A 72089-nucleotide genomic window follows, 5' to 3' on the forward strand; every position below is an offset into this window, starting at 1 on the left:
CGTCTAACGTTCAACGTTCGAAATAAGAGATTATAAAAAAGACGTTTTTTGCAAAAAACAAGCTCTCATCTTGTGCTTGTTCTGCATAAGCGGACCAGATAATAAAAAATATTGGATGCTTCTTCCTTACATAATATTCTTCTACTCCTCTATTTTCAATTTCATTTCATGTCACATTTCTTATATCTATACTGCCGGACAACCTCTGTACATGGCTACAATGAAAATAAATTTATAGTTCAGCTTCTCAAGATCTTGGGTCATGACTTTGGAGTTTTCAATATTAAAGCCTCCATTAAAACTAGGTTTACAGGTCTCCAACGTCATATGAGTGTGGTTTTTTGTACGCTGTTCAACCTTGGATTAGTTCCATGGATAATGGAAATCAGTAGATAGGAATAGAAAATAGAGTGAATCGCTAAAAGTTTGTCTATAAAACATTGAAAGACGTGGATGCTCAAAGAAAGGGGTTTGTGGGTTTGGATAAACTGTGTCCTTGAAATTCACGGTAGTGTTGGGGGAGTGGGGGTTGGAGATCAAATCTTGAGGGTTCCAGAAAAAGGTCAATAGTGTTCAAAATAGCAACTGATGACAATTTTCGTCTTTTGGGTTCCCAATTCATGATGGAGTAGAAGCTGATTTTTTCTGAATTCACGACGGGTGCGTCCATTATCTTGGGGAGGTCACGAGAATACTAGCTGAGAAAGAGAATACTGAGGAATACTATCCATTTTTCTTGAACTGATAATATTTTACACTCCTTTTTATTATATTAAACGAAAATACACATTAAATGCTGTTATTCATTTAAGTAGCATTTGAATAATTGCAATACCTCAGTAATTTCCATCCATTTTACATTCCATATTTTGATTGTGATGAAGATTTTTTTCGATAAAAAGTACAGCAGTCACATACAAATACTTCAAGGCTCATTTCTTATTATAATACTCATGATTTAATACTCTGAACCTGTGGTAATATTCTAGAAGCTGTGTGATTCTAAATTGTTGAATAAGTAGATAAATGAGTCGGAAATTAATTAAACATGATGGGAAAGGATGGTATAGTATTGTCTCACACACTATTATGACAAAAGACAACACTGACTTGTATTTGAAATAAGAGAAAATTGAATCATTTGTAATTATTATTATTTAACGAAAATCCTAAATAAATACTGCAAATCATTTTTTGAATGCAGCAAATCATAATTAGCATTTGAATAAATGCATTGTCTATTTCATTCATTCTGTGAATCATTTGTGTTCAAACATCAAACATCAGCTTAAAAAAATCCCCAATAAATAGTCGAGTTTCATTGCTCTCAAATCATTATCTTACTCCACCTACATTCTACAATCCTACAGAGAAACAAGTTCGCGGTGGATTCAAATCAATCAGAATAATTAACATTACCCAACATAAGACAACAAGTAGAGCTGAACAATGCTTTCTAATGTGCAGAACTACACTCTGTTGAGGAAGGCTAAGGTTCCGTCCACTGGAACCGTTTTCGTCCGAACTAGCATCGGCCGAAAACTACCGAACTCGTCTGAACGATCCCCAAACAAAGAAAGGAATAGATGCTCGTCCATTGCAACTGGTTTAGACGGCCTTCTCCGGCCGATCAATTTTTCGATCCGAATTGAATGGGATTTTCCGGCTCTATCCGGCCGAACTGAGACAACGAAGTGTTCCCGACATAAAATTTTTGCACAGTCTTGTTTGTTTTTTGGAGTTCTTCTGTTTTATAAAGTTGTAAATATGGACAATGAAAAGTTGATAAGTTTGGTTCTAGAGCATGTTTCATCGTGGGATATGCGAGACAAAAGATATCATCGTTGTGATGTTCAAAGGAATTTGTGAACAAAGATTGCTTGATAATAATAATAACTAATTTAGTGGATATTTGTTTATTCAATTTTCAAAATCTTAATATAATCTTTGTTTATGAAGAATTTTGGTGGCTATGATAGCAGTTAATTCAATAATTGGCAACTAGACAGACGCAACGGTTCCAATGGACGATCATATTCGGCCGAATTAACAGCCGGCAGATTCGTCTGATCCAACGGCCGAACGGATCGGTTGAATACGGTTCAAGTGGAAGGTTACCCTGAGGCTATTTCAATACCAAGTCTCAGTTACATCATCAGTAAGAGCATTTTTAGAGTGAACAATCCTGTTCACCCATTTCTTCATTCAATGAAAAAACATCACTTTTTGCTGCCTTCCAGTTTACTTACAATAATACAATGTTGGAGTGGCTAACTCCATTGGTTATCAATTAAGAGTATTGGAGTTAAAAATCATGTTTCCTCGAACTTCTTCAATTACAAATGTTTATTAGATTATATTCTTGTAATTGGTACCAGTAAATTCAATTACCACACTGTCATTGTACGAAAACAAGTTTCAGAACTGTCTCGACAACAATACTTCACCAATTTTACAACCACACACTGAAATTCCAGTCGATAATGAAACAACTCTATAAAATTGATCGCGTGAACTTGATTCGCTGTCGATACAAATTTTTTCATCAATTTGCAGGTTCTAGTTTATTTTTTTGAAACTGAAATTCATCCCACACTCTGCGGGCGTCTTCAACTTTATAGCCTGCTCGTCACTCATGAAAATCCGGTTCCAGAATGCTTTGGGGTGGAATTGGCAGTTTGAAAACCTTGTTCAGCCCCTCATCCACTCTAAGGTCCACTGCAAATTTGCAAAAAAATTGGAAGATGTTCTAGAATCATATATAAGTCGAGATTGTTTCCAACAGAGTCACTGATCAGTTTGAGCCCGGCTTGTCAACATGAAATCCCTGGTGAGTCTTTATTTCTATAATTTTTCATCATAGTTGCCGTTCAATACTTGGGAAATTACTTATTAAATTTTCATTTTCCAATTGGAATAGTACACTATTCCTGAACTACACTGCATGACGATAATTTTTTATAATAAGTATTTATTTCATTTCAACCTATTATCGTATTATTCACTTATTGATTTTCATACTCATACATTTTCCCCGATATTGACATCCTTAGGACCGGTTGCACAAACGCCGGATAAATTTTAACCATGATTAATTTTACGGAAGCCAATCAGGGAAGGCGTTTTTGAAAAAACCTAGAAGGCGTTTTGGTTCTCGTAGAATTAATATCGGTTGAAATTCAACCGGCTTTTGTGCAACCAGCACTCAAAGTTTATATTAGTTGAAATTCCATCACTAAACATCCAAACTCAATGTTGTTATTTCATACATTCTTGACAAATATAATGAGAAGTTTCCAATATCTCAAACAACTCTCAAAATAATACAGAATGAGTGCAAACATTTTTTTCAATAGTATATTCACATTTCGAATAGATTCAACATTCAACGTTTAGCTCATTGGATGAATTTATAGTTTTAATGTTTATTTTGGACAAAAATTTTATAAAATTTGTACACGTAAAATTCTAACCTCATCTTGGACTTTGTCACCAATGAATTTGGAAGAAAAATAGCACAAGGACTACCTTATTATTTTATCTTTCAATGTTATTACATTATTGTTATTTGCATTGTAAATAGATAAATAAATAAATGAATGAAGCTAGTGAGACTTTCCAAAAACTAGGCTAGAACTCATCACTGTAAGAATTTACAAGAACATCAATTTCTATGTTTCATTTCTATATTTCTGTGTTCAATTATTTGTTTCTCTCCATCACAAACTGCTTGTCAATATCAATTTTGGAAACTTGAATTAGAGCATATAATAGCAGTATTTGTTTTATGATTAAAACATCTCAAACGTGAGTAGAAGATAATAGCTTCCAATCATAAAAATCAGACTGCTATTATATTATGCTATAATTCAACATTGATTTTTTGAGTCTGCAAATTTAATAATCGTTAACTACCTTACTTAGTAAAGCTTAATAAAGTTCTAAAATTCGAGAAGTAGTGGAAAATTATCTTTGTATTGTTGGATCTATTATATTCTCAAAATCATTCTTCCATAGTTGCTCCCAATATTCCATTGATGATTCTGTTTCTAAATATAATTTATATAATCTATCAATTATTTTTCCAATCAACCTATACTCTTTCATATTCTTCTACGCTACTATTCGTCCATAGTTGTGCATCATTTACTATCTATTCATTAAGAATGCGATACTTTTTATGTCTACTTCTCAACATTCATATTATTGATTATAATTATCAATTCATTGAAATTTGAATATTCCTCATTTTAGTTATTATAATGTGAAAATATCCTTCTTTGTTTAGTTTTGAAGCATCTAAATTTGAAAATCTAGTTTGTGAAAATACTTGAGGACTGAAAATTTTGTGAATTGAAGAACTACAAGACTTAACCTATTTCGGACTATGTGTTATCTAAATTTGGGAGAGGAATAGCACAAGGTCACCTTATTTTTTCTCTTCTTGTCATTTTGATAATGTACTTATTGTATAAATGAATGGATACATGCAATATCTCATTAATTTACATCTGTATTCATATTATTCTATTATACAGTATAATTTTACAATCCCTTTTCTCAATCTTCAACTATGTGATTATTGGATGTATTTTGGAAATACATTCAGAATAATTCTAATTCTGATAAATGAAATAATAATTCTACAAGACAATTACTGCTACTTCATAAAAAAGCGAGAGCTAGAGCTAATAGTCGAATACGAATAATTATCTTTTCAATCCATTTCATTCTGTTATATAATATATTTCTGAAATGATTAATCATCTATTTCTGTTGCAGTCGATCGTTCTATCCAGCGTGCTGGCTTTGGCTTTGGCCGCACCCCAGGTGCCATACAACTCCCACGTGGTGCTTCCAAGCAGTGGCGGTCACCAATACACCCTCACCAACCGTCCTCAGGTATGTCAAACACTATCAATTTCCATTCATCCAAATATCGATTTATACGAGTCTCGTATAGTAGTAAATAGTATTATAATATAATAGTAAATCTGGGACAGGAATAGCACAAAATATTTTCGTATAGAGTTCAGAATAAACTCTGAGAGAATGAACAATTCATGTTCGTTCTTGAAATACTATAGTCCGAGAGATATTACTTTTTACATGGCTCTCTCTCGAAAATAGAGAGGCTCAATGCTCTTTCCTTTACTAATCACTCTTACTACCTAACAGAAGTTTCCCTACTTTGTCTGTGTCAGCATCCAATTACGCGCAGCATGCTCACTCCTCTTCAATACTCTGTTTTGAGGCTACAAACTGTGGAAGAAGAAATCGGCTTCTCCTCTTCATGTTAAAAGTAATATCTCTGGGACTTTAGAGTAACTTCAGTTCTGTCTATTCACCTGAGTTTCAATCAATTAGTTCAATTTATACTCATTTATAATATCAAGTCTGTTTTTCGGTCCTGCAAAATTATTCCTTTAATATATGAAGATTTCCTATTTTAGTGATAATAATGTAAAATATGTCTTCCATGTTTGGTTTTGAAGCATCTAAATTTTGAAAATCAGAATAAACTCTGAGAGAACGAACGAATTCATGTTCGTTCTTGAGATACTAGAGTAACTTCAGTTTTGTCTATTCTCCCAATGTGAGTTAGAAAATAGAATAGAATAGAAAATATATTTATTGATACAAGAAAAAACATAACATGACACTCAATCAATAATAATTTGATGATTACACAAATATATATATATTATGACATGACCTGTTGGTCGTCTGCCAGCCAATGTGAGTTTATTCTGTCTATTCACCTGAGTTCTAATGAATTAGTTCAATTCATACTCATTTATAATATCAAGTTTGTTTCTTGGTCCTGAAAAATTATTTCTTCAATATATGAAGATTTCCTATATTAGTGATAATGTGAAATATTCCTTTCATGTTTGGTTTTGAAGTATCTAAATTTTGAAAATCTACTTTGTGAAAATAATAAAGAACTGAGAATTCTGTGAAGTTAACAACTACAAGACTTTACCAATTTCGGACTATGTGTAACCTTATCTTAATTTGGGAGAGGAATAGCATAAGGTTACCTTATTTCTTCTCTCCCTATAATTTTCAATGATATACTTATTGTATGAATCAATCAATCGATAAAGTTTAATATAATATAGTAATATCGATTATAGTATCGATAGTATTGGCAGAGAACAACACTATACAATATTTGTATAGATTGCTCATTCTAAGGTATTGAATAGGGGATATATCAATAATTTTGTGCTGATCAAAAGATGTTCACCACAAGCCAGTATCGGTGAACGAATCCGGGATATTTATTCTTCATTTTTTTCGATTCATACAATAAGTACATCATCAAAATGATAGGGAGAGGGAAAATAAGGTAACCTTGGTGCTATTCCTCTCCCAAATTTAGATAAGGTTACACATAGTACGAAATAAGTTAAGTCTTGTAGTTGTTCACTTCACAAAATTTTCAGTCCCTAATTATTTTCACAAAGTAGATTTTCAAAATTTAGATGCTTCAAAACCAAACATGGAAGAAATATCTCACATTATTATCACTCAAAAAGGAAATCTTTATATATTTTATATATGATATGATTTGAATATAGAAATAATTTTGCAGGACCAAAAAAAACATGAAAGAAATATTCGAAGAGCTTCATTCCAAAACCGAAAACATAATTTGTTGGCAAATTGGGAAAAACTGTTGCTGAATCACTGTATGCTCTGTGCCAACGAATTCTTGCTGGAAGTTGATTCATTATTAAAAGAATAATATGTATTATTTTCAAATGTGTTTTTCAATTATCTAACCAACTTTGTAGAAATAAAACTGCACATGCGCAGTCACTTGGCATGGATTGGAAAAAAGGATTAGTTGACTTGACAGGTTTTGGAAAAAATAAATTTTTCAATGATGATTACAGCTTTAAGAAGCAGGGTTTGGCAAGAAACACACTAGCAAATGATAAAGTCATATGTATTGATGAGATATAACCTGAAAAACAGAAATCGGAAAAAGTTGACTTAGCAGGTTTTGGAATGGAGCTCTTCATTTCACATTACATATCACTAAAATCGGAAATCTTCATATATTTTATATATGATATGATTTAAATATAAAAATAACTCTGCAGGACCAAAAAACAAACTTGATATTATTAATGAGTATGAACTGAACTAATTCATTAGAACTCAACAGAATAGACATAATAAACTGACATTAGGAGAATAGACTAAACCGAAGCTACTCTAGTATCTCAAGAACGGCCATGAATTCGTTCATTCTCTCAGAGTTCATTCTGAACTCTGTACAAGAAGACTCTTTATTCCCATGAACAAAGGATTATGAACTTCCAAACTTGAAATCTGAAGTATCTACCATAACTATCTATCCACCCATTATTTCCAATTTTTGATATTTTTATAGATATTTTTGTGGCATTGATGTAAAGGAAAATCATTGTACTTTGTACAAGAACAAAATTTGTTCTGCGAGACAGTGAAATTCAACTGAGTGTGGATGGCCAATGTCATTAGAACTCAGAGTAGTAGAGATAATAAACTCACATTAGAAGAATAGACTAATTTATATTTCTATCATATCTCTTACAATACGTCATTATTTATATCAAAAGTTCTATTATGGATATTTTCAAAAACTTTCGCAATTTTTCCACAGGGATTCAGCATTGAGACGGGCGCTGCTCTGTCCCGCGCTGCACCCGTGCAACACGTTGCACCAGTTGTGCAACACGTTGCTCCTGTCGTGCAGCACGTTGCACCAGCCGTGCAACACGTCGCCGTCACTCCCGTTGCTCCCGTTGCTCCTGTTGCCGTGAGAGCATCCGCTGTACAGCCCGCTGCAGCTTACTACAGACAGGCTGCTCCAGCTGCCCAGTATGCTGCTGCAAGGTAAAAAAATTATGAAAATATTACCAAAATGATTAGAAATCATAGTTGAGATGGGATAATTTTGAACATGGGCTGCTAGTCAACTAAAATACCAGCATCACCTGGATACCAGCTACCCAGTAAGCTGTTTCAAGGTGAAATTTGAAAATAATAAAAATGATACAAATATTCCCGAAATTATTAGAAATCATAGCCTAGATAAGATAAGTTGGAACTCTAGCTACTAGCCTACCAAATACCGGCGTTGCCATATTGTATGAGATTGGATGCTGGTTGCATAAAAGCCGGTTAAATCTAATCCTGAATTATTTCACGAGAACCAATCAGAGATGACTTTTCGTAAAAAGACTTCTCTGTTTGGTTCTTGTGGAATTAGTCAGGATAAAAATTCATAGACTTTCCTACAATCATCGCAGAGAATTTCTGATTCTGTCGCAAGCTCAAATTCAACATGACAACACTGTTCAGGAGAACGACAGCTTCGTTTAAATTGTATTATGTGATTAATTATTAAGGTAAATAAGCTTGCATGAGAAAGTAATGATTTCACAAATTCTGACAAGATCGATATTTGATTAGTTAGGAGAGCTCAAAGTATTTTATTCAGGCTACATTTTGGTTGAGGAGTTTGCTTGTACCAGAAAATATTTTGTCAGCTCAGATTCAACATAACATACGACTGCTTTGTTTAGCTTATATATATTTAGGTACATGGGCTTGCATGGTAAAGTAGTAATTTCACACAATCTGGCAACATTGATATTTGGTCAGTTGAAGCTCAAAGTTATTTTCTCAGGCTACATAATGGTTGAGTTTGCTTGTACCAGACGATATTTTGTCAGCTCGTATTCGACATGATAAGGTACGACTGCTTTCTCTAGGTTGAATGTATTAAGGGACATGAGCTTGCATGTAAAAGTAGTGATTTCACACAATGTGGCTACATCGATATTTGGTTGGAAGCTGAAATTATTTTATCTAGATTTATCTACAGTTGATCACTTTTCTTTGTACCAGAGCAAGTTCAATCCAGATTACTTTGGATTACTTCTGGATTGTAACTTCAAACAAGATCAATGGTGTTTCATAGATTGAAACGTATCAAACATTTTGATTAACATAATCATCTTGTGATCTATTGTTTTCTTACTTGACTAATTTGCCTGGCTGACACATTCCGGTGGCACAGTTTGGTTCAATTCACACTTAAGCGACTCAGGTCGCGAGCATGTGTTTCCAAATGGTGACACTCAGACCAGTCGATTCTAGTCTCCGCGACGTCACCATTTGAAAACACATTATGATCTCGACTGGAGTCGAGTTTCTTCTCGACCTGAGTCGTATAAGTTGAGCCTCAGTTCGCGTCTCGTAGCTTTGCCTCCGTTGTTTTTGCAACATTATATGGTTCGCGGGTTAATATTCACAGCTTTGAGAGAACATCAGGCTCTACAGAGACCCTAGATCCCTAGGTGGAGAAAGCTCCCTACACAGTTTCCTTGGAGGAAGCTCCGTACACACAGAGATTCTTCATGGATTTCAATTTCAATTTCATTTCAGAGGCTTATTAGCAATTTCATTCTAGGATTAGATTAGAGTTCTTTATTTATGTTTGTTACAATATGGATGAGAGAGTTGCAAAGTATCACCAACAATGAAAAGAGAATGTTGAACGAATGTCAGTTGTTGATGAGCTGTGTTGTGCTAGAAGGATGTAACTCCAAAAAGCTTCTTGTGTATCTTTTCGGATGCAACACGTTGCTTCTAAGAAGATAAAAAGGAGCATAATTTGCTTATGTAAAGACGTTGAAGCTCCTTGTGTATCTTCTCGGATGCAACACGTTGCTTCTGAGAAGATACAAGAAAGCATCTGTTTCTTATGGAAAGACATTAAAGCTACTTGAAGCTTCTTGTGTATCTTTTCGGATACAACACGTTGCTTCTAAGAAGATACTAAGGAGAATCTGTTGCTTATGGAAAGACGTTGAAGCTCCTTGTGTATCTTTTCGGATGCAACACGTTGCTATTGAGAAGGTACAAAAGAGCATCTGTTGCTTATGGAAAGACGTTGAAGCTCCTTGTGTATCTTTTCGGATGCAACACGTTGCTATTGAGAAGGTACAAAAGAGCATCTGTTGCTTATGGAAAGACGTTGAAGCTCCTTGTGTATCTTTTCGGATGCAACATGTAACTTTTGAGTAGATACAGAAGAACATCTGCTGCTTTTGGACAGACGTTAAAGTTCCTTGTGTATTTTTTAGGATGCAACACGTAACTTTTTAGAAGATAAAAAAGAGCAATTGTTGCTTATGAAAAGACATTAAAGCTCCTTGCGTATCTTCTCGGATGCAACTTGTTGCTTTCGAGAAGTTGAGAAAGAGCATCTGTTGCTTGAGGAAAGATAAATTTTCAAAATTTGTTGATGTTTTTGAACGGGTATTATTGTAGTCTAGTGACCCTCCGCCAATAGGCAAAGCTACAGGACCTGGACTGAACATAAACTCAAATCAGACAGTTTGTGATATGAGGATTTGTTACAATGGAAAACCTTATGAGATCGATTCTTTTTTCAGGTTTCAAAGCTGTTACAATATAAGAAAATGTAAAATGCAAAAAAAATTGTTTTATTTGAACAGGAATCAGTGATTGTAGCCCCTTTAAATTCCCCAAATTTCGAAGTTGTTACAATAAGAAAAAGGAAAAATTAAACATTATTTGGTTCATGTTGACAGTAGTTGATTCAGAAAGACATTAAAGCTTTTTGTGTATTTTTTCGGATGCTACACGTTGCTTCTGAGAAGATACAAAAGAGCATCTGTTGCTCATGGGAAGATACATTTTCAAAAATGTTTGATGTTTTGTGTTTCCATTGTTACCCCTCCATATTCCTCAAATTTTAAAGTAGTTATAATAAGAAAATGGAAGAATGTTACATAATTTATTTTAATTGGACAGGAAATCTGTAGTCGTAGCCCAGCCCGCTCCAATCCACTACTCACCCGTCCAATACTCCGCCCAGTTCGACCAATCAGCTGCCTCCCACTACGTCGCCGACCAATCAGCTGCTTTCGCCGCCAAATCAGCTGCCGCCCAACAGTACAGCTCAGCATCAGCTGCCGGATTCCGTTCCGCCCACCAGATTCCCAGCGCCAACATTGTCAGACAACAGCAGGATATCAGCGATGATGGATCGGCTTTCACTTATGGGTGAGTTTATTCCTATTCATTTATTCATTTACAATGCAAATGACACTAATTTAATAACATTGATGGATAAAATGATAAGGCAGTCCTTGTACAATTTTCTTCAAAATTCCAGGTGACAAAGTCCAAGATAAGGTTAGAGTTTCAGGTATACAATCTTTATAAAATTTTAGTCCAAAATAAACATGAAAACTATGAATTTTGAATTAAGATGGTTCGAATTGATAAATCGATTAGAAATATTCTACTATATTGTAACAAATGAATAATTTTATTATTTATTCGGAATTTTAAATTTATTTCGGAGTTCAGAATACACTTCCTAATCTGAATTATCACATATAAAAATCAGAGAGCTTGTTTTTTACAGTGAGTATATTGTGATTTTTCAAGACTTTATCATACTTGTTCGGCAAGGATGAGCAATTTAAGTCAAATTTTAGAACTCATGGCAATTAAATTTCAAGAATTTTTTTTAGATAGTCCAATTAGAACTCATGAGCATTATGCTAGGCGCACACCAGTTAGTCAAGTCAAGACAAGACATGATCAGACACGTTTAGTCACAATACTTCACATAAGGTCAAGACATGATCAGTCACAATACTTCACATAGTTGCCTATGAAGACATGTCTAATTGCAATGACTAATCAGTGTGAGTTGCGTCATAAGCAAAAATGAGAAGTATTGTAACTAAACGTGTCTGATCATGTCTTGTCTCGTCTTGACTAACTGGTGTGCGCCTAGCCTTATAGAGTGAAAATATCATCTCCATGGGTTCTTCTTGAGACTATTTGAGCTCACTCAGCTAAACTTGATAGGAAATAGTCAAGAATTACAACTCAGGATAGTTATATGTCTAGACGGTGTCCGTCACCTTCACTAATACTGTGAGAATCAAGCTCCAATGATTTATAAGGCTTAATTCTCATGTGATGTGGCGCTTGAGTAGCACTGACTTTTTGCCACTTCCACGTCGCTCCTATAAAAACATAATGATCCAATGCAAACTTCAGTGATGTTTTGCCACGCGAAGAAGAGGTGGAGCCTTCTCAATATAGAGGTTTGAGTCGAACACTATTGGTCAGTAGCTAAATGAAGGAGGAAGCTTGAAAACACATTGGGAGTCTCCTATTGCTCGGCCTAGTCCAATCAGGGGGAAGCACTAGCTGCTTCCTCTATCATGATCAGCCATTTTGTGAATTTTCGAAATGAGAGAGCTATAAATTCTGAATCGGCCAACAAGATGCAATCAAATAATACTTGAACGAACTTGTTTTGTCAATTGTTTGGGCCAAACTTGGTGTTTAACCAAAGCTCTGTATTTGAACATTATGACATTATATCTTAATTACTCAATTACAGTATCAAATACGGTTAATCAATACAAATCTACTGAATATTTTCGCATTTCTGTCATTTACAAATTGCTTCAATAACAATTGTTCCAGTTAGTTATTTAAAATTCTCAAAAATTCCGATAACAAACCCATTCTGAAGTTTCATGTTATGCATAATGTATGATTTGGATTTCAAGTATCTTTCCGTTTCCCCTTAGATTCGAATCAGATAACAGCATCTCCAAACGCTTTGTGATGTTTTTTGTTTTACATAATGCATTTTGTATTTAAACTTTTGATCGTTTGATTGAGATTCGAAACATCCACTGATAAGTCATGCACATACACATCGAGTTTTGTTCGTACGATATTTTGCCGTCCCTTTGAATTCTATCAGATTAAACGAAACTTTTAAAACATTATCTGTTTGAAATCATCTGTTTTATCTAATAGAATTTATTTTTTTTGGCCGACCTAATAAATTCTATTAGATGAATCAGATGATTTCAAACAGATAATGTTTTAAAAGTTTCGTTTAATCTGATAGAATTCAAAGGGACGGAAAAATATCGTACGAACAAAAATCGATGTGTGTGTACTTATATTCAGGTCCACGTTTAATCAGGCAGTGTTTAATTAGCAATGGTATTGCTATCCTTGTCTGTCATTCAACAAAGCGGATAGCGCTAACTCTTTTTCGCTTTGCTTTGTTGGCAGATCGTCTTTAAAAATGTAGAATTAATAATCAATTTTTAAAATATTGCATCTTAATTATGGAAACCTCATTATGAAATCATTGAAAAATGTAATTTCTTGCTTCATAAAATATAATAAATTGATTATTCAAAACGAGAATGAACAGTAGATATTACATCAATAAACCAGTATCAGCTACCGGCTATTGAACACATTGACAAGAAAGAGGATCACCAACGTTGTTCTGCTATCTTTCTCCACTGCCATTATAACGTGAACCTCACTATAGCCATATGTGGGAATCTTGCTTGAAAATAGATGCATAATTCAACGATTTCCCTCCTTTTCCTCAGATTCGAATCAGACAACGGCATCTCCGTCCAATCGCAAGGCCAACTGAAGGTGTACGGACCCGAGCAGGCCGGCCACTCCGTCTCAGGATCCTACTCGTACGTCGGAGACGACGGTCAGACCTACACTGTCAACTATGTCGCTGACGAGACAGGATTCCACGCCAGCGGAGCTCATCTGCCCCAGATGTCCGAGGAAATCGCAAGGTCGGTCGAGTACAACCTCGCCCCACCCCGAGGAATGGACCCAGAAGTAAACAGACACCATGAAGATCCTGGAGACCTTGGAGATCGACACTGGATTTGGAATTGGACTGGAGAGTGCATTGAGGAAACTAAAGTGGACTAAGAACTACTGTAGATTTGAAAGTTCAGCATGGATCCGAAATAAACTCAAAAGCTCACTTTCATTCGGAAGTGAACTAAAAAGTGCCTTGAGGAAACGGAGCTGGACCAAGAGCTACTCTTAGTGGATACAATAGTTCAGCTAGGATCCGAAATGAACCCAAAAGTTCACCTACATTCGGAAGTGAACTGGAGAGTGCATTGAGGAAACTGAGGTGGACTTGAAACTACTGTGTGTGGGTCAATAGTTCAGCTAGGATCTGAAATGAACTTTAAAGTTCACCAACATTCGGAAGTGAACTGAAGAGTTCAGGAGGGATACACAGCTGGACTAAGAACTACAATGAGTGGATTTGAAGATTCATCAAGGATCCGAAATGAACTTGAAAGTTCACCATGAATCCAGGTGTCGATAACCAGTCAACATGTTTGAATGTTCCCGCTATTTCGGTGAGAATTTCAACGACATGTAAATAGTGTAAATCAGCAATAAATTACCATTTCCTGTACTAAAAGTATTTTTGTTCATTTCATTCAGCTATAGATCCATCTTCTTATTTCGAGGTTTGAATAGTTATTTTTGAACAATGGTAAACCATTATGTGGAGTTCCATTAATTCTCTACCTGTTCATGGATGATTCAAAAATATTGGATAATGATATATATTATCAGTCATGGGCTTCTTTACCTGTTCCTAAATAATCCAAGTATATTGGATAATGATAATTATATAGGTTAAAATTTACTTAGAAATTGAATGAGTGTGGTTCTCTATTGGAAGATATCTTCTCTGGCTCCTTAAATAGGTCAGCTTCTCTAGCACACAGCTGAGAGCTTGGACACCACTCTTCAGAGGTTCAGAAAAATCGTTGTATTTTATAAATCATTGAATCTCTCGTTTTTTTCCTTTATACGAGTACATGAGACTCATATAAGGATCATTCCTGGCACAAAATGTATAATCTCTTCTATCTACAATAATTATTATCGTTATTAGCACCTGATAATCAATACTTGTGAACCAAAAATAGCTGACAATAAGGGCCAAGCCACATGAAGCGTTCTCAGACGAGTTGGCAGGGTAGGAAGCTCTCCGATTGGCTGGTTATCAGTTGATTTTCGTAGGCCAACCCAATCAGCTAATCGAAGAGCTTCCTGCCCTGCAGACTAGTCTGTAAAACGCCTCATATGGATTGGTTATCAGCTGATTCTCGAACGCAAATCTAATCAGCCAATCGGCAGAGCTTCCTGCCCTGTTGACTCGTCCGAAAAACGCCTCGTGTGGCTTGGTTGTCAACTGATTCTCGAACAAAAACCCCATCAGCCAATCGGACAGCTTTTTACTCTACAGACTCGTCTGGAAAACGCCTCATATGGATTGGTTATCAGCTGATTCTCGAACGCCAATCCAATCAGCCTCCAATCGAAGAGCTTTCTGCCTTGCCGACTCGTCCGAAAAAACGCCTCATGTGGGCTTGTGAGTAGTAGCCCACCATGTGAGTAGTGCATAAAGTAGCCTACCATAGAGGAAAGATAACACTTATACTTCGTTAGAGCTACTCATGAATAGAAATAAAAAGTAAAAATCTAACTACCCTTCTTCAAAATTGTCTATTTTAAATAATTCAAAAAGGGGTACTTCGATTTTCACTTTCCATTTCTATAACACTTATGCTATCTTTCCTCTATGATAAAACACACTGGACAAGCACCATTTAAAAGCGTACTCAAGGTTGTATGCTTGACTAGTGCTCTATCATCTTGAGGCTACATGCTATGATTAACCTAGGAGACGCTCCTATATAAAGAATATAATCCTAAAGGTATATATTATAAAATCCTATATGAAACACACCTTCGTCATAGACGAATGTCATATATGCTTGTGAATTATCTGGAAAGTGAACAATAGATACAGTATGAAAGCTTCGAGACCCAACTAAAGTTCGAAATGAAATTCTTTTTGAAGCTAAACAGTTTAAACATATACAAAACCGTAACAAAACACAAAAATCTGGTGTGGTGCACTCACACAACTTTCCTTGCCGTTATGAAAATTGATCAACTGACTATAGTGTTCCCGCGCATCTCAAGTCTACTCTTCTAAGATCTGAGCCAGCTGGTGACAGGACAATAACGCTGCAGACACACAACGTCTGCTATCTCTTCATAGTGGATGATTTAATAGAATCAACAGTAGCCAACAGTTAGCAATTGAATAATCACATTTTCTCGAATTTCGAGCTTATTTTCAATTTCAGGAGAAAATGTTACAAAACATTAATTGTATGGATTTTTAAGCTCAATCTTTTCCACTTTAAATGTTTTGTTTATTTTGTCTCTGAAGCCTGATAATTGAGAATCTAAAATCATACTTTGCATAGATGGTGCAGTGCTCCTGAAATTTTTACAGATATGGGTCTTGTAGCAGTTGATAAAACTTATTAATGACTTTTCTAGGTATGAATTTTATCAAAATCGTTGGAGCCGTTTTCGAGAAAATCTCGAAAAAACCTTTTTTTTGACAACATTTTCGCCATTTTAGCCGCGATCTCGAATTGCATTTGATCGAGAATGTTCGTGTCGGAGCCTTATAGTGAAAGGACCTTAAGTTTCAAATTTCAAGTCATTCCGTTAATTGAGAGATGAGATATCGTGTACACATACACACACACATACAGACCAATACCCAAAAACCACTTTTTTGGACTCAGGGGACCTTGAAACGTATGGAATTTGGAAAATGGGGTACCTTATTTTTTTCGGAAAGCAATACTTTCCTCACCTATGGTAATAGGGCAAGGAAAATTAAAATGTTCTGTAATGTAGTCGTATATAAATAGAATCAATCATCAATCCTTTTTCATTTCCAACTGACGCTTCTCCTATTTCTGTTTCTTGTATTTTTCCACATCGTAGTTGGGAGATGAGATATCGTGTACACAGACACACACACACACACACATACAGACAAATACCCAAAAACCTCTTTTTTGGACTCAGGGGACCTTGAAACGTATGGGAATTTGGAAAATGGGGTACCTTAATTTTTTTCGGAAAGCAATACTTTCCTTACCTATGGTAATAGGGCAAGGAAAGTAAAACCACTAAGCCAAATTTAGAAATTAGTTAATAACCTTCGCCTTTATATTAGGTGGATCAGTTCGATTAAGCTCGATATTTCAACTGATTCATTGACATTCCACTCGGATCACAACTAGTGAACTGCGACTTGAGAATTATGAGAAACAGAGTGGTGAGTCATAAACAATCATTCACAAAGTTCAATTTAGATAGATTAATAATGAATTATCAGCTTGCTAATAAATCTGATCGAACTTGATTCACTTATCTACAAGCAATATAATACTTCTCATTAGGAGTAATAGTTCACCGAAAGGCTCACTAATTAATTACATCAGGGCATGATAATTGATGATCGCCTTCCAGTAACCTAAGTAACTTCAATTAAGATTTCGACTCTCTCAATAAATTCTGTTTTTTTTTCTCTAGCATTTCTACTCACTAGCATTCAAAAATGATGAAAGCAGTTGGTACAGGTTTGTTTCCAATCATGACAGTATCCCTACAAGTGATTAATTTCATCTTGACACAATTTCTTTAATTATTTGCAACTTTTAAAAATAAACTATAGTGTGGTCCACGTTAAAATGGCAGTGTTTGATTAGCAATGGTATTGCTCTCCTTGTCTTCCATTCAACAAAGCGGAGAGCGCTATCTCTTTCTCGCTTTGCCAGATCGTCTTTCAACAATGTATAATTGATAATTAATTAACAAAATATTTCATTATCAATAAAATTTATTATGTTATTATTGAAAAATATAATTTCTTGCTTAATAAAATTTAATGATTGATTATTTAAAAGGAGACTGAACAGTTGATATAACATCAATAAACCTGTATCAGCTACCGTATATAGAAGGCATTGACAAGACAGGGGATCCGCAACGTTGTTCTGCTATCTTTCTCCACTGCCGTTATAACGTGGACCTCACCATAGATTTATCTACCCAGAACCCATTTTTTGCATGTTATTGCATTATTTGCATTATTTTTGCTATCTCTATCTCGCTTTGCTCTGTTGCCAGATCGTCTTTAAAGAATGTAGAATCAATAATTAATTAGCAAAATATTCCGAATTAAGTATGGAAATTATTGAAAAATATAATTTCTTGCTTAATAAAATATCATTGATTATTTAACTGGAATGAACAGTTAATATTACATCAATAGAATTGTATCAGCTATCATCTATATAAGGCATTGACAAGACGGAGGATCGGCAACGTTGTTCTCCCATCTTCCTCCACTGCCATTATAACGTGGTCCTCACTATAGTTGATTACTGTACTAAATTTCGACTAAGTCAATAATTTGCAAACTTTGAAACCAACTCTGTGAACTCCAAAATCAATTTTCAATCGAATACAGTATCAAACTATTGATTTCTTGAGAGCATTTGACACTAAAATTCACTTTTCAAATGACTCAACCCGTGTACTTTACGGTCTGAGGTTACCAAGTCTGACATCACCGACAAGCTAACATTTCTCAAAAACCAGTTTAGTTCTGAATTTTCGAACTCAACCGGTGGAAAACTTGCACTTTCTGTGTTATTCGATCGGAGTACAGTTGAGTATATATTTGCAAGGATGAGATACGACTTGAATTAGTGAGTCATGATGGTATCGGCAAGATTTATGCACTTGAGAAATGAGTTACATTACTCAAGAATGAAATTACAGTACGGTGGAGTGGATTATTATGCAGTGCTCATCTCTCAAGGAGGCTCATAAATTAGACTTGGAAATTATCATTCTTCTGCTATTGGTAAAAATCTGATTTTGCACCCAGGTTTCAATGATGTATATGTCTATTCCACCAATCCTAGTTGAGCTGATAGGGTATCTTATATGGCCCTGTTATTATTGGACTGATTTTGTAGATGAAGCTCAAAGATGTCCAGTATGTTTTCACTCTACTTATGAAATGCTTCCTCTAATTTATCAGTTATGACGAGTACTAACTAACGTATTCAATCCGATAAAGTATTTAATATAATTATCAATGGTTAGTTTGTTGATACACTCACTCCTATATAGAATTGAGAATTGGATTAACACACGGAGAACAGACAGTCGTATTCAAAAAATTCGACTGAGTCATTGTCAATATTGTAGAACCGTTCCATAATTGAATAAAAACATAATTCAAACCATGATCGTGTGCCGAATAAAACTGTGTAGAATTTGACAACATATTTGTGTTTTTATTCAATTAGTCGTATTCAAGCTGCCGAAATGAGGTTTCTAAGTTTATTTGGCTGCACTGGAGTTGATAGAAACAGAAATACTGATATAAGACAGGTTTTATCGGTTGCTCCTCTGCATGGAAGAATTATACAAAATAGACGCAACTCGTGCAGTCATTTGAATAGAATGCCACCTGGAAGAATGCCCCTTGAAGTTCAAAACTATGGACCTACTGGGAGAAGAGATGTAGGGAGGCCAAGAGAGAGATTAATAAACCTAATCCCTGAAGTGAGGATGATGAAGAACAATCACCAATGAGGTTACAATTAAGATTGGCATAATAATGGGAAATAATTATTTAAGACATAGTGAACCCATGGAACCACTTCACATGATTCACAAATTAGATCTATACTCGTGCGTGGTATGATAATTGAATTGACGTATACTGTTTCCATGCTTTCTGGAGTGATCCGTGGTCTAGTGGATAGAGTGCCTGCGTAGCAGCATAGAGATCCCGTGTTCAAACCCTCTCAATACCAAAAATTTTTAAACGAGATCACTCCCGTGTTATCGGATGGGCACGTTAAACTGTCGGTCCCGGCTGAAGTATGACAGTCGTAAGGCCCATTGACGGCTTAAATTATATATTCAGGCGGTGGGACCTTCCCGCAAGGGACTCCCCACCAGCAAAAGCCATACGAATTTACTTTTTTCCATGCTTTCTTTATTGTTGATTCTAGTAAATTTGATTGAGCTAGCAGCTAATGAATTTACTATAATAATCAATATAAGAATTATTCAACTGAACATGGAGACTGTATACTGTTAAAGGATGAATCTATAATGAATTGAAAGACTCAGTCAACAAATTAGAGTATTATTGATGAAGCAACCACATCAGCCAATGAGAGTGCGATGTGGGCGGAGATTCACGGAGAAAATGGAGTATAGTCGCACGGGATTGGTCGATTTTGTGTAACGTAGTGGAGCTTTCTCCTGGCATCAATACTGACTTTAGTGGGTTTCGAACCACCGGAATCACTGAAAATAATTCACAAATTTCAAATTCATTGAAAAAGAATTATTCATCCCACTTCAATAAACCAAATTATTGGAATTGACATTCAACAGGGAAATTTGGCTTTTATTCCTTTTTCAAGTGAACTAAGATACCATGTTGAAAATACTGGGTGAATTGTTAGTTTCAAATAATTATCAATAGAATGATGCTCTGCAGTGGGTTCTTTTAAAAGGTATCCAATGTCTCCACCGCTCATCTGAAGCCCCGTACACACTGTAACATATTGAAATTTGGATAGATATAAAAATCCCTAGCTGAAATATTAAATAGGTCTGAGTAAAGTAACTGGCTAATAATCGCCAAAGAGATAACATAAAGATTAGATAACATCAGATTGTCCTGACTAAACTGTACAACAGCCTGAGAGGAATTGGAATAATTTTTTGCAAATATATAATATTATATAAAATATTGAAGGTTGAGGTTAGGCATAACATTTAGTGATCGGCGACCTAACGATCGACCGAGCCATGCAACGTAGAATCTGACCAAACACCTTGGCAGAAATTTATTGCGGCAAAACGGTATGCAATTTGAGGAACGAAAGGTCTCACGTGGCTAACTATTATGATGCATGAAACAAATAATAACGTATAGAAAATTAACTAGCATGTAGAGGGCATATTTGAAAAACCTAATAAAAATAATTAAATGTATCCAGGAAATAGGAGGTTACCAAGCGCATGAATACTGAAACAATTTGCATGCACCAATCACAAAATGACAATTGATAGGCGGCAATAGTATGCCGATTCAAAAATATTTATATATCTTTCTACAAATGATTAGAATTTGTATAAAATTGTTGTATAGTCTATGTTTTGGATATGGCCCGAAGGCAAAGAAATCATTAAACATACAACATAAGTAATAATTTAATATTTTAGTACGGTCTATTTGAACCTTGAATGGCGGAGGACTAGGATATTCAAATTTTATGTAAATTTGGAAGTCGGAAATGAGAATTGTAAAATTGAGAAAGGAGAACCAACACTCGCCTGCCAAATGCCACCATGAGAGGTCTCTAAATATTATAGAGCGTAATACCTTGCTATAACTTGTAAAAATTTAAAGTTAGTTTGAATTATTAAATTTCTTATAAGACTTTGTGATGCTCTTATAAAGCAAAAGTCATTTTCATTTTAAATAATTTTGTAACCCCTTGGAAGAGACGACTCCGGCTACCATAGTCCAGGACCACCAGGAGTTGGATCGACATCAGCAGCTCATAAGAAAATTTCGACACGTGAGTGAGAAATATTGAAATAGTGACAGGGCGCCCTCAGTGCTTCGAAATTACATAATAATCAAAGCTAGCTCGTCGAAAGGGTTTTCTTATAAATTAAGAATTTAGTAAAAAGTACTTGCGCAAGTAAATATAGTATTAAAGGTATTTTATTAGAGGAGTAATGAGTCAGTACATATCAGAAATCCTATAAATCAAAGAAGTATAAAATCTAGGCTAGTAATACATATTCATATGATCTTTAATTTTTTTTTGCAATATAATTTGCGATAGTTTGTTGTAGCTCTGATTCACTAGATGAATTGCTCTATTTATTCCGTCAGGTGCCGAATCTTGCACCCTGAGATAAAATATATTCCATTGCATTGAAATCTATTAGATACTATAGAATTTAAGATATATATTTGGATTATTGGTTGCCATTTATCAAGTTGATTTTAAGGAAACTATTTTTAATGGAATTGTCCAAGTCGACAAGTATTAGCAAGCTTATATCGCAGCTACATACAGAAGGATGCATATGATTATAAAATAAAAGCACATGGTAACGTTTCGTGCTATAAATTTGGAGAATAGTATTTAGCCTGTGATATTTTACTGATTTCGATTATTGTTCTATTTTTATATTATATATATTTTGTTTTCATCGCTCTTTATATTTTGTGCCCTGATCTATTTTTGCAATATTTGTTAATATATGTATCAAATTGTTTATGGTGTCCAATTTATTTTAATTCCTCAATACTATAGGATAAGTAGCATATATATTTATTTATTTTTTAATCAATTATCAGAATTATAGTGGAAGCTCATATCTGGGCCTATAAAGATTTTTATGAGACTGTATCCTATTAAAAACCACGACCTAATTTTTATAATTATATTAAAATATTTCATGCTCTACCGACTGACGCCAAGCAGGAGGCTAATCGTTATTTAAATATAAAAAATAACGTGACAACACACATCGGTTTTTGTTCGTACGATCTTCTGCCGTCCTCATAAATTCTATAAGATTAGACAGATGATTTCAGATGATGTTTGTGAGGTTCCATTTAATCTGATAGAATTCATAAGGACGGCAATATATCGTAAGAACAAAAATCAATTTGTGTGCAAGGCTTAACCAGAACCTATTAATTATTGCACTGAACTTCACCACTGGAAATACCAAGCCATGAAACAAAATAACATCAAATACATTGGATTTTCCAGTGTTCTCATCGTCCCAATCAATTTGAACCGATTACAAAACTCCCAGAGCAACTGCTAGCAATTACTACCCAGGAGATGCCAATTATTTTCTGTTTTTCACTGAAAACAAGCAGATTTTCGAAGCAGCGCCTTCAATAATCTAGACATTTAACGGCCGCAAACGAAACCGGCGTTTTAACCTTACAGTTGTGTTTTCATTCGAAACCGGCGTTATTTCTCAAAGTTCAAAATAATTCTATGGCAGACCTACTGACTCGAGGCTGGCTTTTTTAAATGTTAAGTTTATTCATAAAATTGCGGCCAGTATTTTATGCGACAACAGTCTGCCTCTGCCTGCACTAGCTGGCCGATCTTCGGCCTCAGGCTCTATTTTGAATATTATTTGATAGCCTTGACATACGTAATGTCAGACTTATTTCAATGCATCTTGTTTGTCTCTGTTTTTTCTTCTTCCTATTTATCTTCTCCTTCATTCCCTCTCCTTCTCCTTGGTTTCAACGATATCCCCTTCCCTGTTCTACTATAATCCTACTCTGCCATCACCAATAGGATCCAATATTGGTTCTACTTCGACTTTATCGTCGTCTTCTTTTTTTCTTCTTCTCCTTCTTCTTCTTCTTCTTCTTCTTCTTCCTCTTCTTCTCCTGTCTTCTTCTTCTTCATCATCATCTTCTTATTCTTCCTCTCACTCTTCCCTCTTCTTTATCACCTTCTTTCTTTTTTTTCCATTTTCTTGTTTATTTTCACTTTCTTCCTCTCTTCAGCTTCTCTTTCTCATCTGCTCCTCTTTCTCCAGCGTCTGCTACGTCTTATAATTGGCTTCTTTTTTCTGCTGCTTCCTCTTCTACTTTTTCCCCTCCCCCTTTTTTTCTCTCCTTCTTTCCCTTATCAACTTTCCCCTTTTTTCACCTTCTTCTTCTTCATCGCCTTCCTCCTTTTTTCCCCTTCTCCTCCTTCCGCTCCTTCCTTTTCTTCATCACCTTCTCCTTCTCTTTTCCTTTTTCTTGATCATTTTCACTTTCTTCCTCTTCTCATCTGCTACTACTTCTCCACTGCTTCTTCTTTGCATTGTGCTACCTCATCTCTCGGCTTCTTCTCTAGCTCCCTCTTCTACAAATTTTCCTTCGGTTACTTCCGATTCTACCAAAATATCAGCCACCTATTTTCTTAATTCAACATGGTTATTGTTTATCACCATTTTCTTGAATGTTTCCTCCTTCCACATCAACTCGATTTCCATCATTCTCTCTCCTTCTGTTCAAATTTTCCTCTCATTTTTGAAAATTTATTTTCCCCCCAATCCTTCTCGAACTTTTTCTCTGTCTTGTCTATTTATTTCCAATGTTTTTCCTTAATTATTACCCAAGCCCCTATTTTCCCAGTTATATGTCGATAATCTTCTATTCTCTTCTCCCAGATGTTTTTTCTCCTCTTCTTCTCCTTCTCAATCTTTTTCACACTATTCTTATGCTTGTTCACCAAATTTCTATCCTTTTGTTTTATTTTTTCCTCCTGCTTTAGTCGCTACTTCTCACGCTTCTCCCTCCATCTTCTTCTTCCTCTCCAAGCTTTGTGGCTTATTCTTTTTTCGCATATAATTAGCATCTGATCTGCCAATAGTAGCAGGTTATCAGCATGTCACCAGTTGAAAATAATATGTCAAAGGTTAACCAAGGCCTGGGTCCCAATCTGAGGCATCCCCACTTCTCCACCATTATCCATCTTCTTCTACTTCTCTCTTTGCTCATACTCCTCTTCTCCCTTCTCACCAGTCTTACACCTTCCCCTACATCCATCCTTCTCTCCTCTTTCATTCTTTCTTCTCCTTTTTCTTCTCCTTCTCCTTCTTCTTCTCCTTCTCCTCCTCCTTCTCCTTCTACTTCTCCTTCTCCTTCTCCTTCTCCTTCTCCTTCTCCTCCTGTCTTCTTCTTTTTCTTCACCCTCTTCTTCTCCTTCTTCTTCTTCTTCCTCCTCCTCTTCCTCTTCCTCTTCTTCTTCTTCTTCTTCATCCTCTTTTCTACCACAGACAACTCGATCAGAAAAAATAGATCTGACACTGGATTTATGGACCAATGAGCGACCAACTCCAAAGGTGAACTTGCAAACCTGATCTTGAACCCTCTTACCCCTCTCTCACTCACTCCCTCTCTCTCTTTTTGCACTTTTCTTGTCTCTATTTCTTTTCTTGCATCCCCACTTGGGCCGAAATTGTCGCGCGTCGTGCACTTATAAATAGTGAGTATTTGCCTGATACAGATCATTCTGTTTGGGTGCTTACCATTTGGAATCATTGATTCGATTTGTGGATTTTCACACGACAACACCATGTACACTCTGGTGAGTACTTTTCACTATTTACCAACCATTTCAATTTTCCATTAGTTTCACAATTCATTTCACTATCCATATCATCATCTATTTCACTGTTAACTTGGGTCAACTATACACAAATGAAATAGTGATTCACTATTCACTCTACTCATTAAACTTTGCTATTCACAGGATTTCATACTGAACTCCATCATGAACTCTAGTTCAATCATTCCACTTGAAAATTAGTTCAATTATTCCACTTTGCTATTGACAATTCAAATATCCTTATTTTATCCCAGCTTTTCTAAGGCATCCTCCTCCTCCTCCTATCTATCTGATAATTATCAAATACTCTCCTACTATCTGACAATTATCCACTTCATTATAATATAATCACAATTCTCTTGTCCCTATTCCAATGAATTTCATGTTGACTGATGAATACTGTTATTCCTCTCTATTTTGATCAATTTTTCGCTAAACTCACATACTTACATCTAGGTGTCAGCTGAGCTTTGGTGTTTACAAGTTTGTGTTTCTTGAATGGTTCCAAATTTTCTTAAAAAGCTCAATATTATTCGTTACAAGTGGCAATTGAGTGGAATATTCCTAATTAATTCATCAATTCAAGCCATCTAAATTCAAAATTTATAGTTTTAATGTTCATTTTGGACTAAAATTTTATAAAAATTGTACACGTGGAATTCTAACCTTATCTTGGACTTTGTCACTTATAAATTTGGAAGAAAAATAGCACAAGGACTACCTTATTATTTTATCTTTCAATGTTATTACATTAGTGTCATTTGCATTGTAAATAAATAAAATGAAAAATAAAAAATGTGGTCATACTTTCACCTCCAATCAACAGTGTTCTATTTGAAATTCCCGTCGTGAACAGGATCAAGTCAATGATTCCCCTTGATAACACTAATAATATTGAATTTTCCTACTAAACGAATGCGGCTTCACATTCTGAGAAATAGGAAGAAAAAGTGATTGATTAAATCACATTGATTTAAATAGGAGAATTCAACATGTTTACCAATAGTTTAGTTCACCCATGAAGCGGTTCCACCTATTATTTTAGAGCTGACCATTATATTTTTATAATCATATCTATATTTGTGAATGTATAGGCCCAATACTGTGATCTGGAATTATATAAATCTGTAATTAACAATATAAAAAGAATTACCAGCTTGATTGTTCAGAGGATTATTCTTTATTCATTTATTCATACAATTCTTTATTCTTCGTTCATCTATTTATACAATTCTATATTCTTTATTCATTCATACAATAAGAAGGCTACATTATCAAAGTGATAGGGAGAGAAAGAAAGGCAACCTTGTGCTATTCGTCTCCCAAATTCAGATAAGATTGCACATAGTCCGAAATGGGTTGAGTCTTGTAGTTCTTCAATTCACAAAATTTTCAGTCCTCAAGTGTTTTTACAAAGTAGACTTTCAAATTTAGAAGCTTTGAAACAATATAATACAATAAATAGATACAAATGTAGATACAATGAGTACATTATCAAAATGATAGAGAGAGGGAACTTAAATTTAGATAATTTAGAAATTTAGATAACGTAACTTTAGATAGTCCGAAATAGGTTAAGTCTTGTAGTTCCTCAATTCACAAAATTTTGAGTCTTCAAATATTCTCTCAAAGTAGATACTTTTATTATTCAATGTAACATTTCATTTATATAATTCAGCAAGCTGGTGTAGGCCACAGTACTATATTCATGGATCATGCCTGCTGTCACATAGTTTCAATCAAGGCCGACTATAGATAACCATTGTAGATGTTGATGTCCATAATATTTAGTCCCAATCAATGTGGCATATTTGAAATAATAAGTGTGGCATATCCGCTTGTGTGATGCCTCACTTCATCACGATATAAAAGTAACTAGACCCTATACACTATACACTATATTATCATACTCGATGTGGAAGCATAGACTAATAAGTAAACTATATAAGTGGAATATAATATAAGCATAGAGAAACAATAGCGTAAGAAGATAGCCCATGGTATAGGGCGTTTATGGTGCAACTTTTACTGTTATCTCAAGCCGATTACTGTTGATTATTGTCGATTTTTTGTTAAGGTGAGAGTGTATTAACGGCACAATATGAGAGAGACTACCAGTATCACACAGCTTTACGGGAAAGAATTACATGAACTATCGATTGAGATAACAGTAAAAGTTGCGACATAATGCCCTATACCATGGGATATGCTATACCACTTATGCTATTGTTTCTCTGTGATATAAGTAAACAAGATCTGGTTAGATGAAATTATTTCCACATAAAGGCTTGTGAGGAAAATGAGAAACTAATTAAATTGATTATAATCTACTTCCGATATAATCAATGTTCAGTCTAGTTTCATTCAATGTATTTCTTATTGATTCATACCACAAGTACATCATGAGAATGATAGATTGATTGATTGATTGAGTACTTTATTTATGTAGATTACAATATATACTGTCTTATACACTTATATACAATAGCTTACAATACAGCAAAATTATAGATGAATTTACATGATATAGACTAAGAAAATAATTATTGAACTGTATATGATATGAAAAAGCAATTTGTAATATAATAACTATAGATAATAATTATATTGTTATGCATCTACATAAATTGGCGGAGCTTTGGACATATCAATGTCCATTCTTCGGAAAGAATATTAAAAATATCCTCCCCACTAACTCTCTACCAAAAGAGAGAGAGAGAACAAATAAAGTAACCTTAGGCCTATTAGTGATTTATCTGCTTTTTCCTATCAGAATCCCTTATTTTCTGTTAGAAATTTCTGATGATTAGGCTATAGTAACTAAGTTCTCCACGATATTCAGCATTCATCTATTATTGAATTCAAAAATATATATTCTCAATTCTAAGTGACAAGCATTTAAAAGGGGTATTCACAATGTTGGAGTTAGCTGGCTAAGTCGAGCTATTCGCTAACTCCAGCTATTTTCTAAGTCTGTGTTAACTCAATGCTATAGTGGTACGTTAGAAAAAATTAATAGACGAGATATAATAGCAGATAGCGCAGGTTTGAGTCCGCTAACTCTGTTAAAGCGGCAGCCATATGTTTATGATCTTACTTTTTCAAACTAACTTCAAGTTACACAAATTATCCGCTTGGGTCGCTACTGCAGTTAGCTAATAGCAGATGGTTTTTTAGATGGGGCGTTCACAATCCAGATTTATCAAATAGCACTTTAGCTGGCTAAAACAACATTGTGAATACCCCCAAAGTGTATTTTGTTAGTTCAAATCATATTCATATCTACCTACTCAAAACTTTATTACTTGATGAACTCTTCTCAATCATCAACCCTTCAGTTTTCTGTGAAGTATTGAGACGTTCCTGTGTGCTATTGTATGAACTAGTTATTGAATAATGAATTCAAGATTGAAGATTCTACAAAAATAGAGAATCCAGAAAACACTGAATTTAGTAACTGTCTCACACTTAATGTGGAAACCCTCACCGAAGTCTCAGAGAGTCTAGGACAGAAAAAATATTTCATATAACATCAATTGAGTTTGTAGAGTGAATGTTGATGTTGTGGAACTTTTCCATAATTGAATAGACTAAAAACGTTGTCAAAAATCCACTTTAATTGAATAAAAAGTTAGCACACACGAAAGCATGCTCCTGTAAAATATTAATTTTTATTTAATTAAAGTGGATTTTTGACAACGTTTTAAGTCTATTCAATTATATAACATTGATAATTGATATTGGTAGTATGATATTCTACTTTACTTATGCCTAGATTCTTCCAGGTATTGTTACCTATAGAATCTTAGGTAATATCTTGCCTTGCCTATTGCAGAACAATATGTCAGGTATAGGAATATAGATGACAAATTATAATTATTGACTATTGTGCAATGCTTATACATAAACTATATTTTGGAGTCGAAGAGAAAGTCTCCAAACATCTCTCAATCATTCCTTTGTACGAAAATTGTATCATAATAAATGCTGGAATAAATTATTAGATCACAAGTTATGAATAGTTCAGATTTCAAAGAATAGGTATATCAAGTAGAGAGGTGTGACTTCAAAAGTATTCATGTGCCTTCATAATAGTTGAAACTATTATCATAATAATCAGTATTATAGTAGAGCAAAAGAGCCGCGCCCTTATGAATGAACGAGAGTAAAAGTTGTGAATGGCTGTGTAGTCATCCTCCAGGATCATTAACATTTCAAGTGAATTATATCATGTAATTCGTTTGTTGTAAGTTTGGTTATTTAATTACATTGTTTGTTCAACAGGATGAGACTGAATAAAATTATTATTTGTATCAAAATTTCTTTAGTATCTGATAGTAATAATGAGTTTCTCTGAGCTCTATACTTTACAGACTAGCTAGAGTTTTATAACAATTTACATTCTCAAGAATAGATTATAATCGTGATGAAGTTTTACTCTTATCATTATTATCATCATCGAAGTATTTATTCAAGTACTTAAGCCAGCCAGGTCACTCGATATCATTATTATTATTTCATCACTTACAAAATGAGCATTTTTATTGCAACCCAAGTCGGCTATTGGCAAGACTTTGGTACATCTCTATTCTCTAAATTCAAAAGGATCTAATGATTGATACCGTTCTGAGTACAACCGCCTTTTGAATTCCATGTTTTGCACTCCCTGAGACACCAAGGCGACTGAGGTTCGCTGAAACCTTCTGCCTGATCACTCCAACAGTAGAGATAATTACAGGGACAGTTGTAACTTTTTCCTGCTTCCAGACATCCCTGATCTCAGCAGCCAGGGGGAGATACTTGGATATTTTCTCATTGTAATATTGTTCCAAGTTGTGGCAACATGGTATGCCAACATCAATCAAAATAGTCTCCCTGGCTGTCTTGTCCATGAGGATAATGTCTGGCCGGTTGTGCGCAACTGAAAGGACAGTCAGCACAAAGCGATCCAATACATCTTGTGTGTATCATTCTCAAGTACAGAAAGTGGCTTGTATAGATTAAGGCAGTTTTTGATCCACTAGACCAAACTTCAGGGCAAGATCCTGGTGTGGGATCCCAGCAACAGAGTTATGACGCCTTAAGTAGTTTGTAGCTGCCATCAACTGACAAGCCGACATAATGTCATATTATTATGTTATTATCAAGCCGACATAATAATAGATAATAATGATAATCACTATTGGTTTCTATTTTATAATAATAATTCTTATTATAATTTTTATAATCATAATTTTATCATTATCACTGGGGTATTTATTTAAGTATTGTATTTCAACTGCATGATTCTTAAAATACAAACTGGATCAGAGGAGTCCACCCTTGCCAACCCATTTCAACAATGGACGTTGCTAATTAGTCTGGTATGTTATAAGAAAATTGATGAATTCTCATTGATTCTTCTTTATTATTTCAATTTCTTTCAAAGGCTCTATTCTAACTCAAACTATTAGTAAATAACTGAACTTTAGGAGACACTTCTTTCTTGTATTGAATTTGATTGTGATAATACAAAGTGTTGATTTGATTTAATTTCTCCACTTTTTTGACAGACAATTTTGGCCACCGTTGTGTGCGCAGTCTACGCCCAGACACCCATCTACCCCGGCGCCCCCGGCCCCATCCCGGCTGCCGCCCCCATCTACGCCCCCAAGCAGATTGCCCCCCAGCAGCAGTACCCCTACTACTCCATCCTGCGTCAGTCCAATGATGTCGGATTCGACGGAAGCTTCAGCTATGGGTGAGTCACATTGAAACCGAGTTTAGATTGAACTGAGGTTATGGTCGGTTGAAACTGAGTTTACATTTAACTGAGTTTGATGTGGTTTTAACCTAAGTTTAGATTGAACTCATGGTCGGTTAAAACTGAATTAAGATTGAACTGAGATTAAGTTCGTTCAAAACTGAGCTCAGATTGAACTTAGTTTGAGCTTGATTGAAACTGAGTTTAGATTGAACTGAGTTAAGCTACCATTCCTGTCAGTCCAGACATATTTGTAATTGAATCGTATCTTTAACTTACGCGCCTTAGCGAAGAGAATCCGCCATTGATTTGATTTGATTTGATTTGAGTTAAGAATCGTGGTTTCAACCTAAGTTTAGATTGAACTGAGATTGAGATCGTTCAAAACTGAGTTTAGATTTAACTTAAAGCTTGATTGAAACTGAGTTTAGATTGAACTGAGTTAAGCTACCATTCCTGTCAGTCCATACATATTTGTAATTGAATCGTAACTTCAACTTACGCGCCTTAGCGAAGAGAATCCGCTATTGATTTGAGTTAAGAATCGTGGTTCTAACCTGAGTTTAGATTAAACTGAGATTGGAATCGTTCAAAACTTAGTTTAAGCTTGATTGAAACTGAGTTTAGATTGAACTGAGATAAAAATCCACTTAAAATAGTTCAGGTTAAACTGAGTTCAAGATCGATTGGAACTGAGTTTTGATTGAACTGAGTTTAATGTGGATTCAACCTTAATTCAGATTGAACTAAGTTCAAAGTCGATTGAAGCTGAGTTCAGGTTGAACTGAGTTTGAGGTTGATCGAAGCTAAGCTTGGATCGTATGAGTGAAAGGGTAATTTTTCAACCTCTGATCACATATCATGGAACTCAGACAACGGGTAGGGAAGTGATTATCACAAAGCTGAACATCTTATCATCTTCATCAAACGCCCCATGATCGGTCCGGCCAGATCTTCAATTTTAGTCAAGTTATAGACTGTGAAACATGACTGCCTCAATCGAGTCTTCCACCAAGTGCTAGTTGCGTTAGTTGTGTAGTGCGTTATTCATTTTTGTAAGCAACAGGCGATAGTTCAGCATTAATCCGAAGAATGATTCAAGTTCAAGCAGGGAACATTATAAGTGATGATATTGTGCGTGGAAGATGTCGGTATAACCATAGAGAAACAATAGCATAAGTAGATAACCCATGGTATAGGGCGTTTATGTCGCAACTTGTACTGTTATCTCAAGTCGATTACTGTCGATTATTGTCGATTTTTACTGTTTTGACCGGGTAAGAGTGTATGAACGGCACAGTATGAGAGACTACCAACGCCATAAAGCTTCACAGGAAAGAACTACGTGGGCTATCAGTTTAAGATAACTGTAAAAGTTGCGACATAAACGCCCTATACCATTCAAGAATTTAATCACTCTTGATTTTAGTAGTTGAATATCTCTTTCACCCCAAGTTATATATTCATTACTCAGATAACCATGTAAATTCTCATTGATTGCAAGAAGTAAATCATTCCTAATCTTGGTAATTGAAGATATCTCTTCCTCCAAAAGGATTCATTGAATAAGAAATTGTCAAAAACCACAGATTTTATTGATAGTTAGAGACACCGGTTTCGGTTGTTACACCATTGTCAATCTCTGATTAACCAATTAATGAACGCTGTTTATGAGAGAGTGACAATTGGAAACCGGTCTTTCTAACTATCAAGAGAATCTGTGGTTTTTGACAATTCCTTAGTCAGTCTTTTTATTTAATATGAATAATGACCACGATATCAACTTCTCAACTACACAAAACTTGAAACTAGACCTCCAAAAAAGTCTAGATTTCAAGAATACGGTTATCCATAACTTGTATTATTTTGTGAATCTTTAGCCTATCAATTCACAAATCTTCCACAAATATTTTTGTGTATCTTTATCAATTTTGTGAATCTTAATTTTATGAATTTAATCACTGTTAATTTTGTCGATTTCAGATACGAAACTGAGAACGGCATTTCCGAGTCGGTGAGTGGAGTTCTGAAGAACCCCGGTACTGAGGTGGAAGCCCAGGAGGTGCACGGATCATACTCATACACCGCCCCCGATGGAACCCCAATCACCGTCAACTGGGTGGCCGACGAGAACGGTTTCCGCGCCGAGGGAGCCCACATTCCCCAGGCCAGTCCCGAGATCCAGAGATCCATCGCCTACAACCTCGCTAACGCCGCTCCCGTACAACCCGTCGGACCCGGAATCGCCCGTCCCGTCGTCGGGCCCAGCCCCGCTCCTTTCCGCTACCCAACTCCCATCCCTCAGAGGCGGTGAAGGGATCACGGAACTGGAGGCTATCATTCCCTTCCGTACCCGGCAATTTTCTCGCTGAAGGGATTACGGAACTGGGGGTGATCGCTCAGTCCCGTCCGTCCGCTCACGTCCGCTCGAAGAAGATGAAGGGATTACGGAGCTGAAGGTCATCGCTCAGTACCGTTCGTCCGCTCGAAGAAGATGAAGGGATTACGGAACTGGGAATGATACCGGGACTAGGAACTAGGAAACTGTTTTTGGACGCTACTGAAATATTTAGGAACGGAAGAGTGGTTGAGTAAACATGATTGGAAAAGCAACTGTTTGAAAAAAGTGTGTTTCAAAGTACTTGTTTGCACAAGTATGTTGCATTATCATGTTTGAGAAATCATGGTTGTATATTGAATTTATCATGTTTGGAAAATCATGGTTGTATAAGAATCATCATGATTGGACAATCATTTTTTGAAATGTTCGAAAATAAGTATCGTAACCAGAAAAACATGTTTGACAGTCATGTTTATTCAACCATATTTGACTAGTAATTGTACATTGTTTCAATTTCACATTGCTTGACTCAAATTGAGTTAATTATATCTGTAGAGTAATAAAAATGTCTTACCAATTTTGAATACCGTAAAATAAAGTCTACCTATTCGTTGTCGTGAATATTCTGTTTTTTTTGTTGGCCTGATTTATCATCAGTATCAGTATCAGACTATCAGTTGAGTAAACTTTTAAACCATGGATGAAAAGTTGAAACCGTCACTTCGATTCGCAGAGGTGTACACAAGTATTTATAGAAACTTACTTGATTTAAAATTCATTCCAATGTTACCATCCAGGAGATACTGTATTTTAGATTCAATGCTATTAGACTGTTTAGAATTCTGCAATTAAATTCCAGTCTAATCATAATTATGTAGGGAAGAGAGTCTCATTGAATAATCCATCTTTCGAAAAATAATATTTCTCGAATTATTAGTGAATCTGCAACATAAATAGACCTATATGGAAACGTAAATTCAACAACTTACTCCTTACAATAATTAATATCCAAACTACAATTGAATACGTGTTCGCAAACAGCAACTAATAGACATAGGCAGACGAACGAAAAAAATCAAAATCAAACCTCTGATAGCAGACGTGAGAAGACATTATTCAGAAAGACGTCTGTATGCAACATTCGAACACTTGGAGAGGGATTTTTCCTCCGTCTATCTGCATACGTCACTCTCAGTTGTTCTGTGCATTTGGCATCGATAGAAAAGTGATTAGCAGAGAGATATCATTGGTTCATTTATCTATGAATTCAGTTTCCTTATAGACGAATAGGCCTAATGTAGGGTATCTTTTTATACAAAGAGGAATTTCTTCTTCAAGGTCTCTTCTTATAGTTATGGAGTGCCAAAATGGAATCAATATCCTCAAATTAGTTCAATGGAAATAGAATAATAGCTCTACAAAAGACCTGCATTGAAAATAGTAAACTGAATTCTTCATTGAGAATGCTGAAGCACAACAAATATCAATCCAGCATTATTTTACCGTTGAGAAGAGCTTGAATGTTCCTTTTTCTTCAAGGTCTCTTCTTATAGTTATGGAAAACAAAATAAAATCAATATCCTCCAATTAGTGCTATTGAAATGGAATAAGTAGCTCTACAAAAGACCTGTATTGCAAATAGTGAATTGAACTTCTAATTGGAAATGCTGAAGCATAACAAATATAACTCCAGTAATATTTTACCTGACGATGTGTTCCATATATAGAAATCGTTGAGAAGAGTTTGAAAGCTCTTGAGATTTCCTTTTATATAAAAGTAGATTCAGCTGATTATCAATGCATTTGTATATTAGAAAAATTTTCACAATTTTCAAAAAATATTAGAAAATTTTTCACAAGATTTACGATAACAAAACAAAATGAATCCAGCATCATTTCACCCAATGATGTGTTCCATATAATACATAATTCGTTAAGAAGAGCTTGAAAGCTCCTTTTATAAATGAAAGTGAATTCAGCTGATTATCAATGCATATTCATGAGAAATATTAGGAAATTTTTCACAAGATTTACGATAACAAATCATCGAAATCAATCATAACTTGCGGATCTGAGGAATCTTCACAAAGACTTTCTTCAACTGGAAATGTCACTGGGTCTTCCAAGTTGAAAACTTTTACATAACTCCTGAATAAGGAATAGATGACTGGTATTCTGAAACTCAGCTCTTCTTTATTGCAAATAATACTTGTTTGTGTCGCACACTTCTTCTAAGATTTACTCTCAACTGTCAGCTTCTCTCATAGACAGCATCAACGCTCCCCATTTTAACAACGCTGAAAGTGTAACGTGAATCTACTAGATTTTTCACAATATCTCTGCCTTTCTTGTTGGCATCCCTGATTGATGGTGTGTTTGGCATGGTTGTACTTCAATTATTATTGAATCTATAATTTGAATTGATAAACAATTGATTTTAATCAAGATTGAAAATTTGTCAATGTATTTCTTGACTGATAAAGCTTTCTGGTACTGAGCTTCTATTGATGTAATTGAAAAGTGATTTTATTCATAACTAGCCGTCAGGCTCGCTTCGCTCTCCATATCCGTCTGGCCAGGGGGCTACGCCCCATGACCCCCGACTGGATCGTCCAAAAATGAGATCAGCGGGGTCGCTTCGCTCGCCTGCATTTTTCATTTGAGCGTACTTCATTACATCAGAAAATCAAAGTACTGAGAAAACGCAGAAAAACTGAGAAAAACGTTGATAAACGCTGATTTTGGGCGTATCCTCGATGAAATATTAAAGTCACCTCATTACAAAATTTCTAGACCCTAGCTAAACCTCTGTACCAAATTTCAAAATTTTCTGTCTATTACTTGATGAAAAAACTGAGAAAACAAAAAAAACGCTAATTTTGGGTGTATCTTTGAGGTTATTTCCAATAATTACTTCTAACACAAGATTCTAACACCCTAGCTTAGCTCCTGTACCAAATTTGAGCAATTTCTATTCATTTGTTCTTGATAAATCTGAGAAAAAGCAAAAAACGCTAACTATGGGCGTATCTTCGACGTTATTTCAAATTCCTTCTAACACAACATTATTACACCCTAGCTGAGCTTCTGTACTGAATTTGAACATTTTCTGTTCATTTGTTCTCGATAAAGCTGAGAAAACGCTAAAAAACACTGGTTTGGGCGCATCTTTGGAATTTTTTTCAAATCCGTTCTTAGTGCGCCTCTAAAGGGCCAACTGAACATACCTACCAAATTTGAACGTTTTTGGTCCGGTAGATTTTTAGTTCTGCGAGTGAGTGAATCAGTGAGTGAGTCAGTCAGTGAGTGAGTGCCATTTCGCTTTTATATAGATGTAGATTGATTGAATTATATGAGGATTCAGTACAGTAAATTGTAGGGTGAGGCAGCAAACAAACAATATTTAGTTTCCAACAATGATTTAATACATGGATGAAGCAGTAACATTGGAATAATATCCCAATATATTTGAAAAAAAAAATCAAATTTTTATCGCCATAGTAAAAATAATAATCCTCAATACAAAGTTGAAGAAAAAACAAATTGATCAATATTTAAATATGCAGGAAAAATAAAATGTTTGGCGCTGCCTGCAAAACCAAAGTTTCAGTGCTGACAGGGAGTATCGATATCAATTTTCAGTATAAAAATGTCAATAAAGAAATAAAGAATATTGTTATAATCGGATCATCAATTTGGACTTATGTTCGATTCTGTTGAATTCAATATCATTAGAATCATTGAATTGAATAGGGATATTCACGGGCAGCAACGTAAATGATCAGTGCATGGGGAGATGATTCAAAATAAACCTTGCCTTTGTACCTTTGAACCGGCCCTGCTCACTCGGGCGGACATCGAGGCGGTGCGGCTATCTTCCCTGCGATACCGGTGGCAGAGGACGGCAGCCGCCTCTAGGATCATGGGACTTGCATACTGGCCACATGGAAAACTGGTCAGCTGGTGGCGAAACCCTGCATCTCTATTATAATCATGTTTTGTTTGCTTTTTGCGTATGAAAATGTTTGTATTCCTAGAGATTATTAAAAATGTATAATGCAATTATCAATGATTTATAATGATTATTAAAGATTTATAATGCAATAGCAATGGTATATCTGAGCTTGACAAAGCTCGTTGAGTTCCAAAACATCAGAATTCCAGTTTATCAAAGATTGACAATGGTGTAACAGCCAAAACCGGTCTTTCTAACTATCAATAAAATCTTTGGTTTTTTGACAATTTTTCAGTATTTTAATACCCTCAACTGGTATGGTGTCTTTGGGGTCATACTCAAGGTATGGTTGGGTCAGTTTTGACCCTACCATACCAGTTAAGGGTTAATATGAATTATTACCACAATATCAACTTCAAAAAGTTCCAAAATATCTGTATCTTTTGAATTCTCATTCCAAATACTTCACGCACCAATCAGTCAAACTTTGAATGCTATATTTACTGGCAGTGAAATAAGTGATCAATGCATCAACTGTTGATGAGAAATGAACCTGGCCTGTGTATAGTGAGATTCACGTTATAATGGCAGTGTTTGATTAGCAATGGTATTGCTATCCTTGTCTATCATTCAACAAAGCGGAAACCGCTATCTCTTTCTCGCTTAGCTCTGTTGCCAGATCGTCTTTTAACAATGTGGAATCAATATTAATTAATTTACAAAATATTTCTTTTTAGTTACGAAAATTCATTATGAAAAATATAATTTATTGCTTAATAAAATGTAATTGATTATTCTGAACAAGAATAAACCGTTAATTACATCAATAAACCTATATCAGCTACCGTATATAGAAGGCATTGACAAGACAAAGGATCGGCAACGTTTTTCTCCTATCTTCCTCCATTACCATTATAACGTGGACCTCACTATAGATGAACTGTTTCTTACGTTGGAACCCGCCGGTGCACCGGGATCCAAGAATCTTCAACTATGATTGGTTCTCCGTTCTCAGACTCACTGTTAAACATGGCACAACACTGGCAGCTGAAAACGAGAGTTTCTATCCTTCAAAAACTTCCCTCTCAGTTCCCACTTCAAACTCGCGGTCAAATTCGATATCGTTCTCAGTTAAATGAAGAAACCGACTCTCGAACGGATACTGTACAGAATAAGAATGAGAATAAGATATCTTTTATTGCCAATAGAAGTCACAATACAATAGAAGTAACAAAGTCATAACAGTGATGATTTATCAACACTGTCGCCGTGTCAACGTATGTGTCAACAACGTCGTGTTCAACGTATGCCGTCTATGGAGATGTTGGAACTCATCTTACAACAAACAAAACTTGACCAAACACACTGATAAAACACTGGAACAATAATACATTTGTTTTTGAGCCAGTCCCTATGAATATTACATCCGTTCATCAATTGAGATTAGAAATTCAAGAGTTTTTCAGAGTATTGATAAAGTGTATCAAGACTTCTGCACAAAACATTCAAAAAGTAGGGATTGTTGAGTGGTTTGTTCAAGTACTGCTCTTATAGATGGATGTAATTGGTGACCGATAATACCTGAATAATTCAGGTTGGAAATGACACAACAGTAAAGGAAAACCCATAAGTGTCCCAATTTAATCTATAACGACGCAAAACTTTGCACTTGAAGTAATCGAACAAGGATAAAAAAAACTACAAAAATGTATCACTGGCTAGTATATTACTATTAGTTTAATTTGAAATACTCTTGTGAATTTTTATGAGTCTGAGAGTCTGACTCACACACTCCAAAAAACACTCTTTCGAGAGTGTATTATCAAGACATTTTTTCTCCGTTGAAAATAATTCAGCATTGTTCAATATTATTGACAATAATTACCTCATCAAGATTTTTCTTTCCTGAATAATTCAAGCAGTGATCTTATCTCATATTATAAGAATTTCCAAGCAGTAAGATGATTAATTATATTATATATATGATAATTCAGCATAGTAAGATTTAGTTTCCACACAAACGTCAGTGATAGTTGAGTGATAGGACATGATATTTCCATGTTGATTTTTGAGTGAAGAAAAGATGAGTTCAAACGAAGAAACCAGTTCAACTGCCTCCATTCCATCTGGAGACCCATCATTCCAGGCACGGTTCCTCCGTTTAACTAATTTCGACTGCATTTTCGAGGTAGGCGCTGAGGGAAAAGTTATCACTGGACACAAATTCTTGTTCTCAGCTGCTAGTGACGTTTTTCGTGCCATATTTAGTGGTGAGCTTGGAAATGGAGAGCAATTCGTAGTTGAAGATATAAACCCGGAGGAATTCCAATGTATGAAACAGTTTTTCTACACTGGTGAAGTGGAGTTCTCATCAAATACTCTCGCATTGCGCACTTACATTGCAGCCCGCAAATATAAAGTTCCTCCTCTCGTTGAAAAGTGCGAAAAGTTCATAAGTAGAAGCTTGGGAGCTAGGAGCGTGCTAGAGTTTTTTGAGCTTTGTCAGAGCTCAAATATCTCGGATTTCGATGAGCTGTGCATGAAGATCATCCAGGAAAAAACTGTCGATGTTGTTGAAAGTGAGTACTATTTGACCGCAAAACCAGCTACCATCGAGAAGATCCTTCAGTCTCCAGTTTTGAACTTGGAATCCGAAATTGAGGTTTTTGAACATTTTCAAAGATGGGCGGTCGCTGAGGCTGTACGTGTGGGTATTGGTACCTCTGACATCGCCACAAATTTCAATCAACTCAAAAAATACATCAGATTTCTCACAATACCGGCCAATCAGTTTCACTCAAACCTTGGGAAATCTCCGCTCCTCACACATGAAGAGCGCGACGCTATTGCATTCAATCAACTGAACCCAGATTCAACATCAATGACGGAGAACCTTTCACCCGAACGTCAAAAACGTGAGTTTATAAATCTAAAATCGAAAAAATATCCGTACAAACATACATTCCAAGTACACACCCATAATAATCTCGAAGTGTACAATAATCAGCTGATTACGAAAGTATTTGATGTAAATTTACACGTGAAATATTCGCATTCTGGTAATGAGCCTTTTAATATAATCTCATTCGAAATACTTGCTGAGTCCAGATACAATATTCATAGATTGATGAAAATGAATTTCCAACTGAAAGTGTCCGATGGTGAAAATTCCAGGGAAATTGTGATCAAAAACTCCTGTCACATTTTAGTGACACCTCGAGTGAAAATTGGAACTGTCTGGTCCTGTCAAAAAGTGACTTTTGCTACATTATCGGTCAGACAATTATCTGATTTTGTAGATGAGAAAGATAAAGTGAATGTTGTATTGTCATGTGATTTCGAGAAAGTTGAATAGTAGTCGAAATTATTTTAATCTTATTGTTATTATTTCGAAGTTTGGAATTTTCCAATTATTTGTAATTAATTTGATTTAATTTAGAATTTTTTTTTCAATTTGAAAATGGTTTTTGTGTTCATGGATTGTGAATTGAGTGTGTAATTGAAGAATTTTGAAGTGACACATAACCTCTAGCTACATTTGGACTGTTGTAAAAATTAGAATTGGAACCGTTTTGGGCGTAAGTTAGCCTGTGGTACTTTTCTGTAACTTGTATAATTCTGAATGATTGAATATATAAATAAATAAATAAATTGTCACAAAATTTAATGGGAGTAGAAATGGAAAAAATTAATTGAAGAAAAAGAATATTTCAATCTTATTGTGACAAATTTAATTATAATCGAAATAATTTTAATCCTAATGTCAAGTAATTTTGAGGGTATTGTTAATCTTTTGGAATATGTAGAAATTCTTGCATTATTCAATACGAATGAATAGGCTTCTGAATATTTGATTGGATATTATAATCTTGATAGATTGAGAACAAAAATATAATCATTGTTTTTACCGTACATGGTATATTTTCCTCTCAGAATCATTCCTTTCATCACTCACTCACAAGCCTAGGGATTTTGTGGGCATCATCCTCAGCTAAAATATGCAGTGAATCACAAGAATTCCCGATACTCATATTATAATATAATCATCTAAATGATAATATTATCATATTATCTTTTAAACAACTATTCTTCAATCTTTTGATTTTTATCTTAATCATATAATATCTGAGTCTCTATTGAAGGGTCCTTCATTTCTGATGAAATAATTGAAGTTAAAAAGTCAAGTTATTTTCAGTTATAGTAGAGCTACAGACGAACCATTCAGGATACAGTCAGTATATTCTTCATTTTAAAACATCATGGCTTACGATTCAACCAATACTGACAGCTTGAAGTAAATCTCACTATAGAATTGTTTTGTCGACCCAAATACAGACTCTGAAGGTCCATTTGGACGATTTTTCACTTGTTTATGAGTACTGTATGCTTATTTAAATGGATGAAGAATTTGAATTGGAATTTGAAAAATCTGGTATTTCGCATTCACACAACTTTCCTTGCCGTTATGAAGATTGATTACCTGACGCTAGTGTTCACGCGCATATCAAGTCTACTATTCAAAGATCTGAGCCATCTGGTGACAGGACAATAACGCTGGAGACACATGAGGTCTGCTATCTCTTCATAGAGAATTATTTTATAGAATCAACAGCTGCCAACAGTTTTCAAAAATCGAATAATCACATTTTCTCGAATTTCGAGCTTATTTTGGGTGGAAAGTTTACTGAACATTAATTGTAGAGATTTTCATGCTCAATCTTTTCCACTTGAAATTTTGTGTTTAAATTGTATCTAAAGCCTGGGAATCTAAAATCATACTTTGCATAGATGGGGCGGAGCTCCTGAAATTTTTACAGATATAGGACTTGATGTGGCAGTTGATAGAGCTTATCAATGACTATTTCGAGTATGAATTTGATCAAAATCGTTGGATTCTCGAGAAAATCGCGAAAACTCCTGTTTTAGAAAACATTTTTGCCATTCAAGCCGCCATCTTGAATCGCATTTGATTGAAATTGGTCGTGTCGGATCCTCATATTGTAAGGACCTTAAGTTCAAAATTTCAAGTCATTCCGTTTATTAGGAGATGAAATATCGTGTACACAGACACACATACACTCATACACACACTCACACATACAGACCAATACCCAAAACCCAGTTTTTTGGACTCAGGGGACCTTGAAACGTATAGAAATTTAGAAATTGAAGTACCTTAATTTTTTTCGGAAAGCAATATTTTCCTTACCTATGGTAATAGGGCAGGGAAAGTAAAAATATCAGATAAGAAAGACCAAACTCTTTTCCACAACCTTCTCTAAAGACCGAAACTCAAAATCAAAACCATTTCTTACTACGTTTTCTATAGTGAAACACACTATATAGAAACATCAGGAAGTAAAGAGTTTGATCAACCTCGATGTGTCAAGAGTTTATCACATTTGAGTCACGAGTTGTGTCTCTGGAATGTGTAGCAAGTTCAAGACTCTTAACTGAACTTGAGAACGGGTGGAACGTCCTTGCAAGGTCGGTCAACTGTAGTGGAACTGTTACAGTTACCGATAACTGGTTCATGCACAAATCAAAGCAGACAAGATTAATCTGAGTCAGAGTCCAAATCTGGATCAGACTCCAGACGTTTGAGTCAAGTAGGAGTCGAAACTTCAAGTGATAAACTAGAGACAACTGCACGATAATATTCCGATGGAAATTGAGAAAGATTAGACCTTCTCGCTCCTCCCCTCGCGGCAACAATTAATTGACGTTGCCAATCCGTAGTATTAAATAATTATCAGGTAATATATTTTAGGTATCACATATATTTTTGAATCAGGTATATGACAAAATATAAATGAATTCCAATTCAAAATCAGCTTTGGTCAACGTTGATCAACTCTTATTATTATTTGGTAACGTTGCATGTACTTTCATCGGACTATTTTCGTGCGGTTGAATATAGCAGGGTAGCAGGATTACTAACTTGATAGATTATGATTGTTCCATTACTGATTTTCATAACAGAATATAACCTGTTTATGAAATTTTTTCAGTTTGCCAGTTTCAAATTAAACAGTATCCTACTTCTATAACTTTCAATAACAAATTGTTTTGCTGCTGTAAACATGACCAATCACAGTTATAAGCTAGGTTGCAGTAAAGCCTTCTAGATTTTAATCATGCTTAAAATTTCACGAGATCAAATATAGTAGGTTTTTCTTAGAAGAAAGCTTCTCTGATTGATTTTCGTGGCATTTGATCAGGATTAAAAGTTAACAAACGTCTTTGCAACCAGGTGATAGCGATTTGTTTGCTCAATCACAAATCGAACAATGAAGTTCTATAACGCACACCCCTCTTCACCACCCTGTCGAGACACCTCTCAGTCCCTTCTAAAGAAGCACTGAAATATCCAACAAAAATACCATCTTTGAATATGCGTTTCAAATAAAATTTTGCAGCTCGGTTGAGCCCATAAATTATGGTTCTGATACAATAACAAGTATTGTGAAACAATACTTGTCTTCAGAGAGCAAACAATACCTCTAAACAAAAATAACACTCGAGGTATTCATGATGGCACATAAAACGCAGGATTTCATTGTTTCTGGTTATATCCAAGTTATAAAACAATAATTTATGACTGGATGGACCATTGTTATATAGATGCTCTGACTTTACAATTGACTTACTCTTTATTTTTCAAAAATGAGTCTGTAGAGTGTAAAAAAAAACAGTGCAAAACGCATTGTATATATTTATTCATTTATTTGCGATACAAATGACACTAAAATAATAACATTGATAGATAAAATAATAAGGTAGTCTTTGTGCTATTTTTCTTTAAAGTTTATAAGAGTGATGACACAAATTTATATGGTATTACTGTTCAGAGAGTGTTTGAAATACAAGGACCATACATATATAGAGTTTTCTCAAAGTTAGTAGACTGTCTAATAACTTTGAGAAAACTCTATATATGTATAGAGTTTGAGAGAACTCTATATATGTATGGTCCTTGTACTAACGTTGGAGTTTTCTATCATACAAATATCATTTTTTTTTCAATAAATTGTAAATAATGGTATTGTGAAAACACAATAGTGGAGTTTGATGGCAGCCAGCAGCTTGTTGTGATAACAGGAAAATTTCATTTAAAGACATCAGCATATTATTCAATACAGTACAAAGTAAGTTGAAAAGAATAGATTTGTATATCAATTTTGTACTCTTTAATTATTGTACCTTTCATTACGTACTACCTTCTGATGTAAAGTTTTTAAATACTTCGAATATTGCACTGCATATTATATACTATTAGTATAATATAGTAACATAATATACTATTAGCTTCTTACTCAATGTGGAGCACTTTCAGACGCCATGTAGGCTTACTGAATTGAAGAGCCATGTCCATATTTTTTAAAATAATGAAGAGAAAGAAGATAATTTGGAGAAAACAGTACAGATTCTCAAAGTAGAACGCACGTACTTGAAGAAGAACCATAAAAGATTCAATCAAGATCAACGATTTGCAATTTCATAAGAAATAGTTATTTGTGCAACTAGTGTGCAAAGTGACAGTTTGCTGCACCGAAAGAAACGTTTACGCCCGAGTCGTAGGCGATGGCGGAATGGCTTCTTGAGTGCAGCAGAGGAACTTTGCTCTCGTATTTCACAATAAACTTTTCCTACAGTTACTATTGAATATATGATAAGTGATTGATTATGGGTAAAATGATGGCTGAAGTCCATCAAATGTTTGTGTGTGTGATGCTGCTATTTATAACAGCCTTAATTCATTTAAAAACTAATAATCCTATTGAAGTTGAAAATTCTCAGCCGAAGTTCTCATTTTTATTCCTTCAAGAATCATAAAAAATACAGATAGAACAAAAAATACGCATTCAAAATACATGCCAACAGCTGATTGGGATGGCTGCAAGATGGCTGCACCGACAAGCGTGCGACCTAGCGGGAAGAATTGTACCTGAGTTTGTTTCATCCAGCTAAACAGTACTGGAACAGGATCCAGAAATTTAGACTTTTGCTCAAATTACCGAGAAAAATGCTCAAAGTAAACTGAAAAATATTTATAAAAATAACATAGACAACAGAGAATATTTATTGTAGTATTCCCATGTTTTTATTATTTTTATTTATATGGATATCGAACGGTAATCATTTAACCTCAAAATTCGAATTTAATAATGTATATTTGCTACTTTTCTCATTGCTTGCAGTTGAAATAATAATTATCAATAGAAAAGAGCTATTATTTATCATTAAATGATGAGAATTCGTAAATGATGATCATTTAATTATGATTTAGATGAACATTATTCTTGTTTTGGATTTCTAGATTGGGATTTTATCATAAATGTAGGGTAGCCATTGAAATGATTCTAATCTTAATCTAACCACAGTCATTGTTACCAACTTAATTTTTGTTTTCGTGCACTAATCCTCCATATAACTCACCAACTATTTTGTGTTGTCATGTTGCAAATCTGGAGTACGCGAAGTAATACTTTGCGCACTAGAGCGGAAAAGTGATTCTTTGCGTTCTGTAATCAGTGCAGGAATGGTCACTTTTCAAGGTAACTGTAGGGGAAAAAATTACAGTTGTTGAAGAGTTGAAGAGATCGTGGTAACAAGCAGCATTCATTTGCCATCCAGGATAGTCTATAGATCAATAAGATCAAACAAAACTGTTATTAATATATTTGCCAATAGACCAATCCCCAATACCCAAGTCATTCTTAGGGCCATATGCTAAAACTCCGTTTAACGCTAAACCACGTTTACTTGTAGATATGGTTGCATTTATCATGATGTGTTTCATATGGGGTTTAAACGAACAGCTGACGTTTCTCCGTTCAAACGGATTATCTGCATACAGGCCTATTCGAGTATTCTAGCAACACAGCGGATTCCTTTTTAGAATTAAATTGATTACAATCTATTCAATATGGATGATTTCTTATTCAAATGAAATGAATTCACAGAGGCTACCAAATACGTGTTCAGAATTTCAAAACATTCTTTTTGAATTTTAAATGCAGACGAGTTACTTTGGCAAGGATTTTTGGAACTTTATTAATGTGAGAGAGATATTTCTTCACGAGGAAGGAATAATATATTTTTATTGATAAACTGGTACCGGTATTGATATTCCTATAGAGCTGGAGCAGCTTCATGCATCTTTTTTATACGAGGAGATTGTATTTATTATGAATGTAATTATTCATTTATCATCACTCAATTTCAACCGTTATTCATATTTTTATAGGCAAGCAGAAAGTTACATCTTTTCTCAGGGATCAACTTGTCCATAAAATTTTAAAAAAAAAATCTGGTGTGGCGCACTCACACAACTTTCCTTGCCGTTATTGAAATTGAAGAACTCAGTGTTCACGCGCATCACAAGTCTACTAGATCTGAGCCAGCCGGTGACAGGACAATAGCGCTGCAGACACACGAAGTATGCTATCTCTTCATAGTGAATGATTTAATAGAATCAACAGTTGTCAACAGTTTGCAATGGAATAAACTTATTCTCTCGAATTTCGAGCTTATTTTCAATTTAAGGTGAACATATTACTGGAAATTAATTGTAGAGACTTTCATGCTTAATATTTTACTTGTAACTTTTTGTTTGAATTGTATCTGAAGCCTGATAATAGGGAATCTAGAATCCAACTTTGCATAGATGGGGCGGAGCTCCTGGAATTTTTACATATATGGGACTTGTGGCAGTTGATAGAGCTTATCAATGACTATTCTAGGTATAAATTTGATCAAAATCGTTGGAACCGTTTTCGAGAGAATCGCAAAAACCCTGTTTTTGACAACATTTTCGCTATTATAGCCGCCATCGGATCCGCCGTGTCGGATACTCAATCAATCAATCAATCAATCATCTTCATTCAAATATACATAAAAATGTACAAGAATGCGTCAATTAAGAAAAAATATTTTCTTGAAGATATAGCATGTCAGTCATAACAAATACATAAAAATTTACAATACTTATCTAATAGTCTTCAAGGATGGTTTTCCAGAAACTCATCCACCGAGTAAAAGGCTTTTTCTATTAAGAATTTATGAAGGTTACCTTTGAATTTTCTTAATCCACAGTTAGTTGATAATAGTTTCAAAAAGTTTGGAAGTCTATTATAAAATTTGCACCCTGCATAGCTAGGCTTCCTCTCAAATAATTTCCTCCTATGAGGCTGAGTTACAAAGTTTTCTCTCCCTCTAGTGTTATACGAATGTGTATCGGCTCCAATTCGGAAATTCGTTCTATTTTGGACATAATGCACAATCAGCCTGAAAATGTAAATAGAGGGTACTGTTAGTAGGGATAGTGATCGGAATGTTTCTCTACAAGGGTGGTTGTATCCGAGCCCCGCCATATACCTTATTGCTTTCTTTTGTTATACAAATACTCTTTGAATATTTTCCTTTGAAGTACCACCCCAAAGCTCTATACCGTACAACATAACAATAAAATGTAGCAAAGTACGCTACTTTAACGGTGTTGTGTGGTGCATACTTCACCAGATTTCTGATAAGGAAGAGACTTTTACTTATTTTCCATATCATACTATCAACATGTAAAGTCCATGTCAGCCTTCCATCAAAATTTACCCCTAGCATATTAACAGAGTCAGTGCTTTCAATTTCATTATCACCAATATATAATTGGGGAAGTATAGGAACATTTTTAAAGTGCATAATTTGGCTTTTCATAGAGTTATTGATAGACAGACATTATTGGAATACTGGACCACAGCGTTGGTTGAGATGTTCATGTCTATTTCAAGATTATTTACATTTTCATCAGTAAATAAAAGAGTTGTATCATCAGCGTAGAGTGTAAAATGGACATAATCTGATACAGCTGAATGCAGATAGTATATGCTATACTTATATAGGAAGGACCTTAAGTTCTAAATTTCAAGTCATTCCGTTGATTGGGAGTTGAGATATCGTGTACACAGACACACATACACTCATACACCCACACACAAACATACAAACCAATACCCAATAACCACTTTTTTGGACTCAGGGTACCTTGAAACGTATAGAAATTTAGAAATTGGGGTACCTTAATTTTTTTCGGAAAGCAATACTTTCCTTACCTATGGTAATAGGGCAAGGAAAGTAAAAATACTAAGAAATTCACTATCCATGACTAACTGCAAGAAGTAATAATCCGTTTTGAACTACTTTCGACGAAACTACAGTCTAATTTTTGAATATGAGTTATGGAAACTAGTCAGCCTACTCACACGTGGAGCACTTTTTTCAACATTTCAATATTCAACAGTCGTCAACATTTATGCAGTTTCAACATTTTCAGTGTTTAAAATGGATTTAAGATATCTGAAAGCCCTCCACATAACTAATATCCAAAGATTAGACTATAGTGTCGTCGTAAATAGTTCAAATCGGACTAAAAAATTGTCGAAACCAAAGATTTCAAGCCCATAGTTTTTCACAGTTTTTAGTCCATCGTATACTTGGTTGTTGAATTATTCATTGGGAAGTAGTCAATTCAAAACCATTTTCATTTCATCATTTTTTCCTAACACAAATAATTTTGGCTAGTAGGCTATAACTTCGTGATCAGGATAAGAAGATATTCCATTCACCTTTCATTAATATGGATGAGAGATCTGAATGGAACAATTTTCAACCTTAGTTATAAAATCAAATCAAAGATTTTATAATCCTTTTTACTTTCCTTGCCCTATTACCATAGGAAAGGAAAGTATTGCTTTCCGAAAAAAATTGAGGTACCCCAATTTCTAAATTTCTATACGTTTCAAGGTCCCCTGAGTCCAAAAAAGTGGTTTTTGGGTATTGGTCTGGATGTGTGTGTGTGTGTGTGTGTGTGTGTGTGTGTGTGTGTGTGTGTGTGTGTGTGTGTGTGTGTGTATGTGTGTGTGTGTGTGTATGAGTGTATGTGCGTCTGTGTACACGATATTTCATCTCCCAATTAACGGGATGAATTGAAATTTGGAACTTAAGGTCCTTCCCCTATAAGGATCCGACACGAACAATTTCGATCAAATGCGATTCAAGATGGCGGCGAAAATGTTGTCAAAAACAGGGTTTTTCGCGATTTCCTCGAAAACGGCTCCAACGATTTTGATTAAAGTTATACCTGAAATAGCCATCGATAAGCTCTATTAACTGCTACAAGTCCCATATCTGTAAAAATTTCAGGAGCTCCACCTCATCTATGCAAAGTTTGATTTAAGATTCTCAATTATCAGGCTTCAGATACAATTTGACCAAAAAAATTTGAGTGGTAAAGATTCAGCATGAGAACTTCCACAAGTAATATGTTCAGTAACATTTTCACCTAGAATTAAAAATAAGCTCGAAATTCGAGAAAATGTGATTATCCAATTGCGAACTGTTGATTCTATTAAATGATTCACTATGAAGAGAAAGCACACCTCGTGTGTCTTCAGCGTTGTTGCCCTGTCACCAGCTGGCTCAAATCTTTGAATAGTAGACTTGAGATGCGCGGGAACACTAGCGTCAGGTGATCATTTTTCATAACGGCAAGGAAAGTTGTGTGAGTGCGCCACACCAGATTTTTTCGGTTTGACTCCACATTAGTAATCGAACAAATGAATTGGTTCAGTGTGCATTGAATTGAATGAACATTGAACAACTCATGAGCCATAATAACCGTCGAACACCGCTATTGATGGAAGCCGTCACCTGTGAAAATGAACGTCTGCTATTGGACCAGGCAATATTGCCTGCTATTGGTGGATGCCGACACCTGTGAAAATGAACGTCTGCTATTAGACCAGACAATATTTCCTGCTATTGGTCTGTGGATGGACAATATCTAGTCTTTTTATCCAGTGTGAATAACTGTCATGATGCCATGTTCACAACTACTCAAGAAGAGTGAAGTTTCATCTTATTTCTTTAATAAATTTGAGCTATCAGTATATTCAAGATTGAAAATGGACTCTGTTTTGTTCACGCATTCCAAGTTCATCAAGTTATGAAGCCAGACACAACTACTGTTCATCCATTCTTCTCAATATTCTTCTTCACTCAGTTACATGGAATAAGTTTGAATTAATAAACACACTTCAACAATACAATCTTTTCTATTTACAGCATAACAAAATTGGAAATTATGTTGTAACTATTTTCCAATTTTGTTATGTTGTAAATAAAGAAGATCGTATTGTTGGAGTGGTGTGTTTATTAATTCCAACTTATTCCACATAACAAAGTAAAGGAGAATATTGAAAATGGTGTTTGTTATTGATAGTTTATTGTTTGAATTTTCTCAAATTTACTGCGGTCCACGTTGTAATGGCAGTGGTGAAAAACGTTGCCGATCCTCTGTCTCGTCAATGCCTTCTATAAACGGTAGCTGATACAGGTTGATTGACGTAATATTAATTATAATTGTTCATTCTCGTTTAAATAATTAATAGTATTTTATTAAGAAAGGAATTATATTCCTTTGTTATATAATTTCTTGATAGATTTTCATAATTAAGATGAAATATTTTGTTGATTTATTAATAATTCTGCATTTTTGAACAATAAATTACGACATAGTAGTCAGGTATTCATTTACATGAATAAAAGCTATTAGCTTCTACTCACATTAGTGTAGCGCTTTCAAAAAGTGATTAATTGACAAGCAGTTAGTAATGGAATCAAACATTGAAGAATTATACATTGTTGAAAGACTTCTATAGACGGTAGCTGATACAGGTCTATTGATGTAATATTAACTGTTCATTCTCGTTTTGAATAATCAATTATATTTTATTAAGCGAGAAATTATATTTTTCAATAATTTCATAATGATTAAGATGAAATATTTTCTTAATTTTTAATTCTACATTGTCAAAAGACGATCTGGCAACAGAGCAAAGCGAGAAAGAGATATCATTATCCGCTTTGTTGAATGATAGATGAGGATAGCAATACCATTGCTAATCAAACATTGCCATTGAACGTGGACCTTACTATAGTGAGGTCCACGTTATAATGGCAGTGGATAAAGATAGAAGAATAGCGATGCCGATTCTCTTCATTAATTAATCATATTTCTATACTGTCAAAAACATTGTTGTGGACCTAGAAAAGGATATTACCACCGGCTTTGTCGAATGTCAGACAAGGATAGCAAAACCAAAGTTGATCAAATACTGTCATTATAACGTGGACCTCACTATATAGCTGCTAGCGTACGTTCTTAATGTGCCCTCTTTTACATAGAATATTATTATAGAAGGATTATTCGTAGAGGATTGGAAAGGTCATCATTGAAGAGAAGAAGAGAGAAACCCTGGGAGGAAAAAGTAATTACAGGATTAAAAATCATGCAAAAAAGTACAAATCACAGTATAACATTAACAGATTCTTCTTAGATTTAAAGTGCCGAGCTTCGCTTTGATAAAGCTTGGCCTACCGCTTAGGCCAAGCCAGATGGTCGTTTATGGGATTCAAACTCTTCTAGATTATCATAATTTGGAGATAAATGAGAAGATAATAATAACAATTTGTGAGGATGAGAATACTCTTCGAATATTTTAACTGCTGTTAGAATATCATTATGTCATGCAAAATTAGAAATGAACAAAAGTTCTTTATCCGGCGGAATTTAATCTCAGCACTCGAAATTCTACCAATTTTATAATAAATTTAGCATAATTCAGAAGCTTGTATCAAATAGAAGGGCTATAATAATGTAAGCTACTACATTCATAATTATTATAGTTATGGTGATGACAGATATTATTTTGAGACTCTCACATTAAAATTATTCTTGAGGATGAGAAAACAATAATTCTAACTTTTATTTCCGAAGTACGAATTTCTGGATGAGCAGTTTTGTATACTGTATCCGACCGAACAAAATTTCGAGTCATTTCTCAGCTTTAGTACCTTAGTTCAAATCTTAGGATCTTGGCTTCCTATCTGAAGAGCATAATCTCTTCCAATTCGTATTTTTAATCGGATACCTGATGGTTATCATGTTCTGCAGCTTCAATGTTGATATAATATGCTTTGATAAGATGTAATATACTCCAATATGATACTAGGTAAACTTCGTATACAATGTAATCTATATATATAAAAGCGAAATGGCACTCACTCACTCACTCACTCACTCACTCGCATAACTAAAAATCTACCGGACCAAAAACGTTCAAATTTGGTAGGTATGTTCAGTTGGCCCTTTAGAGGCGCACTAAGAAATCTTTTGGCAATATTTTAACCATAAGGGTTGTTTTTAAGGGTTTAATGTTCGTCTTTTAGCATGTATATTCTTCTTCTCCAATCTCTTAATTATAATATTGAAATGTCCACATCATATGTTACTATAGAACTATAATCTAGATAGAGTACCTCTTCGAAACTGACAACTAAATTAATAATTTTGTCAGGTTGGCATTAAGTTGAGTTGACTTTGTTAGGTTGGCACCAAGTTGAAGATTGAAATGCATTTATCGCGGAAAAATTGATTGGGCACTACTACTTCAATCAGAGCTATTCCTGGGAATATTATATTACTAGCTGTCAGGCTCGCTTCGCTCACCATATCCGTTTAGCCAGACCTTTTAGTCTAGATCCCCGACTGGATTGTCCTAACATATGATAAAAATGCAGGCGAGCGAAGCGAGCCTGCTGATCTCATTCTTGGACTATCCAGTCGGGGGTCCAGGGGGCGGAGCCCCCTGGCTAGACGGATATGGCGAGCGAAGCGAGCCTGACGGCTAGTATGTAATATACTTTCAAAAAACTAGCCATACTATGGGAAGAGTATGCAAGGAATGCTGTTACGATTTTCAGGGACACAGAATACATAAATTATGTGTAATCGATCGCTCCTTGATTCTCTTATTAATAAATTCAATTTTCAAAATGCCAATTTCCATTGAGCTATTGAATTTTCACTGACAATCATTGATTTAACTTTTCGTGTCTGGGGTACTTTTTGATATAAATTACATGATCATCAAGTGACTTGATAATTATTCATTTTGACGAGGATTTAAGAGCTATTATTATTCTTCAAATTGCGCCTCCAATGAGTCTAAATGTCTCCCAATTTCTTCTAGAATCTACATCCTACTAACTTAGCCACATCCTAAATCAATTTCCACTACTGTAGCAGCCCGTATTATTCTCTATCCTTTTTTGATTCATTCATACAATAAGTCTTCTTCTCTAAGTGCCTATCCGTTCCGGATGTTGGCTATCAGCATGGCTATCTTGATTTTGTTGGTTGCGATTCGGAAGAGTTCTACTGATGTTTTACCGAACCACTTCCTCAGATTTGCCAACCAAGATATTCTTCTTCGACCCGGTTTTCTCTTGCTGTCTATCTTGCCTTGAAGGATCTCTTGGAGTAGCCCGTACCTCTCTGTGTTCCTCATTATATGTCCGAGGTATTGGAGTTTCCGGCATTTTATGGTGTTTACCAACTCTGCTCCCTTTCTCATGCGCTGTAGTACTTCTGCGTTCGTGACTTTTTGTGTCCAAGATATCCTTAGAATTCTTCTGTAAAGCCATAGTTCAAATGCTTCAAGTCTTCTCGTGATTTCTTTGTTCAGAGTCCAGGTTTCCACACCATACAGCAAAACAGAGAAAATGTAGCAACGCATGAGTCGGAGCTTCATTTCTAAAGACAAATTGTGGGATTTGAAGAGTGAGCTCATTTTAACAAACACTGAACGGGCTTTTTCGATGCGACACCGGATTTCTTGAGAGTTATCCCACTTCTCATTGATAATTGTTCCTAGATAATTGTACTGCTTCACTCTTTCTACCCTAACAATAAGTACATCATCAAAATTATAGGGAGAGAGAAAAGAGGTAATCTTGTGCTTCTCCTCTCCCAAATTTAGATAAGGATACACATAGTCAGAAATAGGTTACCCACAATTATTGATACCATGATTGTATTGACTAAGTTATTTTCGGAAAATAGATATTGCTCTTGTAAAATGATTCAAACAAAGTTTACACTTTTTAAACAGAATGGTTTATTAACCCCACAGAGAACCACTTACCTTATGCTAACACAGTGGACACACTGGGGTGTTGAACACCCCAATTTAATTTTGCATGTTTCTTTGAAAAATATAGAGAGAAAAGGGACTTAGCCCATACTTCAAAATTTCTTAATCATTTTTGTTCCAAAGGCATACAGAAATCGAAAGTAAAACACTGCTTATCAATATTTATACTATTTTTAAAAGTATGTATGTTCCGCCTGAGTGTTGGAGCTCCTAATCTGGTTTGAAGGAATGGCTTGATCATTGCCAATGACAACTTCATCAAAAACTCACGTCTCTTCATTTAATTGTTTTGAACCTCAAGTTGTAGAGAATCAATAGAATCAATAGAGATATTGAATATAGCATTTATTCCAATCTGATCCATCATCCCATACCACATTTGAAGTGGTCAATACAAGTAAATCTTTGTGAAAAAGTATTTGATAAAAGTCCTACGTGAAAGACACTCTGGGGTGTTAGACACCCCAAACGAAGAACAAGATGAGCTGGTGACCTTGTAGAATGCTATTACTGACTGGAAGTGGTGGAGAGCAGTTGACAATGCTTCAAACCTAATGACTCTTCAGCGAGTCATTTCAAAATGGATTTTAAAGTGAGATGGCTGCTCATCGAAATCTCAACACTATACAATACCTCCATATCAGGATGAAGCAGTCTCTTTCTCTATCTTCTCCAACATGCAATAAAAACTCGAATAAGTAGCAGAAAAATCATGGCTAAAATCAACAATAGGCAACATGATTATTAATGAATGCATAATAATCAAAATCAAATTTCCATCTGTACATGAATATGCCATCTCCAGCAATCAAAAATGGCCAAGAACTTTCAATAAATGATAATAACTGAAGGTTCCAATTATTGTGATGATTAATATTGAAGCCATGCGTGAAATTAATTTCATTTTGTATGTTGTCTAGATAATATAATACTCAATGTTCACGACGTATATTTTGTATGATGTGTAGACCTACTCAATGTAAATATAACTGTATATGAACGTTTGAATTCAAAAGATTCCACGGAGGTTATCAATAACAAAAATTATCGTAATTATTTTAATTTACATTGGAATTGAATACACAGGTAGCCTGTATGGGTTCACACGTTAGACCAAAGGTTAGGTTAGTCCAACTTAAGGTTAGACTAGCCTAAAGGTTAGACAAATACACACACTCCACCATCACATATGAGCCTGGGGCGACCACTTAACATAAATCCTAAAATTCGATACGGTCACCATTCCTGGTTGAAACTTATAAATAACGTATGAGACTCACTTCTTCAATCTGTCAGCATTGATTGAATGGGAGTCATTGATGATTATCAATGCGAAACACTGACAGTTTTCAATGAATCTGAGTAGAAATGAGAGACAACGTCCTTAGATCATCGGCAAAATAAATCTTAGGATTGTGTAATCCGTTTTCTCAAATAGTTAGGAAATAGTGTAGGTTTCATCTATACTGTCATTAGTTCTAATAGGAAAGTTGTGAATAATAATAAATTATAATAATTATCATGATAATATAAGGAGCCTACAGTACCAAAACACAGTTCTCATCATGGAGGTTAAACATTATTTTACAACTCTGTCATCAATTTTGTAGAAAAAAATTGTGAACTATGCCTACAAGACATCGGTTTGATCAAGGATGTTAACATAATTTCCAACTTTGTCATTAATTACTGTTGAAAAAGTTTTGGATAATCGTATGAAAATACAGTAGAAATGAGTTCAAGGGTGATGAATATTATTTTGAGAAATTGTCGTGTGATTAGAGAAGTAGGGAGCCTTGGAACTTATTTGTAGATAAGAAGCACGAGCTAGTGGAAAATCATTTTAGGCATCAATGTTCTGTTAATTAATCAATGTTTGTGTTGTCCTACTGGAATATTGATTCATGAGAATGTTCATAAACTATTTATTATTCACACTATCAAAATCGTGATGATCATCATTATCATAATCACCATTATTATCATTTAGATTAGATTCTATATATCTATCAGTAGCCTATTGAGTCATAACTACTGTCACGTTAACAATGTTGTTTCACGCATTAATAATCTACACCTTTTCCAAATGTATTTGAGAAACTTTTGTGTAGTTGAGAAGTTGATATTGTGGTAATTTCTTAGTCTTTTTCATTCAGTATTTGAGAAGTATCAATTGTAATTGACAATAGTCATTGTATTGTGAGAATACGTCAGATGTGAATGAGAATAGTCAATTGTATTTGAGAAGTCATCCCTTGTAATTGAGAGTAGTGAATTGTATTTGAGAAAGTATCATTTCAATTTGAGAAAATACGATTTGAAATCGAGAAGTTGTCAGTTTCAATTGGGAAATGATTTCAAAAAACCAGTATAATTCCAGTACTTACATTTTTCATAACTGTACACATATAAAGTAATATGATAATATATTTAATATTCCAATAAAACGTTTAGTTTTTGGAAAAAACCCCTAGCCCCAAAATCCATTGAAGAATTGCCGAATTGTTCGATCAAGAGATTCAATTCATCGATGATAAAGTTCAATTGCGCTGTAAACATAGAGAATTTGATCCTCATCAAGTGCAATATTTCACAAAACATTTGGAGACGAAAGTCGCGTTGCCAATACATACATAGAAATGATACTCATCAATCATTCGTAAACAATACAGGGGATATACTTTCACCATTGAAAATATTAATTTGCCCCCAAACAAAGCCTTTGGTAGTAATTGGAATACTGTGTACGTGGTACAATATCCTTTCCTGCTCAAATCAAACCTCTACTGTAGGCTACAGAAGAGTCACGACATGTCAATTGGGAATTTTTCTCATTTTCAATTGATATCTTCTCATTTACATTTGATGATTTCTCAAATATAATTCACTACTCTCAATTACATGTGATGACTTCCCAAATACAATTGAATATTCTCATCTACATCTAACATCCTCTCAATTACAAGTGACTATCCTCAAATACAATTGATACTTTCTCAAATACAATTGTAAAAGGTGTAGTATAGAGTTGCTTTGATGATATAGTTTTTTTCTCCTGAATCATGAGAAATAACTACTTCTTAGTGAATTGAGATAGATTTCATCAAAATATTGATGAAGCCGATTCAAGTAATCATCTTTGTTTTGTGATTTGTAATTGATCATTTAAACGTGGTTTGTGTTTATTTATTTATTCATTTACAACAATATGGGAGCATAAGGGAAAACCCCAAAAATTGCTCCCTAATCAAAAAAACTACAATAGTCACTTTACAAAAAACTTGAAAATAGAGAGAAAGTAATAAGGAGAAAACTATTTCATATTTGTGAAGAGAAAAAAATGTGATGAGAATCTAAATATACTGAAAACTAAATAAATTAAATCCTAGATACCATACTATATACTAGAAACCATTTACAATATGAGAGGGGAATCAAGAAAATACAAATAACATTCCAAGAATGAGATAAATGATAACAGAGCTAAGAATGAAAGGAAATTTCCAATAAATTGTTTAAATCGTTATTATTGATTATCTTCATTGAACAATATTATCCGAAACAATTTACTTCACTTCACAAATGAATCAATTAGATAGAATATGGATTATCACAATTAGAGAGAGTGGAAGAATGGAATTGGAGAGGAAAATTTGGAGTAAGATGCTGAAAAAACATTGCTTCTACAGAGAGTAAGTAACAGGCAAGCTTTCCCATAGCTCTCCATCACCTTCTATGGAAGACATGCCCAGAATAGCTGCAGCTGCTTGAGTTATGGTAAATAGTAAAAAGATCGAGATTATATTATGACTTGTTGATTATAAAAACGTATGTTAACATGACTTATGAGTCGATGTTAATCAACTCACAGAGAAATTATTTTGAAGCTTCAACTTGAAGAATTATTTCTTCAATTCAAGTAGGAGCATCAATCAACTTGCATGATTTTGGGCAGCACAAGTACCAAATTATTTTGGAGCGGACAACTTGAAACGGTCATCCTTCCTACAAAAAAACAAAATGTTTGTTGCTACGATCAGAATACTAATATTACAAGCTGACTGATCACTTCAGAGTATAATCATGACTATCGAGTTTTCGACTAAATCAAAATAGAATCTCAATACTCGTACGCCGATAAATTATTACTATTATTCGAGTACTGTAGTCATGAACAACTGGTATTTCGCTTGAAATTTCGAAACAGAGAAGAACTGACAACTTAATAACTCAATTATAACCTACACACCTGTAAATTTATCCCAAATGTTCTCAGTTACCAACGTTAGTAGACTGTCTACTAAATTTGCTCAGATACTACATATTTCTCATGGTCTATCATTCATGAAATTATAATGTAATGTATATCGATATATCGAGTCTTATGTATCATCATTCATGTTATATCGAAATATATCGACCTGTCAAACATTACACAGAATATTCGGAACCAGTATGCTTATTATCAAATTATCATACCTTCAAACAGTTGAGTATGAACTTTTATAGCTGATCATTTTGAGTGTATTTTATTGCTCATGATGGATGTTACTGAATACATTTTTCAGACATCATGTTTAAAAAACCAGGATGATCATAATTCTTGTTGGACTTTCAGAACAATGCAGTAATACAATGCAATTCGAATGACATGCTATTGGCCAATGACAATGCAGATTTGGTTCTGTTTCAAATGATGCTACTAGATAATAGGAGTGTAAACTGGGAAAATTTGAATAAATCAGACTCCAGTCTTGAGATGACGATTCTTGAATAGTGATGTATTTAGAGATTGTTGGTGAATGTGGATCACTAGGCCTTCACTTTAGAGGCCTTTGAACTGTAACAATAATATGATCTAGGTGGATGATTACATTGGAGAAATAATTATGGTCTTATGAATGATCATTTCAATGTGATAATATGAGAAGAATTGGTTAATTTCAAAATCCATTTAATAATGATGACATAAAGAGGCATCTGGAATTTGAAACATGGAAAAATATTATATGGCACTTTGTAAACTCCAACAGGAGAATTTCAGCTGCAGTTTATTGTCATAGTGCATGCGTAGCAGCCCAGAAGTCCTAAGCTCAAACCCGGATACTAACTACATTTTTTAGCCAGGTCACTCCCGTGTTATCGGATGGACGCGTTCAACTGTCGGTCCCAGCTGAAGTATGACAGTTGTGAGGACAATTAACGGCTCAAACTATATTATTTCGAGGGGACTGGGACCTCCCCGAAAGGGAATTCCCACCAATAAAAGCTATATTAATTCACTTTCCACTGCAATTTGTTTTCATTAAGCAGAATTTACATACAATAGAAAAGAGTTATATTATTTTATTCTTCTCATATAAATGAACGTACTTGTCAAGCATGATTCAGTAACCTATCAAGTTTTATTAGAAGTCAATGGGGACAATATTATAGAAGGTTGAAAGTTATTGCGTCTAGAATACCTCATCTAAACTTGAATTTGAACAACCCTCAAACCCTACAAATTTTTTTATAAGCCCTGACACCAAGATATTTTCACACCTTCAAAATAATAGTATATTTTAAAAATAATTATTTCCATTATAGATTTTCAGCTCCTCCTGCACATTACAATTTCAGGTCTACTACCCCTCCAATTTCACATACTACCCCTCCTTTTCAACAAACTACCTGCAAACATAAGAGACTACTTTCAAAAACAGATATAATGATCTATGTAATAAACAATTCGCTCTCGATTTCAATTCAGTAAAATCAAGATGAGAATAAAATTCAGTGATAATAGAACTCTGAAATGAACAATTAATTATCTTTTTGTGTAGTTGAGAAGTTGATATTGTGGTAATTATTCATATTGAATGAAAAAGACTAAGAAATTGTCAAAAAACCACTGATTTTGAGTTTGGAACCAGCAAAATAGGCTAATTGAAAAAAAGTACATCGAACGCAGGCCTATTAGGAATTATTATTCAAAAAATGATTATTATTGACAATTTCTTAGTCTTTTTCATTCAATAATTAATTATCATTTTTTGAATAATAATTCCTAATAGGCCTGCGTTCGATGTACTTCTTTTCAATTAGCCTATTTTGCTGGTTCCAAACTGTTATATCTGTTGTAAAGTCACTGCCGCCAGCCTGAAAGACTAATAATTTAGTAGTAATTAATATTGTATAAAATAATTCCTCCTTCTTTCCTTCCTTAACCCCTTTTAGTTCTTCAATTAACTCCTTATTTCTTCTTATCTTAATAATTATTATGTCCATCATAATCTCTCATTATGATTGTGATCCTTCTATTTCATTTATTGTATATTACTCTTGATTCACGACAAATAAGCCTTTTCATTTTATTTATACTCCATTTCAATTAAACGTTGTGAATAATTTTGTTTTGATCTGGCACCTGCTGAAAAACCCACGGGTTTAGCAGGACCCAAAAATGTAAAATAATGTTTTTCCAATACAAAATAATGATTGATTGATTGAGGTACTGATCTGCTAACCAATAATTACTGCAATATCAAAGCATGCTTGGCAACAGAAGTTCCTCTACATTCTTCTCTTCTGAATTCATTCTTCTCTAACTCACAGTACATATTCTCATTAATTTTTTCTCAATGTCGCTTTCATAATAACGCTCAAACACCTCAAAAAATCAAGCCAGATGACTCTCCATTGTTACGGTTGATGTAAGAAACCATAACTTTCACATCAAATTCGATGACAAACGATAAAAATTTCACTACCAGGCAACCGGTTGAATCTGGGTGAATCCCAATGAAGACATACTTGGGACACTATGCACAAGATGAGCTGTTTGTGGAGAACACTGTGGAAAAGTGTATATCTATACATACTGTATCCATAGATATATTCTATACGACCTGCAATAACCAGGCCCTCTCAGACAGCATTGGGGATTCCCCTATATGTCAGCTGCAAGTTTTACATGTTTCATCCAGATGCTGTAAGGATATGTGAATTGGGACGGCTTGAGAAGTGTCACAACTCTAGTGAGGTCCACGTTATAATGGCAGTATTTGATTGATGTTGCTATCCTTGTCTATCGTTCGACAAAGCAGATAGTGCTATCCTTATACTTTGCCATATCGTTTTTCAACAATGTAGAAGTATAATTGATTGACAGAGACTTCAAAATCAATTGAAAAATTTATTATTCAATAGTTGGAAAACATATTTTCTTGACGGAATTAATGTAATTGTTCGTTTTAAACAAGAATAAACAGTTAATATTACATCAGATGTACCGGTATCAGCTATCCTCTATAAAAGGCAGTGGCAAAGGCAGAGAATCGGCTTGGAAACGCTGTTCTCTTATTTTTCTCCACTGCCATTAAAACGTGGAACTCACTATAGGTCTAGAGTTGCTCTATTGCTCTATCAAACACAAAACTCAACAGACTGCTCTGGGAAAATGCGGATTCATCTCTCTCATGATGATTGAGGAAAAATAAGAGTAAAGAAAATGATAAAGAATTGAAAATAATCGTCTTCATGTTTTCCTTCGAGCTTTCCATGTTGTATTCTTACTACTTTTGCTCACTTTTTTCCTTTTAATCACAATTCTTCCTCTTGTTGTTGATCTAATAAAATGTTGTTTTTCATTATTCTGTTCTCTATTTTCTCCTATCACTAGAGTTTTCTATCTCCTTACAGCTTTTTGTATCTCCTCCACTTTAAACTTCTCCTCCTCCCTGCGAAACTGACAGGAAGTCCACCTCACCCTTGAGAAATAGACTTTGTGACCTCCTTTCGTGCATGAAGTAGGTAGGGAGAGCAGTTTATTCAAAAGAACACATAGTCCAGATATTTTATCTGTAGTACAGCTGTTTCGACAATTTTTAAAAAATCATCAAATTTCACAATCTACACAAAGGGAAATGTACTCTGAAAACAATTTATAATAGTATGATCGTGGTTTTGAATATGCAGCTGCAAATCTTCATTATGTTATCCCCCTAAATTTTCCTCGTTTAGAAATGAGGCTTACAGTTCAATGAGCAAATAAAGTTGTGTGGGTGTACCACACCAGATATTTGCTGTCTACACGAGAATAGAGAACGATAGGTTGGGAATTATAAGAAGGAAATATGCCCCTCTAATCCTCCTCCATCTCTTCTCTCTTTTCCTCTTCGTAATCATCATCACTCCTTCCTCTTTTTTTCTTTCATCTTCCTTTTCCTTCTTTTCTAGTTCTTTCTTCCATTTTTACAAGGATTATTCATTAAAGATATAGGAGCAAAAAGAAACTCACCCCTCTCGAAAGAAAAGCTTCAAGAAAGAAAGCATCACCATCCTCTACCTCCTCCTCCTCCTGATACTTCTTCCTCACCTCTTTCTCCTCCACCTCATCCTGATCCTGATCATCATCATCATCATCATCTTCATCATCATCATCATCATCATCATCATCATCATCATCATTCTCCTCCTTCTCTTCTTTCGTCTCCTCCTCCTTCTCCTGATCATTCATCTCCTCCTCCTCCTTCTCCTCCTCCTCCTCCTACTCCTCCTCCCGCTACTCTTGCTTCTTCTCCTTCTCTTCCTCCTCCTCATCATCCTCATCCTCATCATCATCATCATCATCATCCTCCTTCTCCTCTTTCTCCTCCTCCTCCTTCTATTCCTCCTCCTTATCATCCTTCTCCTTCTCCTTATTCTCCTTCCCCTTATCATTCCATTCCTTCTCCTTATCATCCTTCTCCTCCTCCTTCTATTCCTCCTCCTTTTCATCCTTCTCCTCCTCCTTCCATTCCTCCTTCTTATCATCCTTCACAAATGTTTCCAATCATCATTATCATCATCATAATCATCCTACTCCATCCTTCTCATCACCCTCCTCCTCCTGATGCTTTTCCATTCATCTTCTCCTCCTCCCCAACCCTTCCTCCTCCCCTCCTCATCACCTTCATTACACATACGATCGTAAATGCGTGGCAATATCTAACAATATCTAAACAGCTACTTATAACCTTTCTGACTGCATATTATTTACAGGCTGATTTGACCTGCTCAAACCACAAGTTCACAACATCATGTCACCTTTTGATATCCTCCTCCTTCCTCCTTCTCCTCCTCCCCCTCCTCCTCCACTCCTCATCCTCCTCACCTTCACATCATCTATCTCTTCTTCTTCCTCCACCTTCTAATCCTTCCCCTCTCACTCCTCCTCCTCTTGCTCCTCATTCTTCTCAACTTCTCATTTTCCTTCTTCTATCTCTTCTTCTTCTCCCTCCTCCTCCTTCTCTCGATCTTCATGCCCCCGCTGCAAACTGCCTTCTAAACCAATATAGCACCCCTTAAAAGAAGACAACTATATAAAGAATTTGTGGGGCAGTGTTATGATACATTTGGATACGCTCTCATACCATCGACATCATGGGATCCACTGTGAGTAGATTTTTATGCAGTATACACCAATAAATTTGAATTTTTATAATATTGGTCAGATTTTTCAATGACAGGATCATTTTGCAGTATTTTCCAATAATTTTATTTTTTTTTTTTAATATTGGTCGGATTTTTTAATGGTTGGTTTATTTCTGACGTTTCTTATCCATTGTGATCATATTGCAGTAGACTTTTATGCAGTATTTTCCAATAACTTCGAATTTTTTTCAATATTGGTCAGATTTTTTCATAGTAGGATTATTTCTGGCGCTTCTTTTTCATTGTGATCGTACAGTACTGCAGGTCGTTGGATTCCATTCATGATTCATTCAATAGTATTTGGAGTACTCTATTAAAACAAGCTGGTTTATTTTGAACATTTTTTTACTGATGATCATACTACATTTGATTCGAGCACAATTTCTTGTAGTGAATGAAAAAGACTAAGAAATTGTCAAAAAACCACTGACCAATGAAAAATCTGTTCATCAGAGATTGACAATGGTGTGATAACCGAAACCGGTCTTTCTAAGTATCAATAAATATGTGTTTTTTGACAATTTCTTAGCCTTTTTCATTCAATATGAATAATTACCACAATATCAACTTCTCAACTACACAAAAAATTCCTTGTAGAAAAAAAAATTTAGAAAAAGAAATTTAAAATTCAAAAAAAGTTAGAATCCTAGGTTGTTTCTGAGATTCATAATTCCAAAACATGAACGTGATTTTTTCAACATTTTCTTCTGGTCATCATACATCATTCAATTGAAGCACACTTTTTTGTAGCCTATTGAAAAGCAGTTAAATTTTCAACTTGGATTTTGAGTTTCATAATTCCACACCACTCTTATTTTGAGTTGTGTTTTCTTCTACTTCAAGCAATGGTTTGATAATTAGAAAACACAGATTAAATTTGTTACATCCACATTCATCAGACAATAATAGAATGCAAAATTGAATCATAATTCACTCTTAAAAACTGTTATTCATCAGACAATAATAGAATGCACAATTGAATCATAATTCACTCTTAAAAACTGTTATTCATCAGACAATAATAGAATGCACAATTGAATTATAATTCACTCTTAAAAACTGTTATTCATCAGACAATAATAGAATGCACAATTGAATTATAATTCACTCTTAAAAACTGTTATTCATCAGACAATAATAGAATGCACAATTGAATCATAATTCACTCTTAAAAACTGTTATTCATCAGACAATAATAGAATGCACAATTGAATTATAATTCACTCTTAAAAACTGTTATTCATCAGACAATATAGAATGCACAATTGAATTATAATTCACTCTTAAAAACTGTTATTCATCAGACAATAATAGAATGTACAATTGAATTATAATTCACTCTTAAAAACTGTTATTCATCAGACAATAATAGAATGCACAATTGAATTATAATTCATCCTTAAAAACTGTTATTCATCAGACAATAATAGAATGCACAATTGAATTATAATTCACTCTTAAAAACTGTTATTCATCAGACAATAATAGAATGCACAATTAAATTATAATTCACTCTTAAAAACTGTTATTCATCAGACAATAATAGAATGTACAATTGAATCATAATTCACTCTTAAAAACTGTTATTCATCAGACAATAATAGAATGCACAATTGAATCATAATTCACTCTTAAAAACTGTTATTTGTTTTTGTTGTTGAAACCAACACATCTTCAGCTGAAGAGACTGCAGTTCTGTATCGATATCTAATAAATGTAGATGAGACAAAATGAAACTGTGTTTTTTCAATAATAGAAAAACTCCTCAATATCCATTCTCATTAAACAAATTTCATCAATGCTTTGATACTTTCCAATATATTTTTTTGGAGTTCTATTGTTCCTATTGGTGGTTAAATTTTAGATAATCTATTCAAAATTAATTAAATTTTTTTTGACCCTCGATTATTAGTCTGTCGAAGTCAGTCTAACTTTAGGGCCGGATTCCGAGCTCGGGATATAGCTAATATATGGTATAATATATGTGGGAATAATCAGATTGACATAACCGTCTGAGAAACTTCATTACTTACACCTTAATGATAGTACTTGATACTCATTACAAAGGACTAGACTGCCATGTCATCAAAAACATTGAAAAATCTAATGCTCCTAAGGGCCGGTTTCCGAGCTCGGGATTTAGCTATGTTCTAGACTTTAAACAGCTGGAGTCAGAAACTTGGCTTTCCGAAACGGGGCTTAGTCGCCGTCTACGTTTAAATTCAATTTCTATAAACTGGAAAATTGAACAAATTGAATGAAAAAGACTGAGAAATTGTCAAAAACCACTGATTTATTGATAATTGGAAAGACTGGTTTCGGTTATTACACCATTGTCAATCTCTGATAAACTGAAAAACTTTTCTAGTTTTTGGTGGTTTTTGACAATTTCTCAGTCTTTTTCATTCAATATGAATAATTACCACAATATCATCTTCTCAACTACACAAAAAGGAAAAAATGAACACGAAATGAAATGAAAGTTTTAGCTATTTTGAATTATTTAGGAATGTTTCATTTTGTCAAGGAAAAACGTTCCCAATTATTGAAATGAGAAAATGAAGATTAGCATGAAAACTACGACTAAGTTACGCTCCGTTTCGGTAAGTTAATTCTCTGACTAAAGCTGTTTAAAGTCTATAACTCAGCTTAATCCCGAGCTTGAAAACCAGCCCTTAGGTTCATTCGATTTCCATTGTTTTTGACCACATGGCAGTCTAATCCTTTGTAATTTGTATCAAATATACTATAATTAGAGTGTTAGTGATGAAGTTTCTCAGACGTTCATATCCATCTGATTATCCCATACATTATAATCAGAATCAGAGTCAGTTTTCAGTACAGTGAGAATATAATATAATTCCCTCGAGTTCTAATCAAATTTTTCATTTTCTTCAAAGTTTTTCTTCAAATTTCAAGTTTTTTTCAATTTTTTAAATGTAGTTCTTATTTATAATCATCTTTTTTCTAACTATCTTATCTTCTTTTAAGCAACTTCTTTCTGTTTTGTTAATCAGGTTTATCTTAATTTTTAATATCAAGCTCTTATTTCTAAAACAGTTTTTCCTCTAAGCAACTATTTCCTGTTTTCTTCATCTAGTTTTGTTTTGCTTTTTAATTTCAAGCCCTTAATAATATTATTTCTAAATCATTTTGTGTCCTACTTTTTGTGTAAATGAGGTTTGTTTTGGCGTTTAGCTGTAGACCTCTTTGAGTTGTACTTTTTTCATGTAATGTATTCCCAATAAATAAATAAATAGACAATAGGAGTATCCTTAGTACAATAACTCAGTATGTATCAGTACTATATTATAACTCAGTGCTATAACTCAGTAACTATGTAGGCATGAAGTTTAAAATTAGTTTAATAACTCAATGATCTTCGTCACTCTATAATTATCTTTTTTAAGTATGATTTGAGAATGGAGATTAGAAATCAACATTCCATTCATATTTTTGAAATGTTGAAAACATTTCAAGTCTTATTATAAACACTAAATACTGGGGGCTCATGAAATTATTTGAGAGCTATGAACTGAGATTGACACACTGATACTCAATGGGCACTTGATAAAGATTGAAAGAGATAAAAGCGGCAAAAGAGGTAGAAATCGAGAAAAACTGACATACAGAGAAAGAGATAAATGAATTGAAGCAAGGTACCTAAGCAAGAATAGATTGAAGGATCGAATGAATGAAAAACGCCTAGAGCCAATATAGCGAGAAATAAAACATTAATGGATCTGTGAGAGTGAGTGAGAAAACATCTGAAGATAGATGCAAATAAAAAGAGAAAGAATTTCTATCTATAGATGTGTCAATCATTATTCAACATTTTTCAAGTATTGTTTACATTGGAGCCGGTTCAACAACTTCTATGCTTTCAACCTTTGAATATTTCAATATCAATCTTCCAGTATCAAACTTATTTGGTAATATTCATGATTTGATTATTCGCGTAATATATTTGATAATTTCATCATAGGACCTATAGCATCATATATTATCACATCCCATCATCACAGATTCATCGATTAAATTATTTCTGTTTCTATAATGAGGTCCACGTTATAATGGGAGTATTCGATTATCAATGGTATTGATATCCTTGTCTATCATTCAACAAAAGAGATAGCGCTATCTGTTTCTCGCTTTTCTCTGTTGCCAGATCATCTTTCAACAATGTACAATTAATAATTTATTAACAAAATATGTCATCCTAATTTTGAAAATTCATTATGAAATTATTGAAAAATATAATTAACTTACTTGGTTGATGAAATATAATTGATTCTTTTAAACGAGAATGAACAATTAATATCACATCAATAAACCTGTATCAGCTACCGTCTATAGAAGGCATTGACAAGACTGGGGATCGGCAACGTTGTTCTCCTATCTTTCTCCACTACCATTATAACTTGGACCTCTTCATAATAGAGGAGATATATTTTATCAGAGTGCCACAGTCAAATAATAACAGTAGGTAACGATAGAATACAATGAATTCATATTTTCAATTTTTGAAGAAATTGTGTTCGATTTGAATGTTCAATGAGGATCTAAATTATTAAATGAAGAAGTTGGCTATGACATACTGACATACATTTTTGGTGTACAATATACATAATACAATTATTGTTAATACTAATTATTGATCAAGAATACAAATTATGCTGTCAATAAACAAATTTTTTACAGCATTCAATTTGGATTCTCGTTCAATGATAAATATCGGGGCACCGAGGTTCGCTTGTTATTTATTTATTGATAAACAAAGCACAACTCTTTGAAATGATTGGGGAAGGACTGTGCCAACAGGCACAGCCCAAAACTGTTTCTTCCCCGAATTTCGATTTAGGCCTATACACTATAAATAGTCCAAAAAGTAGGCTATGTTCCATACACTCGAACTCAGGTCCAATTTTCAGTCCAAACATTCAAAAACAGAAAAGTTCTAATTTGTTCTAGATTGTTTAACACACCAAATTGAATAACAAAATAACAATCACTAATCACTTGACACTGTAAAATAATGATCAACTTTGAAAATTATGATGAATTTGAAAACATTGCGTAAATATGTTTTCATTTTGAATATGATTATTATTTTTAATTGATAATTATAAATTTGACCTTTCAAACCCTTGAAGGTTTCTTAATCTTTAAGGTCGTGTTTATATTTTACAGCTGGCTATACGTCATCTTATGAATTATTTCGGGGATGCTATATTTCGATTTTCACATACTCACTCGCTCACTCACTTTTTCACTATCCACAGCTGTTTTATCCAAGGATGAATTATCCTTTTAATGTCGTTCAGCGAGTTTCCCAAGGATGAGACCTAGAGCAATCGAATCTTTATATCATAAACCTACTATGTTCCAAATTTCGTGAAAATCGTTAGAGCTGTTTTCGAGATCCGTTAAACATAAAATAACCAGATATGAAAATAACCAGATATATAAAAATAACCAGATATAAAAATAACCAGATATAAAAATAACCAGATTTATAAATACAGAAATTGCTCGCTTAATATAATAGGATTCATTAGCATGTGAATTAATGCAATATCTCAGTCATTGTGTACAATCATTTTTGTCGGAATGAACACAGAAGAGGATCTATTCAGAGTCCAGTATCTAACAGAGAATGAAAACTACGATTTATCTCTTGCGAATTGTGATGAAATAGATATTCAAAAAATCACTAATAACTTATACCATCTCAAATAGGAATAGAGACTTTTGGGCATGGATTCGCAGCTCATGTCAGAAGTTCAAATGAGTTTGAACTATCCCCAACTTAAGCTCATCATAAATTCTTCATTCACTTAAAAACTCCGATACTATAACTACAACTGATTCTTATTAACCTCAATAGAAATACTAAAAATGTATTCTCAACTTCCAGATCGTCTCCACTACAAGGATATATCTCTAGAACGTGACAGGTGATAAATAGTGTTTTCATGTATCTATGATATACGATCTATCCGGAATTTATAGTATTTTGCTAACTAAGCTTTATATCAAAAGACCAGGAATTATGTAAACTGCATAGATATCCAATCTGTGTTGGAGAACAGGATGAGTTTCATGATATTAGGGTTATGTAAGTTTTAGAAACATGTCATAAAAACATTCCAAGCTGCTCACTGATAAATGATGAACAATTATTTTTCTATTCATTTATCTTACATATTTATCATTTCTACAAGAAATGACTTTTTCCACAATAATTCAGATTCATTTCTTATCATTCCTTATTTCCGGGAGCTCTTGAATCTAATGAAGTGTTGTTTCTTTATTATTATTTTCTCTATCATTTGCTTGGAAACAAATTCGCAGATGTATTGCTTAGGTATTTATCTGAAGACTTCTATAGTAGAATAGAAAAATAACAACTACTTCTGTAGAAAAATAACTACTAAAAAAATTGAAGTTTTTAAAGCATTAGTTTGTGTCGTCGTATTTTGAATTTCTGTAGGACTTTGAGATAATTTTTTTTTTTTCTAGGAGTTTAACATAAATTTTTTTTATTTTACTGACCTGTGTGTTTTTGTTTTTCTTATTTATTCTAATTGTTAATATTGAGATTTCGTATAAATAAAATTCGAATTTGAATCCATATAAAAATAATAATATTCAATTTGAATGTTCTATTCATCGCATGCTGGATTCTATCTCTATGATTCTTTATTGATTCATACAATAAGTACATTATGAAAATGATAAGGAGAGGAAAAATAAGGTAACCTTGTGCTGTTCCTCTCTTAAAGTTAGATAAGAGTACACATAGCCCAAAAGAGGTTGAGTACCGGTTGCACAAAAGCCGGTTAAATTTTAACCGTGGCTCAGAGCCGTCTTTTTAAAAAAGTCTTCTCCGATTGGTTCTCGTGGAATGAATCACGTTTAAAATTTAACCTGCTTTTGTGCAACGGGGCCTAAGTCTTGTGGTTGTTCACTTCACAAAGTTTTTAGACCTTAATTATTCGCACAAAGTAGATTTATAGATTTAAATTCTTCAGAACCAAACGTAGAAGAAATATTTCATATAATTATCACTGAAATATGAAATATTCACATATCTCCAATGCATGAGGTCCTGACACACATCAAAATTTGATGTTTCTCTCATTTGGAATGGTTATATTATTTGTGCTGTTACAAATTCGAGAGCATTAAGATGCATTAAAGCTTCTTCTCAGAAAGCCAGTAGTTGATCGAAAAAAGTTTCAAAACTTCTGAAGTAACAAATAATAATTTCAGTCGTTTCATTCAATAAAAACAATTGATTCAAATCAAATCAAAGCTCATTCATCAAAAACAATTACAATACAAATTTGAATACTATAAAATTCAATACAAGTAAAATAATACAAGTGAAGCTTCATGAATAGATAATTTGATGAATAAATATTTATTTGGTTACATTTAACAATACACAAATCAAATACATGATTAGAAAAGGATCAACAGGCCTAGCCCAAAACTGTTCCCTTTCCAAATGTTGATAGTAGTAAGCCAATGTCTAAAAGATAGGTTATGTTGCTTCACTTTGAATCAAATTCCGAGTCCAGAAATATACAAACTGAAATTTAGAATTTAATTAGATTGAATGAGAAAAAAATAAGAATATTGCACCAAACTGTAATTCAAAACTTTTGAACATTGAATTATTTCGAAATTCAAAAACCAGAAAACAAAACTAAACTCACTCCAAAAATCACAGCTGAGTTATGCTGAATATACACCCCAATTAATGATAATATGAGTTGGGGTATAAGTTACTAGTAGTTCTGTGAACAGTAGACCTCACGTAGTATTCTCATCCACAAGTACCTGATTGAAACTATAGACCTTATGGAAATACAGCAATAGACTGGCTTTTCCACACATCTGTGTAATCACTTGTCAGCTGATTTATGATGAATAATTCTATAGTCTGATTTTCACTCTAATATTGGCCTATGAAGGAGGCTCCTTTTTCCTTTAATATTATCCTTGAAATGCAAAATTTCAAAAACCTTGTATATACGTCGACGCGCAATTAAAAAAGGAACATACCTGTCATATTTCATGAAAATCTATTATCGCGTTTCGCCGTGAATGCGCAACATATAAACATTTAAACCTTTAAACATTCAAACATTTCAACATTCAAACATTTATTAAACATTCAAACATTTAAACATTCAAACATTTGAACAATCAAACATTTAAACATTAAGAGTAATGCCAAACCGTCGACTTGAATCTTAGACCTCACTTCGCTCGGTCAATTAGTAACTTTGTTTATTGATTATTAATTCATTAATTTTGTTCAATTATTTCAGAGTGCAGTACTAACCAGCCTAGCCCTTCTGCTAGCTTCAGTCTCCGCCCTTCCACAGTTCCCCCAGCCCACCCTGAGGCCCTTCGTACCCCGCTACACCGGATCACCCTTCGGCAGTCCGACACCGTTCGGAAGTCCGACTCCCTCGCCTTTCGGTAGTCCGTCTCCCTCACCGTTCGGTAGTCCGACCCCTGTGCC

General features: G+C 34.4%; 3 protein-coding genes across 3 annotated transcripts in view; all 3 read left to right on the plus strand.

Annotated features, from left to right (window-relative positions):
* The first annotated feature begins 2661 nt into the window (after positions 1-2661).
* On the plus strand, positions 2662-14344 carry LOC111057061. The gene is made up of 5 exons (XM_022344488.2): positions 2662-2830; positions 4783-4902; positions 7661-7893; positions 10846-11097; positions 13485-14344. Exons 1-5 carry the CDS (start codon positions 2819-2821, stop codon positions 13828-13830), a joined length of 963 nt encoding a protein of 320 aa, XP_022200180.2. The 5' UTR covers positions 2662-2818; the 3' UTR covers positions 13831-14344.
* A 10485-nt stretch (positions 14345-24829) lies between these two features.
* On the plus strand, positions 24830-33709 carry LOC120353686 (endocuticle structural glycoprotein SgAbd-2-like). The gene is made up of 3 exons (XM_039438396.1): positions 24830-24983; positions 30557-30744; positions 32731-33709. Exons 1-3 carry the CDS (start codon positions 24972-24974, stop codon positions 33059-33061), a joined length of 531 nt encoding a protein of 176 aa, XP_039294330.1. The 5' UTR covers positions 24830-24971; the 3' UTR covers positions 33062-33709.
* Positions 33710-63444: 29735 nt separating this feature from the next.
* The window catches only part of LOC111057064 (larval cuticle protein LCP-17), a 12768-nt gene continuing 4123 nt past the window's right edge, over positions 63445-72089 (plus strand). Inside the window, exons 1-2 of the mRNA XM_039438397.1 lie at positions 63445-63511; positions 71893-72089. The exon at positions 71893-72089 is cut by the window's right edge and continues 159 nt beyond it. Coding sequence (XP_039294331.1) covers positions 63500-63511; positions 71893-72089 — 209 coding nt within the window. The 5' untranslated portion in view covers positions 63445-63499. The remainder of the gene's footprint in view (positions 63512-71892) is intronic.

The sequence above is a fragment of the Nilaparvata lugens genome, chromosome 11 (assembly GCF_014356525.2).
Source record: "Nilaparvata lugens isolate BPH chromosome 11, ASM1435652v1, whole genome shotgun sequence".
In the NCBI taxonomy this organism is placed as follows: Eukaryota; Metazoa; Arthropoda; class Insecta; order Hemiptera; family Delphacidae; genus Nilaparvata; species Nilaparvata lugens.

Bases quoted from the DNA above. Each gene is read 5' to 3' on its own strand.
- LOC111057061 (XM_022344488.2), top strand. The intron at 7,894-10,845 runs GTAAAAAAATTA...TTAATTGGACAG, and splicing joins GCCCAGTATGCTGCTGCAAG to GAAATCTGTAGTCGTAGCCC. The intron at 11,098-13,484 runs GTGAGTTTATTC...CCTTTTCCTCAG, and splicing joins GGATCGGCTTTCACTTATGG to ATTCGAATCAGACAACGGCA.
- LOC120353686 (XM_039438396.1), top strand. The intron at 30,745-32,730 runs GTGAGTCACATT...TGTCGATTTCAG, and splicing joins GACGGAAGCTTCAGCTATGG to ATACGAAACTGAGAACGGCA.